The sequence below is a fragment of the Zonotrichia leucophrys genome, chromosome 15 (assembly GCF_028769735.1).
Source record: "Zonotrichia leucophrys gambelii isolate GWCS_2022_RI chromosome 15, RI_Zleu_2.0, whole genome shotgun sequence".
In the NCBI taxonomy this organism is placed as follows: domain Eukaryota; kingdom Metazoa; phylum Chordata; class Aves; order Passeriformes; family Passerellidae; genus Zonotrichia; species Zonotrichia leucophrys.
In genome coordinates this window covers 9410954-9481402 of record NC_088185.1, presented here as the reverse complement: position 1 = coordinate 9481402, position 70449 = coordinate 9410954, and the positions used below count along the sequence as shown (strand labels likewise).

Sequence of the window (70449 nt, the reverse complement as noted above, 5' to 3'; positions counted from 1 at the left end):
TGGGCTTAGCAGGAGACACCACAGAGCAGCTGCCAGATGCCAGTCTGGAGATGCTTTGATGCAAAAAGGACTTGATGATCTTTGTAGGCTTTTTGTAATGATTCTGAGATGCTCTGCAGGGCCAAAGGCTGCCCGGGGTTGTGACACAGGAATGTCCCCTCCCTGTGCTCTCCCATCCTTTCCAGAGTTTTGACTCATGAGGTGGTTGGGAAACACAGCCTCCCACATCTATTTCTTCATCCCCTTTTAGCTAGGGGATTCTGCTTAGGGTTGTTGCTGGGGAATTGGGAAAACTGGAGGTTTTTCCTGTGAAAATCTCCATTAAGTCAGCTTTAATTAAGAACAGAGGAGCAGCTCCCACTGTGGTGAGTCCCTCTCCCTTCTGCTACCCAGTGCCAGCTGCTTTTGGGAGAGTGAGGTCACAGAGCTACAGAAAGGACCCCTGTGCTAAGGGGAGGTCATTTGGTGTCAGTAATTTCAGATTACTCCTATCCCTCTGTCCTACAGCCTTGAGAATGAAAAGCTTCAGGTATCTGTGATGAGAGAGAGGAAAAAAGGTGAGATACAGAGACCTGCAGGTCTCCAGGATCTCCAGGGCTTTGGCTTCTCCGCAGCACTCAGTGGAGCAAGCAGAGCATGTCCTGGTGTGGAATGGAGGCAACTTCCTGAGCATGTAACAGAAGTGGAAATAATAGGGAATAAAAAGGTGATCCAGGCCAAGAGAAACCCCAAGGTGAGGAAGTTCACAGAGCTGCCTGTTCCTGCAAGCTGAGCTCTCCAAAGCCAAACTCTCCCCAGCCAGGAGACAAAGCAGTCCTGCTCCTTTCCTTCCCAAAAATCCAGCCCATTCATCTTGGAATGGGAAACTGGGACTGGAAACCCAATGGGCTGGCTCTCGGTGCTTCCATTAGGTTTGCATTACAGAGTTATTCATAAAAGGTCCTGCAGACTCAATGACCAGTCCCTGGATTGCTTCCAAGGATTATTTCAACTTTTCCATATTTTCTAGGCCTCGATTTGGACGTGTGACTTGGGCCAGTGCGCTGATTGATGTTGCTAAAAATGCACGCTGCCCCCTCCTACTCCTCTGGAAAAAATGTGTTTTGGAATGTCTCTGGATCACTTTTCATGGGGAGCTTCTGGAGATCACCGGGGTTTGTTGTTAAAATCAACCTCCAAGGCAATTCCCTGGCCCCCTGTCTGTGCACAGGGGTTGGCTGAATTTTTGTGCTGCTTGAGGACAGGACACAAATTTTCAGAGCTCGTGAGCAGAACAAGGAAAACAGAACTCATTCCTTTGCCTGGTTTTCTGTGCTCTGATGTCCCACTGGAGAGTGGCCTGGGATGGGATCATTTTGTGGCATCTCCATCCTGCTCAGTCCCCTGAGGCTGCTGGGTGGGATCCCCATCCCCAGGCAACACCATTTCTCCAGAGAGAAAATGAGCTTTTCCTTCTCACCTGGTGCTGAACATCAAAGCTGAAGGATACACACCAAACCTGTCCAAACATCTCAAAATAAAGGGGGAAAAGGGCAGCTCTTGTCCCATGTTGGTCACTCATCCCACCTGAGGCAGGGATGGACTGAATCCCCCAAGGAAAGCATTTCTCTAAGCTTGAAACAGCAATTTAAACACACCACCCTCTGGGATGACAAAATCCAGAGCCAAATTTGTGTTTTCCAGAGCTCAGGATGTGTTGAAGAGAATTATTCATGACTTTTACACTCAAAATCAAAAGCTTGAAGCCAATGGACCTGGAGATGTCAACACCACCAAGGCACAAACTCCAGATAATTTGCAATGTTGCAAGATTCAAGGCAGACAAATACAACTTTCAATAACCCAAATCTGCAAGAAAATTTGTATAAAATGTGACAGGAAAGGAAAAAAAAATTAAAAAAGAAGGACTGAAGGTGGGGTTTTCACTCTGTGGCTCCTGAGCTTGTAGGAGGTCACATTTTCCGGCGATTCTCTGCGAGTGACAGAAATTGGCTTTATTTAAAGAAAATGAAAGTTCAAGTAATTGCAGGGCTTCAGGAGCCAAGACTCTAAGAAAAACACGGAGTATTTCGAGAGCTGGCAGTGCTGCCTGTGGAAAAGGAGTGAGTCAGGGTGTCCTTTTGGACTCGTGTGTGGGGGAAGGAGAGCAGCACGGCTCGTGTGGCTGGGGGCCCACTGGCCACCTCCCCAGCATGGCTCTGAAAGAATCCATGGATGCTGGAGGGGCTGGGAGCAGGGATGGGGAGCCCATTGTGCCCTCAGCCACCTGCCTGGACTGCAGCAGGGACAGAAATGTGGCAATCTGGGGAGAAGGGATGAGCAGGGGGAGTCCCTGGACTTGGAGGCACAATGGAGGGATTCATGAACCAGCAGAGAGGTAAAATCCATTGAACCATTGTGAACCATTGTAAGCCCTGCAGAGAGGTAAAATCTCTCATTTCCTGGGCAAAGACTTGGAAATAACTGGTCCTTCTTGTTCCTTTTCCTGCCTAGTCCCAGCAGAAAAAGGTAAAAGGAGGCTCAAGCCCTCAAAGCCAGCTGGCCCAGTGGGACCAGGGACATGTTCAGCCTTGCTGCAAGAATCCAATCAATATTTCAGCTGGTTTGTTGTTTTTCTTGTACCTGATGTCCTTCCAGGCTGCCACCTCCCTGGCAGCTTTGTCCTGCCTGTGTCCCTGGGCTCGGAGCATTTCAGTTCAATTAATTTTCAGAGTGAGTCCCTGAGAGTCAGAGAAACACCTCTGTCCTTCCTGTGCTGTAGGAAGCACCCAGAGGAAGGTCAGTTCTGTGTCTGGAGGAAGAGTCAGCCCCTGTGTCATTGCAACATCTGCCCAGGGGATGCACAGCTGGCTGCAGGAAGCCTCTGGATCTCTGGTTTGGGTGGCAGCAGTGGCAGAGGGGCAGGGAAGAGCCCCTGGCTGGAGATGTGGGGTGTGGGAAGAGCTGAACAGAGCCAGGCGGGGAGCCAGGGGTGGGATTGGGCTGGGAGAGCAGCAGAGCACTCCCTGAGCACCCAGCTCCCCAAAGCCATGCTGCAATCCATCCCAGGGAAATGGGGACAGGGATTATTCCAGCTGCACAGAAATCAGCTCCCCGCTGATTTCCCTCTGCTCCCCTTCCCAGCAGAGGGAGTTTGGGATGGATCCTGCATGGATCCTGTTGTGGCCAGAATGGGGTTGTTGCCAGGTGAAATTCACATTTAATATATATTAAAAAAACCCGAAAATGTTGCTTCCAGATGTGCTGCAGCTCCTGAGGAGCAGTCCCTGGCACCTTGGCAAAGGAAGGATTCCCTTTTCCTTGCCAGCCCAGGGAGCAGGGACACAGCTCTGCTTCTCCTCTGCTGCTCCTGGAGCCATTGCTGGTGCTGCTCAGAGCTGCCCTGAGTGCACAGTAATTAATTGGAGATGATGGTGCAGCCCATGGCCATGATCCCATGGCTACACCTTGTCATAGTTCAGATGGTCACAACACAAAGCAACTCTCCATTTTCAGAAGGCTTCAAACCTGTTTTTATTCTAACAGGCCTGCTTTTTATACATTCTTACCAAACCCCTAAGTTTACACTTTACTCATTGGTCACTAAAGACAAACAAAGGGCTGATTGGAACAGACAGCTGCAGGTTTCTCCTAATTATCCTTCTTTCTTTCTTGGTTTCTATGTCAACAACCTTGGCAGAGAATTCTTACAGGGGCAAACATGGATCCTCTTCTCAAACTTCTCTGTGAGAAGTCACTGTAAAACCTCTTCCACAGCACCAAGCAGGATGAGCCTGGAGGATCCCAACCCTCTCTTGGTGCTGTTTTTGTGCTCAGCCTGGCTGTGGAGGAGGGTGCTGGGCTCAGGATGTACTGAGAGCAGCAGTGATGGGGCTCTGGCTCCCTTGGGACCCCAGGGAGGAGATTCCAGCAGCTCCCTGTGCTTGGGGAAGGCCTGAGGCACAAACTGTCCAGGCAGAGCTTGGGTGATTTCCCTGGAATCCTCTGCAGGCCACCCTCAAAGTCACACAGCTCAGTCCCTTTTTTACCCAGACTGAACTCATTTTCTCCCTCACTGCTAATTGGCTCCACAGATTGAAGAGCTCCTGTCTCACAGCACTGAGGACACCAAGAATTCCATCTAATTACCGTCATCCCAGCAATGGGAATGGCAGATCCTCTGGCATTATTTATGTCACCTGCTTTGCTCCACACGGGGCTCCAGCCAGCTCCACTTGCTTTTTTTAGCAAAGCACATTTCATTTTTCATTCCCCACTGTCATCCCCTTCCCTCTCTCATTCAGAAACTTCACCCACTTATTCTAGCACAGCCTGTCTCTCTCTGCTCCCCTGCACCATAAATCAGCATTAATTATGCTGGGAAAATCCTCTCAATCACTCATTGTCCTCATTATTATTATTTATCCCAGCCTGGAGGTGACACATGCAAACTCAAGCTCCTCCTCAATCCTAGAAAGGATTTTATTGGGTTTATGGGCTTGGCAACCCAAGTGCAGCACCTGGGGCAGATTTTCCTAAAGGGGCTGTGACTGCATGGTCACAGAATCATGGAAGGGTTTGGGTTGGGAGGGACCTTAAATCTCACCTTGTTCCACCCCCTGCCATGGGCAGGGACATCTTTCACTACACCAAGTTGCTCCAAGTCCTGTCCAGCCCGGCCTTGGACACTCCCAGGGATGGGACATCCCTCAGGGTGGCTTTGTTGGTCCCCTCAGGGTCATTCCCAGCCTGCTCCAACTCATGGATGTGAAGCACTCAGCCTCACATTTCCCTTGCTTTGAGATTACTCTTCCCAAGGCTGTCAGCTGGAATCACCTAATTAAAACCTGCATCCTCACCTATGTCTGCAAAAAAAACCTCACAGACAAATTTGGTCTGGGATTTTCAGACTGGTTAAGCTGCCAAGTATTAATAATTTTTCCCCTCTTAGTTATCCCATAAACTGAAGGGGTTAAAACTGAGTAATTCTGGACTATGCAGCAAAACCAGTGCATGTAAATAAGAAACAATCCAGCCTTTTCCCTCCTCTGCCTCCCCTGAGCAGGAATAACAAATGTAAAAACTGAATTGAAGCTAAAAGTGTTGTAAGCCCACTCTTCTTCCTGGAGCAAACCCAGATCAAGCAAGGTGGAATCTTCTGCCTTGGAGAGGGTCCCCAAATTGCCACAGTGCTGAGATGGCAGCTCAGGCATCTGAGGAAACTCCAATGCTTTGTTTGATTATTTTAAAGCTGTGTTTAATTACAGGCCACTTCAAGCTAAAAATATCTGTTTACTTCAAAATTAATCCTCAAGTTTTCTTGAATACAAATTATGTTCATTTCAAATTGATTCAAAGTAGGATTTTTGGCACAAGAATATTACTGTTTGTTATCTATTTCATCAAAATAAATTGTGGCTCTGCTGCTGTTCATTCTCCTACAAACTGAACTGACACCATTTCTTTTTGAGCTTTAACAAACACAAAGCCACAGGCTAAAAAAGTATTTTTGTGTCTGGGGGGGGAGGGGTTGAATTCAGCCTTAAATGCTGTTTTCCTTTAGATTTCAGGCACGTGTGTGAATATTTTTAAATAAGTCTTGTGGAATCCAGCCCAGCATTTCCATTGAACACATCACTAAATTGAGGAGGCTCAGAATCCTGAGCTGCCCCTCCTCTCCTGCTGCAAATCCCAGCCTTCACCAGCCTGGCAACCCCAGCCAGGAATTCCCTCTGATTTCCTCCTCAAACCACTTGATTCCTCCTGCTTCCTTTATTATTCCCTGTAATGATCCCTGACATGCTTTTGGCAGCCTCCTTGCAGATAATCAGGTTGTAGCGCTTGAGAGCAGCCCCGCTGCGATAAAGCAAAAATGAGTGATAAAAACCAGTGATGTATTTGCAGATCAGAGGCAGAGCAGCCTGGCCTTGGGACTTTTGATCAGCACAGAACACACGTTCCTCCTTGGTGCTGTAATCCAGCAGCCACTGGATTTGTCTGTCTCAATTGTCAGGCTGGGGTTGGGGCTGGAGCCTGGAGTTCTGTCTGCAAAGCTCAGCTCCTTCCCCAGGGGATTGGACACGGCTCCTATTTTCTACTCTCCCAGATATTTCCCAGCACAAATCCTGCCAAGGGCTCTCTGTGTCCTAATAGAGCTCAATTCTCTGGCAGCCACCCTTCGAATCTTGGTCTGGCTGAGGGTTAAACCTGAAAAACTCACAAGGGAACTGAAAACTTTGATGGAAGTGAGGGGGAGGAAAACCCAGCAGCAACAATGACCCACAAGAAATGAACCCAAGACAAACCTGAACCACGCAGCTGTTGGACCTGCAAAGATCTCCACTCCAACATTATTGATTTGGTGACACCTCTGCTGCCTGACCCATTAAACACGGCTCACTGGCAGGGTGTCAGATATTCCAGTGGCACTTTGTTACATCCTGGCAATCTCCAGTGCCTGGAGGTGTTGGGCACCTCCTCAGCTTTTAAATTTCCTTGGTTTAGCAGCAAATTCCCATCAACCTGCATGTGAGAGGAATTTGTTCATAACCCATTTTGTAGGAACTCCTCCCAGTCTGAGGTGCAGCTCCCTGGGGTGATACTGGTTTGGACTCTTTTGGAATTTACCCAAATTAACCCCCAAAGGTCACTTCTGGAATAGGGCAAGGGGCTGACACCTCAAAACTCTTTCCTTCCAGCTAAAAACAGCAGCTGGGTTGAAAAATGCTCTCTTGGGGTGCCCATCACCTTCCATGGGCTGTGGACAGAGTCTGGACAGCTGGAAATGTGGTTTGGAGGTGTGGAGAGCTCCTGGAGGAGAATCCCTCTCCTCCACCTCATGTCCTTCAGTGGTGGGCTCCAGACAAGCTCCCAAAATTGATTGGGACACACAACAGGCTCATGGCACAGCCTTTCCTCACAGGAAGGTCTCGTCCAGGAAAAAACAGGGACTGATTTGCCCAGACACTTCTTCAGAGCTGTTTTCTCCTGTCTTACCCAGGTACTCTGGGTTCCAGGGTACTGGGCAGGAAGGTTGTTGGCAAAACATGGGAAAAGAAAAGGAATTATACAGGGAAAAGCCCAGTGAAAGCTGAACCCACTGTGCCCAGCTTCCTACACTCCTGGAGCAGGATCAGCAAGGAATGTTCCTGGACTGGGACAAAAATATAAAAAATTCTGCAGATCAGCTGGGAGAGACTGAGGCAGCAGAAAGGCCTGACTGGCACAGGTCTGGCCTAACTGAAGGCCTGGATTTATAGCCAGGGTTGACACAAAACCAACCACAATTCTGGTGTCCTGGATGCTCTGAGGGCACAAATCAGGGCACACTCGGTGCTGTGGGGAAAATTTCACTGGGGAAAACTCTTCCACATATGGGAGAATTTTGGAAAGGACCCAGCTCTTGCAGTGGCAGAAATGCTCTGAATTTCCCTGTTCTCTTCCCAAACCCCTCTGTATTTTCAGTGTGCTGTGCCTTTTCCTGGAGGAGCACTTGAGCAGTGGTTTTCCATAGAGGGGATAATTCAGCCTCATGCACAGATTTTTGACTGTCTGTAATGGATGTGCCTGTGCTGAGGTTTCAGCTTGATCCCATGTTTTACCCAGAGTGAATTGTACCCACATGTGGAAGAACAAAATGGATTTATCCTGTGGGAATGACTCTGTCCTCTCTGGTGCTGGAAAACTGCAGGATTTGGCCAATTGCTTTTGGTTGAAAAAATAAACACAGGTAAAACTTAAATTTTTATTTATTTCTAAGAAAAATTTCACTTGAGGACACTTTGAGAGTTGAAATACCCCAGCAATCCATGGGCATCTCCCAGGCAATCCCTGCAGAGGAGCATCAAGGGTGTTTGATTGGATACCTCAGGCAGTAGAGGACAAAAACCAAATTATGGAAACTGCTTGTCACACCCTTGGCAGAAGCAGTTTTTTCCAGGCAGATCTTGGATATTTCCTTGTTGTCCCCTCTCCTTGGAAAGTCTTTGCAGAGCTTCCATGGCAAGTCTGCCCCAAACCCAAGGAACAGCAGAACTTCTGGCTGCAAAGCTCTGCTGAGATTTTGGGTGCTCATCACTTAACCCACTTGGAGTGGGCGATTCCATGACACCTGCTGGAATCCACCCTGGAACGCTCCCGAGGAGACACAGGAGGAATTCTTAGGATGCATTTCCCTCAGACCACAATATATTCCATATGCTCCCACTGTGGAGGAGAAGGGAGCTGGGTACGTGGAGTTACCTCTGGAAAATCCATCATTCCCAGCTGGGGGGACAGCCAGGGCTTATCAGGGTTTTCCCTGACTTTCCAGCTGGAAGAAATTTGCAGCCCAAGGCACAGGGGTGGTGCAAAGGAGGGATAAGCTCTCCCCAGCCGTGCTTACAAGCCCCAGTTGTTATCAGAGGATCAGGGGGGCTTTGGATCCCCTTTATTGCTGCCCACCAAGGGCTCCTCGGGAGTCATTCCCTGTGGGATCCGTCCCAGGAGCTCTCCCAGCAAGAGGCTGGGATGCTGCTTTTCCAGCAGCCATCCCTTGGAAAGCACCTGGACAAAACTGACATTAGCTGGGGGTCCGCATCCTCCTGAAGGTGCTGACAGAACGGGTTTTGTCCCCTCCCTTCAAACTCCATCCTGGGAAATCCCACACCCAAACCTCTCTTGCTGCACTCCAGATCCATTTTCTGCTGGAGAATTTTTTGGAGTCTCCTCCTGTTGGATCTTAAGTGGGTTCTTCTTTGCACATCCTAAAAACTGAACATGGCTGGAACCCAGATATCTGCTTGATTTGGGACTTTGGGATCTCACCTGAGCAAGGAATGTTTTATATCCCAAATCCACCTTCTGCTTTTGGTAAACTGGCAGCAACCAAATACCCAGCTACAGTTTTAGGATTTGAAATGTTGGTAAGCATTTAATTTTTTTTACCATGCAATTTAATAGGCTTTTTAATTATTTACCTGTTCTTGATCTCCAGGTTTTAAAACCATTGCTGGGCTCTGCCAGTCCCACATGCTCCCATGGGAAGGGTGAACTTGAGAGAGCCCTGAATGGAAAATGGGGCCTTAGGGAGGGCAGTGAGATAATGATTGTTATCTAAGCAATCGACTTGTTTACAAGCACCTTTTATAATTAACTTAATTGTTCTAATTAGCATTGATTGTTGCTATTTGGTGGTCGTTATCTAAATTGTCATCTAAACTACAGGCAGGTTAGACTGCACTTAAAATGTTCCTGTCTTTGCCATCGGTTTCTACTTTTAAATATGGGACTATTTATTAAAACTTTAATAAACTGAAGAAGTAGAAGTTCGATATTTCAAACATGCTGGTTTGCCTTCAGAATTAATTTTTCTGGTTTTGATTTTTTTTCCAGCTACATAAAAATACCTTGTTGCTGGCTTGCATCTGGAAAAACAAACCCTGTGTATACCTGTGCACAGTGGCCCACAATTCCCAAAAAATCCTGATTATCATTAACCCAGCATTTCCAAAGCAAAAGCCAAATACAAAAACAAAGTGTGTTCATCACAGAAGGTGAGAAAACTCATGAGGAAGCAGATGGAAAAGTCAGGCTTTTCATACACTCCAGCAATTATTCAATGAAAGAATAATAACTTGAAAAACACCAGGGCCAAGCTCCACCCTGGCACAACTCCACCAAAATCCGTGGGGATGGGCCAGCAGAGGATGTTCCCTGGATCTGCAGAGTTTCTTTTCCTCCTGTCACTCCAGTTCCCTGTCTCTGGTGGATGGGTGCCCCAAAGATGCTGAGTGGAGGCAGCCAGTGCTTGCAGAGCTGGGGTTTTGCTGGGTGAAAGCAGAAAGGCTGGAAATGGCAAAGGGATTTCTTCAAAAGCTGCCAAAAAATGGAGATAAAAGAAAATAAAAAAATAACCTAGAGGTTGTGCTTTCTAAGGCCACTGCCAATTTTTTGAAAGGATAATCCCAGCAGATACAGCATTAGATGACAAAAGTCCCGTTGAGGAAACGCAGCCAAGTTTTTAAACATCAGCATTTAATCTCTTGGCAATAACACCAGTCCAGCTATGGTTTATCTTTATTTTTTTAATAGTCACCAACAAGATATTTGCATAAATTATAGCAGCAGCATATAGCCTGAAGGTTTATTTGCTCTGCAATTTACAGCAGCATGAAAACCTTCACACAGCAAATACAGGCTGAACCAACAGGCAGAAATCCATCCATGTTAGAGCTGGAATATAGAGAGGAAAGGGATATTTGCCAAGCACCTGCCTCTGTTTCAACCTGATTTTCATCCCAGAGCAGCAGGTGAAGGCAGCAACAGGTAAAATCCAGATCTGTTCAGGCAAAACTCCTCCTGGTTTTTTACAGATAGAATTTTCTAGGATTTGCAAAGAGGTTTTAAGGAGCTGGGACCCTAAAAGGACTTAGGGAAGGGCTTTCTCAGGGAACAGAGCATGAAGCCAAGATCCTCATGGTACCCCATGGCAACAAGGATGAGCTGCAAGGAGAGGCTGAGTGAGAAGAACTGAGCTCTGAGCAAGGCAAGAAACCCCTTAGAATCATTATTATTTATATCCAAAACCTTCAAATGTTGGCAGCATGTAGAGAGATACAACATTATTGCAGGGCCATGACAACACAGAGAGTGACTTTGCCTAGATGTAGATGTTTCTATCTGCATTTTATCTACAAAAGATATAAAACCAAGCCTAGTTTCAGCTCAGCTCAGCTGTCCCAATGTTCCCAAGACAGAAACCCTGGCTGTTGATCCTGAATCCCCATGCCCAGGCAGGGGCTGTTGGTGACACTGCTGTCCTGTCTCTTCATTTTGCTGCAGGTCCTTTTCAGAGCAGGCAGGGATGGATTCAGAGCACTGGGCCCCCTGTGGAGGGGAGGAAGGACCAAACCCTTCCCCTCCCTGCATCCAAAAGCAGCAGGAGCTGGGGAGCAAAAGAGCAGGAGGTCACTGAGTTTTGGAGAAGAAGATGCTGCTCTCAGAGGGAGGAGGAAGATCTCTGCCCTGCCCAGCTGGAGCATTTCCTGGGTTTTTTAGAATCATGTGTTTTAGAGTCATCAACCAGGAGTATTCGTCTTTAAGGAAGCAATTCATATCTGGGTCCCTGATCACCTTGGGAAGGTGTGGGGCTGCCCCTGCGTCATTCCCCTTGCTCTGGAGATGGGAATTTTCCACCTTGGCTAAAGGGAAATGATGGCTTTGATGGTTTATATTCCCAGCCAGGCTCCAAGTGAGGCAAGTGGTCCCCAAGGTTGGCAAAATTCAATAGAATTTTGAAGAAAAGGAAGAAAATCTCCTTCAGAGCCAGGCAGATCCTAGGAAAAAAAAAACAAAAAAAAAACCCAAAAAAACCCAAAACAACCCTGTGCCTTTCCTGGACCTGGTGACAGCAAATTTTTGCAAGCTCTCCCTTCCCTTACACTAAGGACTCAGGCAGGAATGGACTTCCCAGCAGAGCCAGCCTTTCCTGCATGGCCACAGTTAATCAGCCCCAAGTTTTCCCAAGGAAACCCTTCAGGCTGAGCAGACCCTGGCAAGGCACAGGCCAGGAGACTTCTGGGAGCTGAAGGCTCCTGAATTACCAGGATTTCCAAGATCTTGCCATAAACTCATTTGATGCATTCCCCCTGCTTTGGGATGAGGCTCCCATTGCAGTAGATAAAATCCATGGATGTGACTAAGGAACTTTATCCATGCTGGCAATTTCATCCAAATTCAGGGCTTTTATTGTAATTGAGGGCTACTCTGATTTATGGTGCTGTTTTTTAACCACCACTTAATTCAGTGGTAGAACTCCTTGTCAGAGGAGGTTGTGCAAGCCAAGAGCATAAATGGGTTCAAATAACAATTAAAAACATTGAAAGATCCAACCTGGCAATTAATTCCACACAAGGATGTGGATATGACCCCTAGCTCAGGAAATCCTTCAGCTGCAAATTTCCAGGAGTTGGAATGACCAAAGGAAAAATCATGAGGGACTTGCCATGGTTTTGTCCTGAGCATTTGCTGCTGGCACCATCAGAGACAGGATTTGGGGAGAGATGTGTCTTTGATCTGAGCCTTCCCAAAGTCTCCAAAACATGACCTTTAACAGATTGACTCTTTCCAAACGATTGTGGTTTAGAGCTGCAAGATACAGACCTGTCTCAAAAGCTTTATCTTCTCTTCAATCTGGAGATTGAGCCAGAATCTCAGGTCAGGAGTTCAGGATATCTTCCAAGCTTCAGCCTCAAAAAGTCCCTCAAAAGTGTGTTTTTATAAAAGGAATTTTCTATGGTAGGAAACCTTGATAAACAAATGGTGCAATGTTTGGTACAGATTTATGGTTGCCCAAGCTGGCAATGCTTTAAAAAAATATATCCAGGGAGAACATGGACATCATGGCATGCAGATGAGTTTTCTTGCTGGCTCCTTGGCATGGCACAAACCCAAAAATGGTGAACATTCAACTGGAGAACACACACCTGGAATTTCCCAGAACATACTTGGAATTTCCCAGACCTCAGCTCAGGGTCTTCTTCAGATGCTCCAGATCCTCTCTTATGTAATAAAAATGGGCTGAAGGGAAGCAAACTGGGTTTATTATTTATGTTTATGAAATCTTTGACAGAATCTTTTCATCCACACAGAGGCTCCGTGGGAAAACAGGGTGTAAAGCTGAGGGTATTTACAGGAATTTTTCTGAGCTGTTAATGATGGCAAAAAATAAAACACAAAGGAAAATCTGGCCCTATAATTCAAGCACAGGCCTTTTAGTGGGAGGATGTTTTGCAAGGACAGAGATGTCCTAACCAAAGCTCTCTCTTTAACTTGGTTTTAAATATTTTAATGGTTTTGTTTTAATCAAAGAGCCCATCATCTGAAAAGTCTCAACATTTCATCCCTGAAGTTTTCCCACCCACTGAATTTTTGGCCAGCCCAGGTCTGGAGAGGACTTCCCTCCAATGTCTTGGGCTGCCTCAAGAAATAATAAATGGCAGCCTTGAGGGCACAGAGGGCTGGGATTGCACAGCACCTCCCTGCCATAAGGCTGGGACAGTGAGCAGCACATTGGGCAATGCAGAGGGGAGGTGACAATCCCGGGAAAGCCACAGGAGGGTGGGCAACAGCCAAAGTGAAGCATCTTGCTTCACTTCACTTCAGTATCTCCTTCTATTTGTGCCTTCTCCAGCAAACAAATCCTCCTTATTTATAACTCCAGGTGGAACCTGGCTGTGCCCAGGCACCACCATAATAACCCAGCTGCCCTAGAACCACACACCAAATACAGGAAATTTTAATTTCCCTTTTGCCAGGGAAATTCTGAGCTTTGTCCAGCTTTGTCAGCAGCTGCAAGGCAGAAGCACAGACCAGAGAACAAATATTTTGGCAAGTGACTAAGGTGGCACACAGCTGGAAAATAAGGTATTCTAGTAAAAGAAGTATTTTGGGCTCCCAAGAAGGCGGGATTCCTTTCAACTTTCCAGACAGATTATAGTGGCCATTTCACGTAGCATTTATCACCTTGCCCAGCAATTTACAACCTGCAGGGTTGGCTCTTTTTAGCCCAACAAAACACTCCTGGCTTGGGAGAAGTCAGCAAGCTGGCACAGGTGACACAGCTGAAGCCCTGATGTAACAGAAAAGCCTCATTACAGCGAATTTGTTTAGGTAAATGAGCCAGCTAAGATTTCCTATGGCAGGGGATCTCAGAGCTTCTACAGACCCAGCTTCAAAGCAGCTCCTGGATTTAAAAAATCCCTATTTGGAGAAGAAACAGGAGGGGATTTTGTTTGTGTGTTTGATTTCCTCCTCCATTTCTGATTTAACATGGGAGTGTGTTTGGCTGGAGGAGGGCAAAAGACTTTCCAAAGGCACAGCCTTCCCTCCAGGCAGCCGAGCTGTGGATTTGCCCACTGCTCTCCAGAAATCCATGGCACAGGCAGAGCCCTTCAGGCAGGAATGCAGCCCTGTCAAATCTCAGGCCCTGAGCAGGACTGCCCTGACCCTCTGCTCCCTCCCAGCTCTGCTGGGCCCTCCCTGATTCCTGACCCCTGTGCCAGGAGGTGCCACTGCTGCTTGTCTGAGCACCCATTCCTGTGCTGGGGGTGCTCACCGGCCTGGGATCTGCATTTCTCTGCTGGGACCTTCATCCCTGTCCTGGGATCTGCATCCCTCTGCTGAGAATCTGCATCCCACTGCTGGGATCTGCATTCCACTGCTAGGATCTGCATCCCCATGCTGGGATCTGCATCCCACTACATTGGGATCTACATTCCCATTCTGGCAATCTGCATCCCCATGCTGGGAATCTGCATTTCCCTGCTGGGAATCTGGATCCCACTGCTGGAGGATGCTTCTCTGGCCAGAGCTGTCCCTCCAGCTTTTCCCCCCTAGCTGCATGACCAGGCTCAGCCCTGTTTTCCATGTCAGTGCTGGAGAAACCCGAGAACGCTCCGGCTTTGAGCGCTTCCATCCTGGCCTGCACAGAGAATCCCAGAAGAATGCAGCTGTCTCAGGCCAGGATCATTTTTGTGAAGCAGGAGATAGACTCTTTTCCTGATTTATTTATTCATTGCCTATAACAGCTTGTCCACAAACATCCCAGCTTGGTTAAATCTTTGACATGTAAAACATTTCCAGAAATTCTTGCTGCCAGCCGACAAGACAAATGGGGAAGACTTGGCTTTATTAATTTTTTTTTTTAAAGACTCCTCACTTTTCTTCTGTTTTCTCCTTTCTAGTGTGACTTTGTCTCTGGCTTTCCCAAAGCAAGGCACTCATTTATCAGGCTTGCAAGTTCTTAGGGATTGGCAGACTCCGTGGCTTTTCCTCTTGGCTCAGGCCCTGCAGCCACCATATGGAACGAGTTGCACATTCTCACTCCTTATCGGGGTTTAGGATGGAAATATTTCCTTGGTTCTTCTCGGGGCATTTCTGCAATTGCACACATGCTGGGAGTGTTTAACCCTGACACTGCTGCTGAGGAGCTGCTCCTGTTCAGATGCCAGCCAGGATTGAAGTGGGAATCTTTCACAGGGAGCTCTGCCAGTGGTTTGATTCTGTTCCTGGTTACAAATAGCTCCTTTAATAGTTTTGGAGTTCCATGCACAGAGCAGAGGAGAAGCTGGCTTGCTGTTTGTCTGTCTGTCTGCTTGTCTCTCTGAAGAGCGACTTTCTCACCCTCTGCACATTGAGCCAGTTTTGCTGCTGTGCTGTTGCAGCAGTGATGTCTGTGAAGGTAAGGAAAGCTATTCCTCCATCCTGCCTTTATGAAGGTGGGTGACAGCTGAAGACACACAGCTTTTCAGGCCCAGAACTTCCACTGTTCTGCATCTGCTGGAGGTTTCTGTCTGCTCCCTGTGAAGCCACATTACACTCAGGGTTTGTTTCTCTCCAGCACAGGCCACCAGTCAGCCCAGCTGTGATAACTGGGGCTGAGCCCATCCAGGGCAGGCTCTCTGCATCCCTGGGGTACAAGTGCACTCCTCGGGCTCACTGCTGGCCTGGCAAGCTCAGGAGAAGGTCAGACAGGGTTGGATTGCAGCTCCAGCTCCCTCAATCCAGTCACATCCACAAACAATATCAGGAGGTAACTTCTTCCACTGCCAGGGCACTTCAGGGGATGCTGCAGCCAAACCCAGCCCCAGGCAGAGACCAGGGATGGCTGCACCATTCCTGATTTACCAATCCACAGCTCTGCCACAGTGAACAGGAGCAAGATCTCCCCTGTGCCCTTTCTCATGGCAGCAGCCCCTTTTCTGTTTAACTGTTTCTTCCAGCTCCACATCCAAGGCACAGATCTTTCCTCATCAGGCATCCAAGCCTAGAAACCCTTGGATAAGATCAGTGGTGACAGATGTGTGCACTTCTTTTCACAGCTTCAGCTGTACACCAATTTACATGTTTAAAGTGAGCTGAAAATGAGGGATAAAGTCCCTTAATCTACAGAGAAGAATCGCAGCACAAATGAGAGACTAAATAGGATGCAAGATCTTAAACCTCAGTGTCTCTTCCTCAGGGTCTCCTTCATGGAAGTGAGAATCTTCCACAACAAAGGCCTGGGGCTGGATCAGTGCAGTCCTTGCTGCATTTGACATCTTGCTGCAGCTCAAATACATCACTGGCCTCTGTAAATCCAGATTTTTACACTTGTCAGTTCTGCTTTTCTCATCCTATGTGGTTCCTGGCCACGTCCAGCCCAGTTGCCTGCTATCCCAAACCAGCCCACAGTGGTGGAATACACAGGCCTTCAGTGGGAAGGGAATTGAACACCACTTTTAGGCTCAGGAATGCTGCCAGGAGCTTGTAAAACAATATTATAAACAGAAAGCAGGCTCTGGTGTCCATAGATCTGAGATTGGTTATTCTTGGTCAAATTTCTTCCATACTATTATTATTATTATTAAATTACCTGATTTGCTTGTCTGGCCTGTGAGGATTTCATGTGAGCCCCATGTTTTTCCATCAGGCTCAACATTAGTCCCACGTTGATTTCCATGTTCAATCCAGTGGTTTCAGCACTAGCTCCAGTGCCAGCACTTCACCTTTAGTGAGCATACATCACCATCAGTCTCCAGAGTTGTTAAAAACCCCAGGTTTCCATGGAAATCATTGCTGATACTTGTCTGCATGTCTGGTTTTCCTTTCTCTGTGCCCACAGTTAATGGAGTAGAAAAAATACCTATGTGAATCCCAGTTTTGTTAAATTTCTCTCTTCGCAGTGGAAAGACAATAATGTGTAAATAACTGAGAAGAGGGATGGAGTCTGATTTTCACATCCAGAGCCCACAGCAGCTGCTTTTCAGGAGCTGGAGCCCCACTGATGCTGTGGCCAGAGAGGTTCTGCTTTCCTTGTCTTGTGTAAGATCTGCAGAGATTCCCTTTATATTTCATATAAATTTCCCTTCCTTTTGCCCCTCCAGGAGAGCAGTGCAATCTCAGATCTCCTTGGACATTTGGGAAAAGTCAGAGGAAAAAAAAACACCAAATAATTTCCAACTTTAACCTCCATTAGAGCAAGGCCAAATATTTTAAGAGCCTCATTCAGCTTCCCATGTGCTGTCTCCTCCCAGTCCAGCCCCTCACACAGAGGGAGAGTTTGGGTTGATTCCTTGCAGGCAAATGACATTTCCCCACCTCTGCAAGCCTGGAAGGGCACTGGTAGCACTGTCCAAGACAATTTTTCCCTCATGTTCAAAGGATTTGTTTTCTAAATCACTTTCCAGTGCTTTCAGCGAACAGGAGGCTCTGAAAACACTCTGAAAGCTTCTCTGAATATTGGTGCATCTGTTCTGTTTCTTCTCCATCTGGCCAGAGCACAGGTACACAGCCCAGCCCTGGCCTTTGGCCCACATGCTCCTTCCAAGGAATTTTTGGACGCTCAGTGAAAAATCCATCCAAAGCTCACTCTGCAAAGGGCTTTTATTTCCATTTGAGTCCACTTCAAGGGGCTGCAGTGGGCTTAGTGATGTTATTTTTGTTTCCCTTTCCAAAAGGATAGCAGAGCCATCCAAAGTTTGGATTTAGGGAATTATTGGGCTGTTGCTGAAAAGGAAAATAGGAGGAGCTGCCTCTCTTCCCTTGTGTCTCAGGAGCTGAGTCTTGACCACTAATTGTGCACCAGATTAAGTCCTCACTGTCATTGCCTAATTCCAGCTCAGACTCCTGGCCTGACTTCACAGGGCTGGATGAGGCAGGAATGGGAGCTGGCAGAGCCAAGGGATGCTGTTCTTCATCCAGCAGGAGGAACAGAGCTCTGGGAGTGACCCTGGCACCTCCTGCAAGCAAGATGGGAATGCTGGCTGGGAGATGGCACCTCCAGGGAGCCAGGACAGAGGGCACAAGCTGGCACATCCCAGATAATTCCTGAAGCAGGGTGATTCAGGAGAGACAGAAGGAATCCTATCTACCTGCAATTTAAAAACAAAATCATCATTCCAGCCCAGGAAGGACATCTCTGCCAAGTTTCCTCCAGGAGCTGAGTTCACAGAGCAGGTGTTTTGGCTTCCTACAAAGCACTTCAGGGAAGGAGTGGATGAGCTGAAGTGTGGGAAACTGGAGAAGCCAAAGTTTTCCATCAGGAAAGCTCCACAATGAGGGAAGAGGAAAACAGCCTCCAACTTCACCCTCCTGTGCCGGGAGCTTTGCTGCCAACAGGGACACAGTGACACTGTGCCCCAGGGCTGGGGACAGGGCCACCAGGAGGGCTGGGGGCACCCTGGCTGGAAAGGCACAGAGGAGGAGGAGGAGGAGGAGGAGGGGGAGGTGAAGCACATCCATGTGCTGCAGATGAGAAACTTGAAGCCTCCTTTTCCAAAATAAACTCTTGGCCTTCCGAGGCTGACATCCTGCCTCCCAAAGAGCCAAGACAGGATTCCTCCCGTGGAACCAGCCACCCTTTCCATGCACAAAATCTCTCCTCCTTTTTCTCCCTCTCTGGGGCCAGAGGGGAGGAAGTCTTTAGTTCTAGATTCAAAACTGCCAATGGCTTTTCCAGGCCTGGGAGAGGAGAGATCTCCCCGCACAGAACACACAGCCTCTGCCACGACCTGGAATTAGACAAGAATTTCCTCTTTCAAGACTATTTCAACCACTTCCTTTGATTTTATTCTCCTGTCTTTGATCCTGGGTGGGGTGCAAGAGGAAGAACAAGGCTTGGACTGTAGCAGAGGTTTAGGAAGCTCAGCTCCAGACTGAAGCACTTCTGATCAAACAGCAGCTGCCTCTTTGCTGCCCCACCAGCAGTGGATTTTACCTGTAGAACCCTTCCATGTCCCACAGTTTTGTGTTTTGCAGAGTAGCTAATTGTGCCTTGTGACGGTGTTCACAGGGGTTTTTGGATGAGGGAAGAGATGAGGATCTGACTCCATGTTTCAGAAAGCTTGATTTATTATTTTATGATATATATTATATTAAAACTATACTAAAAGAATGAAGAAAAGATTTCACCACAAGGCTAGCTAAGAATAGAATAGGAAGGAATGATAACAAAAGTTTGTGGCTCTGGCTCTCTGTCTGAGCCAGCTGACTGTGATTTCCATTAATTAGAAATAACTAACATAGGCTAATCAAAAATCTTGTTGCATTCCACAGTACCAGATAATCAATGTTTACATTTTTTTCTTGAGGCCTCTCAGCTTCTCAAAAGGAAAAATCCTAAAGAAAGGATTTTTCATAAAAGATGTCTGTGACAGTGCCTGGCTCTTGGTGACATCCAGGTTGTGAAGCAGCAGCTCATCCAGCACAGCAGGATTGCAGCCAGCTCCTCGAAAGCTTTTTTGTGGTTTTTACAGCAGCCATTCCCTTTTCCCTCATGAATTGCCTTTCCTGTTCATCTTTGAATGCAAGAAAAACCAAAACCATTTCAGTTTTGACTCTGGAGCAATGTTTTTCTTTCTCTTCACTCGCTTGGGCCAGCAAGAAAGTTTCCACAGATTTTCCCAGGTCTCTTCTTCGAAAACAGAGCAGAACAATTCATGGAAAGCAGTGCTTGTGTTGCCTGCTGCTGTTTGCTTTGGAGGGCAGGAGCAGGGTGGAAAAAGGAATTAGATATCCTCATGTAGCTACTGAACTGCTGGATTCACCTCTGGAAAACAGCTGAGCAGGTGCAGCACTCAGTTCACTGCTGGAAAATGAAAAAGCACAGGGGGAATGAGCTCCACCCAGCACAGGAGCAGGTCTGGGGAAGGCATCTCTGAGAACATCGAGCTAACTTTGATGCTCAGCACATGCCCAGCAGCAGAGATGGTTTGAAATTTGTTGCAGACAGACACCATGACCTCATCCTATCTCATGGCCAGGGTCTGGATGTTCCCCTGAGGTCAGAACAAATGTTTGAAGTTCAGTATTATTTTTTTGCAGAGGTTGTTCTGGTCTGTGAGCAAAGGTTTTGACTTCACAGAGGCTCCTTCCCTCTCCTGAGCTCCTCACCAAGGGCAGGGAAAGCCAAGAGTCTGGAAATCTGCTGGAGAAGCTCCCTGCTCCATCCAGCTCACCAGTCTCTCTGGGTGCTGCTTTGGAAGGGTTTGTCATCTGAAATGATCGGTAAGAAAAAGCAACAGAGCCCAAGAGGGGCCACATGTAATGACCCAGAAGCCACCCAAAGTTCCTGCTCTCCCAACAGAAAGAGGAGTTTGTGTTTATCATTGCACCTGGATGATCAGGGAACTTCCTGCTAAGGAATCCATAGGATGATTTGGGCTGATAAGGACTTTAAAGCCCATCTCATCCCACCTCCTGCCATGGCAGGGACACCTTCCACTATCCCAGGGTGCTCCAAGCCCTGTCCAACCTGAACTAGGGCACTGCCAGGGATGCAGGGGCAGCCACAGCTGCTCTGTGCCAGGGCCTGCCACCCTCCCAGGGAACAATTCCTCCTGTACACTCTGTATAATATCCATCATTTTTCTGACACTGATGACTCCAGAGCTTCTTTCCACCTCAAATGAAAGGGAAGTTTGGCCCAAATCACTCCAAAGCCTGGCTGTGCCAGGTCCCTGTGCTGTTCACCCTGAGGGCTCAGCCCCAGCAAGTTTGGTGACAGCAGAGCTGCTCCAGCCTTGAGGAGCACATTGCCCCTGTGTCCATCACAAACCACAGAGAATTTGCTCTCCCTTTGCTCCAGGGGGCTGCTGGAGCCCCCAGCCAGGCCTGGGGAACCCTGGGCTCCTCTTGCAGAGCTCTATCTCTCTTTCTATTTCGAGTGCACTTTCAAGTGCAGGGGTTGTGTGTCCTTATCACTTCCCAGCACCAGGGGCAGGCAGCCCTCGGCCTCTGCCAGAGCAGCATTTAGGAAACAGGCCGAGGGGACACGTTTTTTATTGTTGCTGTGATTATTATTGTCTTGTTGTTGACTTGTTCTCTGCTTTGAAGGAATGCAACCACCCCCAGGAGCAAATAGCAGAGGAGAAGCTGCATTTGTGTTGCTCCAGCCACTGTTTCCCATTGCTGTTTATCTTTCTGTCTCGGCCTACGAGAGGCTCTGAGCAGAAATCTGAGTCTGTGCCAGCTCCCTGTCCTCACCCAGAGCCAGAGCATTGTTTTGCACTGCTGGGGCATCCCTACAAGCGCCACATGCTCCCTCTGTGTTTTCTGCTGACCTGTGGAGCCGCCAGGAGCTGAAGGACACATGTTTATTTTTTAAAAAGCCTGGATGAGAAGCTTAAATTTGAGGCAGAAATTTTAAATTGCTTAAATTAGATGCCAAGGACTCCCAGAGCCCTGAGTGCAAAAACCCCAGATCTCTCTCGGCGCAGAGCTCTCTCCCTGAGCAGTTTTTGTGTTAAAGTTAATTCAGATAAAGTTAATTTCAGATAGAGTTAATTTTCAAGGAAAGCATTGGAGGGGATGGGTCACACTGCAGCCATCCCCTCCTGCCCTGGGAGAACACTGCAGACCCTGGGACACACAGGGTGAAGGCTCCCAGGTATATTCTGAGGGCTCAGAACCTTTTCCTGCAGGTTGATGGTTATGGTGCTTGTAAGAAAATGCAGGAGCTGGGTGCAAGAACAGGATGCAGCTCCCAGGGACATTCCCCAGGAAAGCTTTATGGACTCTGCTTCATCTGGTCTGCTATGCCCAGGAACTGAGGCAAGGCAGCTGCCCATGAGCAAAGCCAGAGGGGGAATTTGCTGGAAAAGGCCATTTCAGGTTGGAATGGAGAAGATCAGGACACAGATTGCAGGTGACAGTTCTCAAACAGAGCTCTGAGTCCCAAAACACATCCCTGTTCCCTGTTCCCACTCCACTTGGGCCTGCTCTGCCCAGGAACTGAGGCAAGGCAGCTGCACAAGAGCCAAGCCAGAGGGAGAATTTGCTGGAAAAGGCCTTTTCAGGTTGGAATGGAGATCAGGACACAGATCAGGACACAGATCACAGGTGACAGTTCTCAAACAGAGCTGTGAGCCCCAAAACACATCCCTGTTCCCACTTAGTGCACGGCATTCCCCTCCTTTCCCTGCGAGATTCCCACATGCAGTTCTTTTCCTATAAAAATGTCTAACTGCATCTTGAAAGCACATGAGATCTTTGTGGCCTTCTTGGCAAGTGCCTGCACCATCTGACTGCGCTGCCAGGGAAGAGTTTTGCCTCGAATTCCCTTTTTTTTCTAATGGTCCCATTGCCTTTGGACCTTCCCAATATGAGTATGGGCCATTGACGATGTGGAGTCTCTTCCTAAATGGAAAAACCTCAATTTAGGGGTTTAGGTACCCCCATCAAAGGGAGCACTTTGGAATTGGACTTATCCCAGTTCACAGGGCAGTGAGATTCTCCCTCACCATCCCAAACCAAGCTCAGGCTTTTTTTGGCATGCCAAGGTGATGCCATATCTGTATCTGGCCTGAGTTTCAGCTGATTCTTTGCTCCAGGGAACCACTGTCCCACATTCCCCTGCTAGCTATGGTTTTTATCCCTTTGTAGCTTTAGAACTGAAGGCATCAGAAGATTTCTGGGATTTATGAGGCAGCTTTAGGCCTTCCTCCTTTCTCTTTTGTCCTACCAGCCTGGCTTTTCAATATGACCTAAAAACCATTCTGATGTCTCAGAAGTGCCCATTTTTGTGCCAAAAAGAGAGATTATTGATCAGGAATTAAAGAGCTCTCATTGTTTAGGCTCAGGGAGCAGAGCAGAAGGAAGCAGCAGGTACCTGCTGTGGAGTAGGAGCAGAGTCCCTAAAGCTGCTGGCCTCTGCCTCACTCCCTTCTGGACACATCTCTCAAACCTCCACCTCCAAAAGTGAAATTCCAAGAGATACAACCTTATCAAAGGACAGGGAACACACCCCAGCCCTTCTGATTGCCCAGAGAATTCCAAATGGCATGGAAACAAATAAAGGCAGAGATTACATTTCAGAAATCTCCACTGAGCCATTTGAAAGGCAGTGCATGTAGGGCTGCACATTCCAGACTCTCAAACACTGCAAGCTCCAGGGATGCTCAAAATCCTTCATTTTGCCAGCATTTATAAGGCATATCTTGAGGCCATTGATCACTCCCAAAAGCCAAAGTTATCAACCTCTCTTATCTGCTGCCTGTCTTTATCCAGCTGGAAAACACTGTGTGCTCATTTAAGCATCCTTCAGGCACGGTCTGGTTATTCATCACATCTTAAAAAGGGGAATTCAGTGCCTTGGCCACAGTGAAAGCACTTAAAAGAGCAGGGATGGATCTCTGCAGCTCCCAACAGCACCCCCTGATCCCAGTTCCACCCTCCAACACACATGGGAGCAAAAAAAATAACCCAAAACTCAAAGAGGCCTCCTGGGAGTGAATCCCTAAAATAATCTTTCAGGCAGGATTCAAGGACAGGGAATTGCTCCCTGCTGCCAGGAAGGAGGAGCAGGAGTGACTGGTTTAGGTAAATAATTAGATGGACAGACAGATGGAGACAGACAGATCTGTATTTATATTTTTCCACACATGTTTGTATTGAGTCGGATGCACGGAGAGAATTCTCCAAGCAGGTTTCTGCCCCACAGCTTCTTTGACCTCTCACTCTGTTTCCCCCTCTCTGAGTGAATAATCTCCCTCATGGAACCTTATCAAGTGATGTTTGACAGTCTGGGAACTCGATTGCATCCAGGAGCTTTCTGTCCTGCACCATAGCAGCAATATCTCCCAAAAACTCCTACTAAAGCCAGGCCCACTCCTCATAAATCACAGGCACACATTGGCTGTCTCTTAATCAATCTTCCCCAGGTGTTCCCTCACTCAACCTCACCACCAGCATCTTGAGGCTTTTACTGGAAATTCTATTTCTGTTTTTTTTTTCTCTAAAGCATGCTCAGGGCTTTTGGATTTTCTCTTTTCTCCCTGGTAATGTCCTGCTATCAATTTGCTTTTTGCAGAAGTCTCAAGGGTACATAGATACCTTCTGCAAATGTCTGATGAGTTAGAAACTCCCCTCAAAAATATCATGTTGGTATTTCTACCTCTATTTGGTTGGCCCCCAATCAAGCAGATTAAAAAAAACATTTTGTAGACAGCTTAAAATACTTTATATAAATATATAAAGTCAGCTCACTTCACTTTTTTTCCCTGTCTCCACACCATCTCCAGGAGCACTTCCCTGGTACCCAGAGAAAGCTTTTCTTCTTAAAATAGTTTTTATTCTCTAGGAAGAAAAAGTGATTTTTCAACAGAATGATAATTTTTTACCCTAAATTACCTGGTCTATTTGAAGACAGTTGATAAATCACTAAAGAAGCAAAACACTTCTCTGCATTGAATCATCTTGTAATGAAAAAGATTAATTTTGTCATAGCTTCAGTGCTGGACAATTTTTTTTTTTTATTTTGGCTTTTAAGTGTCTCATGAAAAACACACTGTTTGTAACACGCCTGCTCCATTTCAGCTTGAAAAAAATCATAAAAAAAATCAATGAAAGCATTTTTAATTTCTATTTTAGGTCAGAGCCCAGGCTTAGCAGCAGCCTGACAAAGCCATGCAGGGCTGGCTGAGGTCCAGCCAGCAGAGGGGACGGGCAGTGAAGGTCGTGGATGCTTGGAAAAGCTCCCAGAGACATCCCCCAAAATTCCCTGAGCTTCTCTGCCTAAACACACAAGGTGATACCAAAAAACCCCATTCCTGAGACAGCTTTGAGAGTCTTGTGTGACCGTGTTCACAGGGGTGTCAGGTTGAGGGAAGAGATGAGGATCTGACTCCATGTTTCAGAAAGCTTGATTTATTATTTTATGATATATATTACATTAAAACTATACTAAAAGAATAGAATAAAAGGTTTCATCAGAAGGCCAGCTAAGAATAGAATAGGAAGGAATGACAACAAAGGTTTGTGTGTCAGACAGAGCCAGCTGACTGTGATTGGCCATTAATTGGAAACAACCAACATGAGACCAATCCCAGATGCACCTGTTGCATTCCACAGCAGCAGATAATCAATGTTTACATTTTGTTCCTGAGGCCTCTCAGCTTCTCAGAAGGAAAAATCCTAAGGAAAGGATTTTTCATAAAAAGATGTCTGCGACAGTCTTCCACAAAATCAAGTCAAGATATGCTCCAGGGATGTTCTTTGTCCATCATCCCCAGCTTTTCCCTGTCTGCAGAGGCTCCTGGAGAGCCCTCAGAGCTCTGGGACATCCCTGTGCCAGCACCTGAGCTGTCCCAGCCAGGGTGACAGAGCCCCAGGGCACAGGGGCCACTGCCCAGCGACATTTGTAGTGTTTGGGGACAGCCAGGGACCTTCTCCAGGGCTGCACGTGGTGCCCAGGCAGAGCCAGGAGCTTCCCAAATCCCTGTGCTGAGCTGGGACCAGCCAGGCCCTCCCCAGCGGTGTAAAACACAAAAAAGTGGCACAAATCAGGGGGGAAAAGCCTTTTTTGTGTGTTGTATCTATTGAACACCAAATGTTTGGGTCAAAAGCTGGAAAATTGGCATTTCTCAGCTTGACTGTTTTGTTTTCTGTCTGACAAATGCTGCTGCGCACAAAGTCACATCCCACTCCCCTTCTCCCACATGAACTGCCTGAAACCCCAACAACCTGAGCCTGTTTAGGATGTTTGAACAAAGAGGATTTCCTAGAGGAAAAAAGACCCCTATAAATCCCATTTCTGAGCAGCTTTAATAGAGAGCCCAGCTCCTCTGCAGCTGAGCCTGTTGTGTCTGAAGTATCAGGCACTTGAGATAGCCCAGGGAAGTCGTGGTCCCTGCCCTTTTTATATCTATTGCCTAGTTCTGGAAAGCATCCTGTGAGGAGCCACTTGGACTTTAATAGGATGAATCATTGTTAAAACCAGCATGTGCTTGGAAATGTTTACATGAGGGGGCCTGAAGTGGAGATACCACGAGGAGAAAAAAAAGAAATTCAGCTGAAAGCTGCGGGCAGAGCTGAGAGACACTCATGTGGAAGGGCTCAGGTCTGCTGGTTCCTTGTTTGAAATCAAAGCGTCACCTCAAGTGGAGAATGGCTGAACCCAGTGTTTTGGGGGATCTCCAGAAGTTCTTTCCCCTGCTGATAAATGATCCCAGGAGCAGCAGTGCCTGATGCAGAGGGAGGGAATCCAAAGGAATCGACATCTCCTGACTCTGAGAGCCATGGGATTGTTCACCTGGTGGGAATGGCTCCTGGAAGGAGATAAACCTGCATTGTGAAGCCCCAGAAACCACTGAAAAGCAGCAAAGAACAGAACAAGAGCAGCCTGGCAGTGCCTCCCTCCTGAGGAGCATTCAAAGCACAGCTATAACACAAACCTCACTCTAATAAGTGATATTTTCCTCTGCCACCTGCCTTTAGGAGAAATTCCCATCATCCCCTGCCATTAACCCACATTTTTCTTGCTTTATCTTCCACTCAAGGCATCACACTGGGTATCTGAGATCAGATAGAGCCTTGGGCCAAAGTTTAGGAAGCATTTTGAGGCTGTTTCTTGCAGCCACATGTTATTTTTAAACACCACGTGCACCCAGGGTACTGCCAGATAGGCTGGGTATGTTTGAGGGCACGGAATAACAAAGCTCCTGAGGGTTGGGGGTGAGATTCCCACCAGCTCCAGCAGCTTTGAGATCAAACCCTGCAGGAGATAAACCTTAGGCCCCTCACAGACTGCTCTGGGATCTGGGAGCTTTGCCCTTGGCTTTGAGACTTTGAACCAGGGCCAAGCGATTGCAGCTCCTGGTTTAGGGGAAAAGGAAACAGAAAGGAACTACAGGCTTAAAGGATTAGAAGGAAGAGCTAAAAATAAAGTACCAGCGATGCCAGACCCCCAAATTTACTGCTTTCCTGCAAAGAGGATGGGCTTTCCTGTTGTTTTAGTGAGGGGAATCAGCTTTCTGCGTGACTTGGAAGAGCAGGACACCGAGGGAAAGCTGAGTGCTGTTACTCTCCAGGAGTTGTTCCTGTTGTTCTTCCTTCTTCCTGGAACTCATCCTCTGGCTCAACATGAAGAGCAAATGGGTCTTGGAGAGCTTTTCTCAGCTACTTCAGCTGATTTCAGTGAAGGGTTGTAGCCCATCGGTGCCAAAAGATGGCACAGTTAAAGATATTGTGTCACTGTCACATTTTCTGAAAAATCCCCTTGCCCAGGATTCTTCTCCTGGGAAGCTGAGAAACCTCAGAGAAAAAGCAAAACAATAATTATCTCATTTGCTTCTCCTGTGTTTTGCTGCTTTAGAATGTAATTAGAGATTGTTTATCCAACATGTGAATTATTGTAACTTAATGACCAATCATGGTCCAGCTGTGTCAGGACTCTGGAGAGAGTCACAGGTTTTTCATTAGTATCTTGTTAGGCCTTCTGTAAATATCCTTTCTCTATTCTTTAGTATAGTTTTAGTATAGTATTCTTTAATATAATATAATATAATATAATATAATATAATATAATATAATATAATATAATATAATATAATATAATATAATAAATATAATATAATATAATATAATATAATATAATATAATATAATATAATATAATATAATATAATATCATAAAATAATAAATTAGCCTTCTAAGAACATGGAGTCAGATTAATTTCCTTCCTGCCAGAGGGCACCCCAAAAACACCACAATATTGGGCATTTCTGCTGGGGGAACATCCCTGCCTTGACTTTTCCAGCTGTGCTGTCCATCTCCTCCTGCCTTTTCCTTCAGCCCTACATTGTCCTTCCAATCTGATTGATCCTCTCTTGGGGCCTGGATGACCTTTTTGGGGTTTTCCAGATCCTGTCTCCCACCCAGTCCTTTTCCAGGGACAACAGCTCAAGGAGAACAGGAGCAGGTGCCACTGGGACAGGCAATTGAGGCTCAACTTGAGGGAATTTTCTGGGAATGAAAGGAAAAGTTGGAGTGTGGCTCTCTGCTGCTCTGAGCAGACACTTGGCTCTTGAGAGGAAGCCCAACACTCAGCCCTAAAAACTCTACACACACAGATATGTTACATATTTATCCGAGGCAGAAATTGGCCAGGAAATGGCTATAAAACACACATTTTGAATAAAAGGAGGGAGATTTATGGCTCTTTTGTGAATCTGAGTCATATCTTTCTGCATCCCCCAGGCAGGAATACTCTAATCACTAACATACCCCAAACATGGACGCACAGTGGGCCGGGAATTGCTTCCTTCTGGCCACAGCTCCAGCTAAAGACGTGATAGGGATTGAGCTACTTTATCTGACAGTTGGTAAATGAATTGCCAATTCATTCTGAGCTCGGAGGGGGAGTTTTTCCCCTTGAAAAAAAAGGGTCCTTTTATATATGTCTTTGATCAGGCAGGGCCTTGACAAATTATTTTCCAAGGAATTTCTTGAGCCCTAATGCCATGAGAAGGAGAAAGGGGGGGTTGGGGAAAAAAAAACCAAAAAAGTATTTGCTCTGAAGAGAAGCTTTTATGTCTCCAAAAATCACAGCAATGTAAGGGATTTTCTGCCATTTCCCCCTCATCCCCTTGGCTTCAAGGGAGGCAGGCAGGTAGCTTGAGGATTTTTCCATGCCGTGGAAGGCAGGAGGTGGATGGGGAGGGAGCAGTGCCAGCTCTCCCAGGCTGATCCCTCCCCGGTGAGGGGGAGCTCGGGGAGCTCCAGCACTGACTGAACATAAAGGTCAGGGCCATCAGTGACACTGAGAAAGAGCCCCTTCAGCACCAGCACGAGCCAGGGGAGCAGGGGACAGCTCAGGGTCGTGGCACCACGGAGCTGCTCCTTGCCACGAGTGCTCTGGAAAGGTTGGGAATCAAGGGAGCATCTCCTGCCAGGGTCACTGCCAAGTGTGAGGAGAGAGCAGCGTTTGCTTGTCTCTTGCTGGAGTCTGGGGGGGTTTGTCCTGCCTTTGCCATTCTATTCCTTTTATCCTACCATTTAATCCCTCTCCTCCAGGCAAGGATCATGTCCTTGATGGAATCCCAAGTGAGTTGCACAAGCCAGGTCTGGACAATGGCTGTGCTTTCTGTTATCCCTAATGTACAAATCACTTATTCCCCTGTTATGGCACTCTTCTGTCCTGAAGGAGAACAGATCCCCACATTGAGCACAGCATTCAATTAATACATTTCTGCTACACTGAACAACATCAGGATGGATTAAGGAAAAAAATAGATTAAAAAAAAAACCCACATGACTTTTTTCTCTGACCTAACTCTGCATGGGCCCATCTGTCTAAAAGAATATTCCTGGTGGAATTCCCAGGAGCAGCCCTGCTATGGACAAGAGTGATGGATAAAATCTTCTGGTTAAGGAGTAGTTGGTGCAGGGGGTTAGAAGCAGCTAAATTTCCTCAAGAAATCGGCCATTGCAGCTGTGTTTTGGGACCTTCACAAGCTAAATTCAAGCACCTTCAACAAAAAACCCAGAAGAATTTAATGTTGAATGTTGAGGGTCCTCAGTGAAATGCCATTGAGCTTGGAGAGTTTCTCCAGCCAATTCACTCTTTAAATAGTGCCTGTCCAACTTTTCCTGGCTCCCAAACTCTCCAGGTGAAGCCCTAGTTTAGGTTATATTTAGCTGCTGTCCCATCCCAGCCTGCTGCAGCTCAGGCAGGGTTACCTGTCCTGAAATTCTCCTGGAATTCTGTCCTCCTGGAAAGAGCAGGATTCAGCTAGTGATCCAAGGGGGTTCTGCTCCCATCCATTAATAACTGATCAAATTGTTGAAAAACCCTAAAACTTGTTTAAAAAGCCATAACCAGATGAGAAAGGACATCTCACTTTCCTGTACTTTATTAACAGCTGTGTCAGTTGAACAAAGATCCAAGTAAACCAACTTTAAAAATAATCCCATATCAGGCTCAGGAATGCCCTGGGATGGTGATAATCCTGCTCAGACCCAGAGCTCCCTTCCTTATGGGTAAAAACCTTCAAGTAAAGGCACAGACTGAACCCCAGTGCCTGGAAGACAGTGGGGAGATTTTTAATAATTATTTAAATTATTTATTATATTACATTATTATATTAAATATTATAATAATTAATAATTATTAAATTGTATATTATATTAAATATATTTACTATATTTTATTATTGAATAATAATAAATAATGACTAAATAATATTAATGTATAATTAATAATCAGATAATAATTAAATATATAATAGCTTTATTGTAACTATAAATAATTATAATATAATAAGCTATATTATAATAAATAATTATAATTTATTATAATAATACACTGTATTATAATTATAATATAATAAACTATATATTGTATTAAATATATCGAGTATATTTTATTATTATTAAATAATAATAAATAATGAATAAATATATTAATAGATAATTAATTATTAGATAATAATTAAATATATAATAGCTGTATTATAACACAGCTAAGAATGAATTTACCCTTTTTGGTTCCTGACTTCCCCATGTTTTATTCCTTCTTGAATACTCTTTACAGCTGAGCACAAGTTGGGATGCTGGGGTGGCCAGCAGCAATATTTGATGCCAAAAACTTAGCAGCTCTGATATTCCCAGAGGCAGCAAATTATGATAATAATAATAATAATAATAATAATAATAATAATAATAATAATAATAATAATAACTTTAACAGAGAAAAACAATTTTAGAAAGCAAACAAACAAATTTAAAAGGCCCCAAAAGGAAATATTTTTTGGCCCATGATGAGTTCCAGCTTCACGTCCCAAGTCATGGTTTCTCTGTCTCACTTTTTCTCTTTACAGTATGTTCTAAAATCAAACAAAAAATCAAAAACAGGGCAGTGGGGGAAAGACTCAGAATCCTATGAGAACCTCATATATTCACTGGTGTCCAGGAGCTGGAAATTTTAAGAGAAAAAACAAAACCACACTTTTGCAAATCACATGAGACCCATCATAAAATTGTCAGAGTTGACAGCACTGTAAAATCTATGATATTGTGGGCTGGATTTATGGACAAGAATCCTGAGGCTTTGGGATACTTTTTTTCCCTCAGCCCTCGAGGCACAACAGCAATTTTTTGGGAGGTTGGCTCTGCTGTGGGAGCAGCCTGAGCAGCAGAGGGGTGACTTTGCCCCTTCCAAGCATCCCTGCCTGTAGGAAAAGCTTCACCAGCAAAGGTCTGGGGGGAAAAGTCATCTCAAAACCCACCCAGCACTGTGGCTGGGGAAATCTGAAATGTGGAGTGATTGACAGGGGCAGACAAAGAGCTCTCTGTGCCACTCAGAGCATCAAAATCCTCCCCAGGTACCCGGCATGAGCCCAGGGAGGCAGCTGGACAAACAGCATTGTGGCCACAGGCTGGAATTGCTGCTCACTCCTTCAGAGGTGTTCTCAGCATGAGCTGGGTTCTGTGCTCTGAGGAATTGCTCAGCCTGCCCTTGTTTATTCTGCTTCATCCCTAAAGGCCGGTTTCCCTTCAGCCTGGGGGTGTCCCATGGCTCCTTTCCTCACCAGGCTCCCTGCTCATGGCGAGGAGGGGTCTCCACTGCCTTCTCCCCCCACCTCAGCAGCTCTGGAGCTCCCTTTGGAGCCCAGCTCCCTCCTCACCCCGGGGTGCAGCTCTCCTGGTTCCATCATCCCTGTCCCCAGGCCTGGGGCAGCAGCAGCCCAGCCCCAGCCCACCCCAACACCCTCAGTGGGGTTTATGGAAAACACCAGAGGATTATTTGGGGATGGTCCTCCTCATGTTTCAATGTTCTTATTAAAGAATCATGGAATGGTTTGTGTGGGAAAGGACCTTAAAGCCCATCCGGTGCCACCCCTGCCATGGCAGGGACACCTTCCACTGTCCCACTGTCCCCAGCTGGCCTTGGACACTGCCAGGGATCCAGGGGCTTCACTGGGCACCCTGTGCCAGGGCCTCCCCACCCTCACAGGGAAGAGTTGCCAGTTTAGCTCTGAATAGGGTGAATTTTGCAAGCTCTTTGGTCCAATTCCTCCACTGACAAATGTAATTTTCCCCCTAATTTTTCTGTTTATTGTTATCGTCAGCATTATTATTCTTGGCTAAGAAATAAATCCATAAGAAAAGAAATCACATCAGGCTCTTTGGAACACAACATCACAATCAGAGGGAGAGGACAACCTTCTTCTTGACAGCTCCTGGTGTTGTTTTGGGCCACCTGGGGAAAAGCAGAAGCTCAAGGTAGAGCAGGCACATCCACATCCAGGCTGGGATCACTTTTCCCTTCGCATCCTGACTGCTCCCAGCCCTACCCATGGAAATGGAATTGCCATATGGAAATGCCACTCTGACAAACTCCTTCAAAAGAGGAGGAAAAGCCTGTATTAGATCCTCCCACCACCTTTCCTTTGCCTTGATCCCAGATTTTACTGCTGTGACTGCCACCCCAATTTTTTAAGTTTTTCTAAGCCTTCTGATGTTTACATTCTTGTAGCAAACTTTCTCACACACTTTCTGTAAATAACTTATTGTTTTGCATTATTTTGTGGAGGAGGAGAAATTTGATGGACTGTTGGTTTGTGCAGCGTCATTGGAGAGGTGGCACTGTCACCCTCCAATCCACTGTCACTTTTGGAAATCTATAAATGTTGGAGTCAGAAATTAAAAATTCTTTTTTTACCTTGTGAGAGCTGCGTGTCCACGTCAAGTTATTTCATTTCCTATAGTGACATGTGACAAATGATGATTCTGCCACTGATGGCCTCCCTGCTCCTCATACCAATGAGGCTCCACAAGGCTGGATCCTCAGGGGTCTGCCTGGTTTTCCAACCCCAAACCCATCACAGAATCTCAGCAAAACCCCAAAAAGCCAAACCCCAAACTTGAGGCACTCTGAGGAAATGAGTGGAGTTGGAAGCTTGAGGCTTTCCTCCCAATGCTTAAGAAGTAATTTTCCATGGGAGTTTAGTTTTCCTTAATCCTCTTTGAGATGCCTGGCAGGCATTTCTGGGGAGTCCTCTTTACTTTCAGGGTAACCACAGCCCCTGTAATGACATGGGAATCACTTGGTGGGATTTAGATGATTACATGGTCAGCAGTGGGACAGCCAAGCTGGGAAAGGACAACCTAGATGACAGCTAAATAGAGTGTAATTGTTGTGTTCCTTAACTCAAAATGCAATTTACTCATCAATCGTGGAGCACTGCATGTTCTGTGTGATTTAATGCAACGTTTGGGTGATTCCCTGGGGCTGGATCCATGCAGACAAAAAGCTTTGCAAGGATTGAAGTCCCAGCCCTGCCCCACATGTGGTGCCTGCATCTCCTGCCCACAGCAGAAGCTTCACATTTTGGTTGTGTCTGACCCAACAATCACAAAATGTTTTGCTAACGTGAGGCAGTAAAAGCAGATATCCAAAAAATAAAAGTTTTATTGGAGGCAGTGCTGGGAGAGGTCCAGAAGACCCCACATTCCTGGGACAGCAAGGTGGGAATATCTCTGTGGGGTGGCCCTACTGATCCTGGGTGGGAAATGCAAGCACCTTGAGCATACAGGCTCAGACACAGAGATGGATGCAGTGTTTGACCTAAGCCCTTGGAGAAGGCTTGAAGGTTTAGCACAGACTAGTGAAACAGACATGAAAACAAGAATAAAGATTTGTAGTTTAAGCAGAAATATGTTATAAGCAAGTAGATCTAGGCCTCATACAAGTGAACAAATGTGCTAAACAAGATAGTAGAATACAATTAAAGTTTAGCAACAGGACTTGTTATAGAGTTGATAAAAAGTAGAAGATACAGCAATAAGTTTCTTTAGAGTTGTATGATTGCATAGAAAAAGATGCATTGGGGTAAGCCATGTAAAACTTAGCAATTGGCAATGAAGATGTTAGCAAGCTTTGTGGAAAGTGCTGATTGGATAAGAACTTTATAAAAGACATAGTAATTAGAGTTATAATGGCTTCTGATGTAAGGCCTCTAATGTATGGCTTCTAAAGTGATGGCTTTGGGTGTGACAGCCTTAGAGTCTCACACTTCCAGGACCTGATTTTGCAATAAACCATCTGTTAAACACCTCTTCAGCCAACCCTGTCTTTCTGTGTCCTGAACAATCCTGCTGCCTTTCTGTGCCTTTGCAGGTGTCCCTCGGTGTCCCTGCCATGTGGGACAGGCTGGGGACACACCCTCAGCTCCTTCCCAGGACATGGCCATGCCCTTCCTGTGGTGATCCTGGCTCAGGATGGGGACACCCCCTGGACTCTCCTTCCCCTTATCCTGAGGGGATCCTGCCCCAGGAGGAGAACACCTCCTGGGCTCCTTCCATGCTCTTCCTGCAGTGATCCTGGCTCAGCAGCCACACAGAGCCAGCCTTTCTGTTGGGCTTCCCAGCTGCAATCTCTTCATTGCTCTGGAGCTGATTTTCCCACCTGGTTTCCAGCTCCCAAAGCATCTCCCCTCCTTCACCGAGGCTGAGACACAACCCCTCACCTCCCCTGGGCCAAACACCTCCCACCAGCCTCACTGCCCTGGAACAGGGTGGAAGTTCCACCCCATTGGGGGTTCCCAATGCCACCCCAGCACCCACCAAGGTCACTTTGAAATCTGCCTTGGTGAGAAGGTGACCCCAGGAGAGCAGGGCCCTGGGGGACCCAGGCAGCTGTGGAGCAGACAAGGCCACAGCTCAAACTCAAGCTCAGCCCATCCCTACCTTCCCCCCTTCACCTCCTCTGCTACAGCAGAAATCAATAAAAATTCAATTATAGGCATCACCTTGAAGCAAAAAATATCAGGCAAAACCACCCCAAACCCAAAAATACATTAAAAATAGGTGGGCACTCCCTTGCCATTGAGAGTGTGTGGTATTTATTAGCCATAAATTGACACACAAAAATGGGAAGGCACAGCTAGGTTGGGATTATTTTTTTCTTCTTAGCTCCTTGGCTTTGGGTACTTGTCTGTATTCCCTCCCAGATCAGAATTCCCACACATTCCCACACACATTCCCAGAGGCTCACACACAGGTATACCTCTTTAGTTAATTAGAATTACTTTTAATTAAAAATATATGTAAATTATATAGAGTGTGCACAGCTTGGAGAGGAAAAAAAAAAAAAGAAGAAAAGAAAGCAAACTTCCATTTCAATAAAAATTTGCACCTTTTGGAATCAGCTGCTTTTGTGACATCCTTGGAGTTATTGGAACTCCCATGTATAAATAAATAGGACCAGGAAATTTTACACCTGAAATATTCTGCAGTAGACATTTTTCCTCGCACAATTTTGCTTTTCCTTCTCTTTTTGCCTCCACTGCTCCCAGCCTCTCATGATCACTTTCTGCCCCTTTAAACACATTTATTTAATATCTCACTTCACACACCCGGACTGATATACTGATATCCCTTTTTTTTTTCCTTTTTTTTTTTTGGAGAGGAAGCAAAGGAACACAGGAGAAAATGAAAGCCTGGGATTGCAAACAAGCGTCATCATCATTTTGGTGAGCAAACTTTTTCCTCTCAGTGTCTGCATCCTCTCCCCCCTCTCCCCCTGTGGCAGCTGGCTCAGAGCCTGGCTTTCCACATGCTGCTAAAAATCCAGCAGGACTCAAGCTGGGGATGTTTGCAAGCTTGGAAATAACCCCATGCTTCTGTCAGAGATGGCTGAGGGACCAGGAAAGACCAGGAGATGGGAAGGGGAGTGAGAGGATTACAAATGGGAAAGGAGATGAGGGGTTGGTTTATGGAATGGTTCCTGGAGAGAACTTTGGGGAATTTGTAAGGAAACGCAGCTCCCTGTGGAAGTAATTTCACTCTTGGTACAATGCCTGGGTGAGGTAGGTACTGGATTTATTTATTTGGGGTTTCTCAGTACCTCTTTCTGTTGAAAAGTAAAGATAACACTAACTCAAAAAAAAAAGAAACACCACTCCAAAATTCACCCTCGGTAAAAAGGGACGGTGTCTTTTTCTTTTTTTTTTTCTGAGAAAATGGAAAGAAAAAATATATATTATTATTTATTATATAACATTGTCAACATCAACACCACAAAAAAAAAAAAAAAAAACAACAAAAAGTAACATCCTAATTCTCGTTCAAGCATTCTGACCGTGGTGAGAAAGGCAGCAGGAGTTTGGTGTCCCTTGGAGAACAAAAAGAGCAGAAGGGCGGGGGGGGGACGAGGGTGGTGGCAGCAACACAAACTGGGTGGGACCGTGGAGGGACAGAAGTGTGCTGGGCTGTTGGCTTTTCTTTTGAAACAAAAGAAAACAAAAGGGGGGTCAGGGCAAGTCACAGCGAGGCCGTGGTTTCAGTCAGCGTCCGTCCCTCTCGAGTGCTAGCGGTGAACATTCACTTCAAGGAGTCTTGCAAAACGCTTTGTTATCAACAGGGGGATTCTTTTCCTTTTCCTTCTCCCTTTTGCTGGGATTTCTCCGTGGCTCTGGCACTCCCTGCCCCCCTGGTTAGCTGTTCTCACTCCACTCTGGCACCATCCCCACGCCGTGCACCGAGTGGTACTGGTGGGGCGACAGGGTTCGAGGCACGCCGTGGGAATACAGGAATTCCGCCGGCTGGAGGCTGCTGGGAGGGGACTGGATGCCCGTTTGAGGTCCACACTGCCTCACGATGGGCTGGTGAGAGCTTTGGTGCTGGAACATGCTGTGGGTGTCTGCGATTTGGGGCGACGTGTGGTTGGCCACGCTGCCCAGGCGGGGCATGAGCGGCCCCGAGGTGAAGTGGGCAGAGAAATGCTGGTAGGGTAACCTGTCCATGGGCTGCATGGCAGACACTGTGCAACTGCTGTACGAGGGCACGCTGGGCCACGTGTTACAGCTGATGTCCTCCAGGCTGGGCACGGGCTCCGTGGGCGGCGCAGAGCTGGCGTACATGCAGGCCTGGCGCTGCGCCGACTCAGTCCTGTACGACGTGTTCAGTCCCTGCTGCTGAGGGTAACTGGACCTGTAGAAAGGGTCCTCGTCTGCTGGAGAGGTTTCCATGTAGGGCTTCTTGTAGGGATGCTCGGTGGTGGAACATTCCTCATCTGTTGGGAGAGAAAAGACCTGTTAGCCACCAATGATAATGTGCCCGAGACTGTACGTCCCTCTCTGCAGGACAAGCTGACACTTCCCATCATTTCCCTGGAACTGATCTCAATCTATCCTGTGGAAACCAAGCCTTGCATTTGGCCCTGCTAGAGTAGAGAAGGGATTATCCAGGAGCTCTGGGAGAAAAATCAAGATGCTGGAGGGACCTGAGGTTTATCTTACTTGGTGATCCCCCACATGCACCCCATCTCCTTCCTGCTGCCACTTCTACCTGAGGAACAACATCTGCCTGTGACCTCTGCACCTACCAGGATCCCCCCTGTCCCCCAGGAGGCTCAGAGATGATGCTGTGAACTCAAATCCTTTAAACAAAATATTTCCATGATAAAATATAAATTATAAAAAAAGACAAAAAAGGAGATCACAATAAAAATCCTCCCAAGAGAGCACCAGCGATGGCACGGTTGGGACAATCAGATTTGGAGTCCGACAGCCCCAGCCTTCAGCTGTGCCAAGGCAGCTGGGCACATAAATCCTCACAGGGTTGTGGGCACATAAATCCACACAGGGCCGTGTGCTGGAGCCAAGGGGAACAAAGGAGAAAAGTAAATTTCACAGCTAGAAACAGCAAGGCACATCTTGCAGAGCCCTTTGTTTCCTGCAGCATCCCAGGCCAGCAGAGGGAAGGAGATAAACAATTTAGGTGAAATCTCCAGGGTGAGGCCAAATGAATAAATGAATGTGCACTTATTTATTCATTCACAGGGTCATCAAATGAAATCCAGCTCTGCTGGAATGGATGGCAAAATTCCCAGGGATGAGCACTTCACCAAGAGATTTTAAGGACAGTGTGGCAAGGGAAGGGGAGCTGTTCTGACATGGATTAACTTTGCTGCTGCTGCTGCTTCAAAAACAAGATTTCTGGTGCAGGCAGGAAAACATCCCACTTGGTTAGAGCTGTCCTGGCTGCACCCTTTGAACAGGGGTCAGATTTGAAAGAAATTTGGAACACGTTACCCTTTACAATTTTTCTCCACCGATGTGTTTTGAGGTGTAATTTTTTCCACCCCCAAAATATGGTGGGGAAACAAACACCAAACAGTTGTACAGAAAGGAGGACTGAGAGCATCTGCCCACAAGAGGCACAGAGGTGTTGCTGCCAGGCTGCTCTGAGGGGAATGCTCATGTCACACATTCAGGAGGGGCAGGTGGGCAGTGCAGGCATCTTTTGTTTCTTCTAAACACACACATGCACGTAACCCTTATTGCCCTGAACAGCCACGAGGGCTCTCCTGAAGCTGCACCCTCTCTGCATGTAAAATAACCCCTTGCTCCCACCCAGGGATCTTCCAAGTGCAGCTGGAACAACTGCTGCTGTTCATCCTGGTCCAACAATCCCACAAAGAGCAGGTCCTGGGTGACACCAGAGGGACATCCCCACAATGGCCCTTGGCTCTATAATAGCATAAATTCAGCTGGAAAGCCACAGTCCCATTTATTTCTTCCTGACAACATCAAAGCCTGGCTCCTTCACCTCAGCAAGGCAGAGCCCTGATAATCAAGTTTCTCCTCTGCCTTCCCTGTACATTGGGGTGGGAAGCAGGATGAGATAAAAGAGCAATTCCATCCCGTTTTTGAAACCAGCTGGAACAATGAGCAGGGAGATGCAGGAATGTGTCATCCACCTCAATCCAGCTCAGGTCCAGTTTTTGTAGGAGCAGGGGAAAGGATGGGGTGCCCTGAATGCCAAAATCTGGAGGCACAGGTCTAACCTCTGTCCTGATCTCAGCTCCATGACAGGAGGTACATCTGGAAGAGCAGCCTGAGCTGGAGCTTTTATGGACAGTGTAAAAACTTTGGATTCCTGACCCACCGCTGAGTAATAAGAACACTGGGGTGGAAAAACAATGTCTTGTAAAATGCAGCATTGTTCTGCTAATAAAGTTTTCAGCATTAAACCGCATCACTCTGCTGGCACCAGAAATCATTGGCTTGGGGTTTGACTGTTTATTTTATTTTGATTTTTTTAAATATACAACACAAACCAGTCAAACTCTGTTTTTCCATGGTGTAAAACAGCCTGACTTACAACCTGAGCTTGCTGATTTTTCCATTTAGCCCAGACATTTCACTGCCTGCCACAGCCCAGCTGGGCAGAGCTGCAGTGTCACAGAACCCCTTCCAGAATCCATCACAGGTGAAGAGGTAACAACAAAGCCAACCAGGATTTCACCCCATAAGTGCCCTCTATCCTTCTGTAAGCTCTCAGGTTCACTCTACTGGTCCCTCTAGAGCCAGGTTCCCTGATGTTTTATGTGGAAAGGGATTTTAAGGTGTGTAAGGACCTTGTTCCCATCTCCAAACAGGACCTAGGCTGACCAAAGGATTCCAGGCTGCCCTAACAGCTTCTGCCTGTCCTCCTTCCCCTCTTCCCAGTGATTTTCCCATTTATGGAGCTTCAAAGTGCTAGAGAGGGAAGAAAATGGTCCCTGTGCATCCTGAGGTGGGATGGTGCAGAGCAGAGAGCCTCAGCTGGTGCTGCCTGAGGGATTTACAGCAGCACAGGCTCTCTGGTCTTGTCCCACCCCAGAGGAGATTAGCCAGCACAGAGCAGCGGGAGGGCATCCCCAGGGTGTGAGGAGCAGCTTTAGGGTGGAAAGGGGACACCTGCAATGACAAAAGGAGCACAAGACCAAAGGTCTCTCATGCAATGCCAAAGCTTCAATTCATCATCACGGGCTTTGGAGCCTGGACAGGGAAGCTCAAGGGACAATCCTGTCCCTGAAGGTCCTCTTACCTCCTCCTATCAACATAACCAGGACATTGGGATATGGAGCTGCCTGCTCAGGGTTTGATTCCTGCTGTTGGTTCCCTGACAGCAGCTCCTTGTCCTTTTCCAGGTGCCACTGAGCCCTCAGAGGAGCTGTTGGCTATCCTGGGAGATATCCTGACCATCTCCCCCTGTAGCTGCTATTCTTGGAAGCCAAGGGTGGTGATCAGCTCTAGGGAGCAGCCCCTCAGTGCTGCACAAACCTCAAAAAGGAGGAGGTGCTGCCAAGCAGGGGGAGCTGCCAGAGCCAGGGAGAAGCTGCTCTGAAGTGAATCCAAGGAAAACGGAGCCTGAAGAATGGGCTGGAAACTGGCTCCCTCACAAGGAATTTGATGATCTATCTAATGAAGGAGCTCGAGCGAGAGCATGAGCGCTTCCAAGATTTCCGGTATTTACTACTTCCAGCTGGGCTGTAAATACCACGCAAATGGCTTTTTAAATGGAATTTTCCCAGTTCCGAGATTCGGGCCACGTAGAATGAAATGCAAACATGGAAAGCCTCTGGACTTCAGGGTGTGCTAAGCCTCCCTCTTCCCCCCTGGTGTAAATCAGGAGAGCTCCTTCCCCACAGATGACACTCACTCCCCAGGGTGGAAGACAATGAAGAATGGGACATGACTCCTTTGGATTTCAGAGCTCACCCACACTTCCAGGGCGTTACAGGAGGTTCATCCTGACTTTGTGAGGGACACACAATGGGTGATTATCACTAACTCTGTTGTTTAATCCAGTCTGGATTCCAGCATGGATCTGGCACCAGCCTGAAGAGCTAATACCAGGCTGCAAGAGTGACAAAGGTTGTCCAAGAAGAAAAGGACAAGGCAGATCCAATCAAAGTGAACATCTCTAAAGGGAAAATAAGTCCTAAATCCTGGGACATGGAACCCAAGACATGCCAGCCATTCCAGCTGTATCTCACTGTTTGTGATATGGCTGTGTTGTACTGAACATGACAGGGCTGTGGGACAGGGACAATCCAGCCCCCAAAAGCTGGAATCTTTTCCACAGGCGGCAAGCTGCCAGCACTCCCTACAGAGGCACAGCAGGCGCCTCTGACAGGAGAGGGGGATCAGAGAATGGGTCAGGCTGGAAGGAACCACAGTGGCTTATCTGGTCCAACCTCCCTGCTCCAGCAGGGTCATCCCAGAGCACATGGCACAGGATTGTGTACAGAAAATTCTGGAATATCTCCAGAGAGGAGACTCCACACCCTCCTGGGGCATTCCTGGCTGGAAAGATGTCCTTCCTCATGTTCAGGTAGAACATCCCAAGCATCAGTTCCTGCCTGTTGTCTGCTGCTGGACACCATAGAGCAGAGCCTGGTCCATCCCCTGGCACTTCCCTGCAGACACTGATGGGGTCCCCTCTTAGACTGGCCCAGCTCCCTCAGCCTTTCCTCATTAGGGATATCAAACTACAGTGCCACCAGAGTGTGGCTGCTCAGCAAGAGCTGGGTGCACCCCAGCTCCCTGAACATCTCCCCATGCAGGGAGTCCCTTGCCCACCCTCAGTGTCCCACAGCCACCCTGCCCTGGGCTCCACTGCATCTCTCCAGCTGCAGCCTTGGCCAGCTCATCACATCTCCAAACATCAGCAGGGTGAGCAGTGTGTCCTCCAAGGAGACATCCCATGCCTGAGTTTTGTCCTACAGATTCTTTGAGTGAGAAAACAGAGCTGGATGGGATGTGGGAGAAGTTGGTTCAGTCAACAAAGAGGTCTGTGCACACTGACAGTGCCTGTTCTTGAGGAGAAGGTGGAAAGGCATTGCTGTACCAGCACTGACCTCATCAGAGCAGGAAGGAGATGAAAAATAAATCCTTCCCCAGAGTGATGTCCAAGTTAGGGGGCTGAAGGACACGGTCCTCACCGGTTGGAGCCAGTGGATTCTGCCACGTCCCTCTTCTCCCTCAGAGTGCCAACTTGACAACTTTTATAACCTCCCCAGGGAGAGGCTGTTCCAGTTGCCTCCTGTTCAGCATCACAAGCATCCCAGAAATCTGCCAAGTGGTTGGGATTGTGTAAGGCTGGGAGGGAGCAGAGGTTTAGAGGGATGACTATTTAGTCCACAGGATATCTGAGAGAGGATAATACAAGGGAAAACAAGGCCCAGTATCCTAACTGGGATGTGGGGCTAAATGAAACACACAAGGCAAGCTGCCTGCTGGTGAGGCCTTTTGGGCTTCTCCAAGCACAACAATGGGAGAGGGAGAGGTGGAGAACAACCAGAAAAAAGACAAAGCTCCAACTGCTCTTTGTGTCAGCCTAAAAATCCACATCAAGAGCTGAGGGGACTCCTTGATGAGATGCAGGGTTGGAGGTAGTCCATCCTCCCAAGACCAGTGGCTTTGTCATGTGCCATCAGCAATCCCAGTGTGAGGCTGGGATACAATGCAGGATGATCCTTGCCATTCCCCATTCCTGGAACAGCAACCCCACTGCAGTGCACCGGGGTCATTCCCAATGCTGTGACCCTGCCCTCCCACCTGCACACCAGGAATCACCAGATTAGGAGCTCTGGGATGTGTCCTTCCTTCCTTCCTCAGCCAGGGGAGCATCACCTCCCTGAAGCAGGGGAGCCTTCAGAGATAACATCCCCTGGCAGCCCTGCTGCTCTCCCCTAATGTAATTCCATATCAGATCTCCACAGTGAATCCATCTTGCCTTGACAGCTAAGAACAACACTGCCAGCCACAGAGACTTATCCTTGCCTTAGGTCACCAGGAAAGCAGGAGTTGAACAAGGTTCCTTTGAGTTGGGTGAACACAGACCTGTCCCTGAGTAAGCCTAACCCAAGGCTTGGCTCTGATTGAAGAGGAGGCAGAGAAAGTTCAGGAGATGTCAAAGCTGGAAGGAGACTGGCTTGGAATTCACCCCAGAAGATGCAGACAGCAGCTGGTCTCAAAGCCAGCTGAAGTGCCCTCTGCCCCCAAGAGCACTTATCCGTAACCACAGCCTTGGGAAAGGAAATAATCCGCTTGAGATAAATCCTAAACTGCCTGAGGAGGAGCCAGTGCTTGGGGAGTGGATAGTCCAACACAATCAATAAGATTTCCAGTCCAGAAAATGGACACAGGGGCAGTAGGAGCAGACAAACTTTTGCTTTTGAGTTTTCTGAGGTGGTGAGTCTTGATAATTGTTAAGCACAAACATAGGAAAGCAGGAGAACCATGAGGAAAAACTCAGAAATGAGAGGCTGGAACAGCAAAAAAAAAAAAAAAAAGAGGAATATCATACACAGGATTATGTTCCCATGTCCAACAAAGATCCTTGCTGGTGCTGGAAGGAAGCTCCACACTCAGTGACATGAAACCTTGGATCATGCTCTGATTTATCCAACCCGAATTGCTCATCTCTAGTGAATTTTTTTTTCCTTTTAATTAATTTCACTTCGCAAAGAGCTGCTTGGCAGCCCAGGCTGGCTCTCTGGTTCCCATTAACTTTGTGTTTCTTTCCTCTAAGCCCTGGTGGCTGTTTTCCATTTACCAAAGGCACGGGGAGGGGAGAGAAGAAGGCTCAGGGAGGAGAGCGGAGGCTCAGGCTGCTGGGACACCCAGCCTCGAGGAAGAAGCCTCTGGTGTTGGGCAGGACACACTGCTCCTCTTTGATTAAAGCCTTTGGCGGCTCTGATAAAAGGCCCTTAACTGCTTGTGCCACTCAGGGCATGGCAGAGATAAGGAGGGGAGACGAGGCCTCCCCGGGCCTGTCCCCGCGCTGGGCCGCGCAGGCCAAGAGGGCCGGGGAGCTTTATTCCAGGGCAGATAGCCGTGCATTTTGTGACAATAAGAGGAAGTGAGATAATTGGGGGATTGAGGGAAACCACCCATGGAGACAGCACTTAGCGGGAATCCCAAAACTGGAAGGAAACCTCTGTTGGTTCCTTATCACGTTCCGACGCGGAGGCGAATGATGAATTGCCCCGCGGGGCAGGGACACGCAGCAGTCAGGGATTGTCCTGAGGGATGGTTGCCATTTGGGCCAGCTTGTTTTGGTTAGTTTTGGAAAAGGGGGAAGAGCAGAGGTGAGAGCTCAGCTCCCAGGATGGTGGAGCTGAGAAAGGGCCCCCAGGAGCTGCAGCTCCCAGTGCTGAGGAGGCATTGCAGGGATCACCTTCCAGCACCAGCAGTGGGACTTTGCAGCACCCCAGCACCTCACCCCACAGCAGTGCAGGGGTTAAACAGGCCACACACCCTCCCTCTGACATGGGGGACACTTTGGGCATCTCCTTATGCCCTGCCTTACAGCCAGCATGCCCATTTCCAATCCCTGCTCTGGCACATTCTATGTGAGCACAGTCACCTGGAGGGGACAGCAAATGCCACCTGTTTTCCACTGTTTACCTCAGGAAAACATTCCGATTTCTCAGGGTTTTTTGGTTTTTTTTTAACTTTGCATACCTGTACACAACCCACGTGCTGCTACAGTATCTGGGGGATTCACCAAGGACATGGGAGAGATTTCCACTGCCCTCCTGCCCCCTCTGCCAGCACTTCCCAGCCCTCCCTACCTTAGACTGTGTGTCTGCACATCCCAGTGCTCCAGGGGTTATGTTGCTAAAAATAATGACATGTGTCTGACTGATAGGGTGGTGCAGGGAAGTGGGAAGGGCTCTGCTGTGGGGAGAAATTCCTGCTGCCTTGGTGCTTGCTGCCTTCTGGTAGCTTCTCCATAGAGGAAATCCCAAGAAGGGCAACAGGGTTGGCAGAAACCAGCTCCTGCCCACCCCTTGTTTCATCCAGCCCTGGAAATCCCCTATTTGTTTCCAAGTAAAACTGATTTAAAGCTTTTGCTATCTCAGTCCTACAAGTGGTGCTGCATTGAAGCATTCCCACTGCTCTGAGAGAGGAGGGGAGAGACCACAAACCCCTCATGCCTGCCCAGAACAATTATCCCAGCACTATCAGGGGGCTCTTCACGCCAGGACGAGCTGAGCAGTCACTGGAAAGCCCTCACAGTTTGATCCCTAAAGTTCCTGAAGGACCATGGATATCATGGGTTTCAATCCCAGGCACCCTTCATCAGTCTAAGCATTTCTGCAGACAAAAAACTGTCTCCCAACTGAGAGACAGCCCTGAGTTGAAAACTGGCCAAAATACAAACTGTCAAGGTATCTCCACTTGGAGATTAAGCCTGTCTGAGGGGCTGCAGATAAGTCATCTTTATCTCCAGCACCAGCTATCTTTCCAAATGTGGATTCATGGTGGGTGAAAGGCACTGCCAGCCCTCCAAACAGCTCATTCCCAACCCAGCAGAAATGGGATTTTAGAGTTTCCCAGCCCACAATCCTCATGCCTTGCTCATCCTCCAGCATCATTTGTTGCATGCTATTTTTGCCCAAAAATCAACCATTGGAGGAGGAAGACAAAGGGAAGTATTTTCTCACTGAATATCTAAAATACTCTCTTTCTTTCAACTTTGATGTTTTTCTACCCACAAAGGCAGTTATCCTTGGAGCTGTCCAAGTGGAAACATCAGGAAACAATGCTGACAGTCATGTTGGGAGGGGGAAAACACGAAGCAGGGAGCAGGCAAGCTCTGACCTTTTCTCTTGGTGCAGTGGTAGATCTGGCCGTGCTCCTGGGAGATGGGGTAGGGGTTGGCAGGAGGCAGCAGGTCCTGGGAGGTGCTGGACACCCCGTTCTCACACTGGTACTGGGAGCCCAGGTTGGAGGAGGCAGAAAGGACCCTGGTCTCACCACTGAAGGGGCTGTGGTTCGAGGACACTTTTTGTCTCACTGTGCTCCGGGGAACAACTGGGTACTCTTTACTGCAAGCAAAGAAACAGGAGAGAAACAAGTCAGCAAAGCAATCAATTAATCCTCTGATCTATTTATTAATAAATGAAGGCAGCACATTAGTGTCATGGAGTTTGTTTTGGCTTTCAGGCAAATGCAGATATCCCTCCCTGGAGGCTGCAGCCCCGTCACACTTTATCCATGCAGAATTTGTTATTCCCTTTCCTTTTAGCCCCCTTAAATTCATGCCTTTTCAACCACCACTATTTTATACACACACATAAAATATATAAATGCAGTTTCAGCAAAATAAACATGGTTTCTATTTACATATTGTAACATTTATAAGCTACATACTGTTTGTAATGTATTTGCAATATGCACATGCATGTAAATAAAACCAGTATTTCTGCCAAGCTGACTTGGAAATTAATTAAATATTTAGGTCTACTTTTTTTCCCTTATAGTAGTTGTCCCCATTCCTTTTGCCTGGAGTCTGTCAGCCTGCTTGCCCTGGATGGGGGATCCCTGCACCACAGACCAAGCTCAGAAAAGAGAAATAAATAAATCACTGAGATTTGATGCACACCAGAGCCTCAGCAGAGCCAGGATGGGAGGGAAAGCCTGGACTGTTCTCTTGCCCCCAGATCTGGTTTGAAGTCGGGATGCTTTGCGAACACAGGCTGGAAATCCTAAAGACCCTATGGTGCTTTTTGGAGATGTTTCTCCAAACACATTGGCAATGTGACAACCCCAAAGATGATTCCTGCTCTGCAGGGACAGCTGAAGCTGAATAGGGGGTCTCAGACACTTCATGTTGAGGTAAAAGTCTCCTCCTCAACCCAAATACTTGATAAAATGCATAAAGATCAGGTAGTACAGCAGCCCAAAGTGTCACCAAGCTCAGAGCAACCACAAAGTGCTGATTCCAACATAAGATTTCTCCTCTGAGTCTGTAACCATTAGACCAAGCTGGCTTTGAGGTACTCCCCTCACCTGTCCAAAATCATTGTGCTGGAGCAAGGACAGCTCCTTAAATGCCATCCACAGGCTCACCTGGCCTCTTCCATGCAGAGGAAGAGCCCTGAACCTGCAGTGACACCCCTCAGAGAGGATCTGTCACCATAGAACTCAGAACTTATTTACAAAATTTGACAATAGCAATCGTATAAACCTGGGCCAGCAGGGAGCTTTCATCCAAACCACTGCTGTGCTGGCTGCCAGAAACATCAGCAACCGAGCTGGAATGGAAGGAAAATTCACCCAGGAGCTCAAACCCAAAGAAATGTGGCTCTGGTTGGGCCATGAAAGCTTTCCCAAGCCCAGAAACTGGGGGCTTGCCAAGGACAGCCTGCTCCAAAGGTGGGGTTTCATCTCCTGGAAGCAGCATTTGCTCAGAACTAAAATCCAGGCTGTGCACAAGAAACAAAGACAGATGGACTGGGAGGAAGCAGAGATTTATCCCTTGGATAGTCAGGGCAGCAGTGGATGCCAGGCATTGTGGTGGCATTCAGAGGACCTGCCTGTGGACACACAGCATTTAACTCCACCAGGAGATTTAGCTGGAACACAGCTTTGGTGACTTCTGGGGAAGGTCAAGACCTGTGGCCACCAAACCTCAGGGATGACCCTCAGATCTTCTGGGTTCTAAGGGATCTCCCAGCCCTCCCTGGTGATAGTTTTGAGTTGCCTGTTCCACCTTCACACCATGATCCTCAATGAAAATTGTACCAACACAACACCCCTAAGCTGCATCCCCACCTTGTTTCCCTTCCAAGGAGAGCACCTGCAAGGAGGTGACTCCTGGATGTTCCTCCTTAGCTCTCCTTCCTGAGTAGAGGCTGCATGGATTGGCTGGGTTCATCTCTCTTAGCCTCACACAACCAACATCCAATTCCCAAAAAATGACAGAGCCTTGTGTTGTTTCCCAGAGGGAACCTGAGAGCTCCAGCGGAGGAGAGAGAGAGGGACATCTCATGGCATGATACCAGGCCATGTGACACTTAGGAACATCTTTCACTGGTAGCTTTGGCCAAAGTGGGTAAATCTGGATGCAATCCTAGAGGTGTTTTCCTCAGTGATTCCATGACCCTTTCCAAAGGTCTCTTTGGAATGTGATCTCCATGGGGGTTTCTGAGCATAAATTCTCAGTGGGACCCCATGAAGGTCAGTCCCTTGCTGTGCCAAGCCCCACACAAACACTGGGGAGCCATCCCCACCCCAGATACTTCTGTCCCAAACCAATGGGGAGCTGAGAGCAGGGAAAAGTGAACAGCCTGATTAGGGCTTTTATTTCTTGATCAAAAACTATTTTCTTAGAATCATGAAGGTCAGAAGAGACCTCCAAGGTCGAGTCCAACCTTAGACCAACACATTGCTAACTAAACCTGAGCACTGGGTGCCACATCCAGTCATTCCTTGGGCACCTCTGGGGATGGACACTCTACCACCTCCATGGGCAGCCCATTCCAAGGCCTGACCACCCTCCCAGTGAGGAATTCCTCCTGGTGGCCAAAGGGAAGCTCAGTTCCTTTCAGGCCAAGCAGAAGCTGTTTATCTGCACCAGCAATAATTGAACCCCAAGTGCCAGAGCACAGGGGTGTTGGGTTCCAGATTCCTTCCAGAATTTCCCAGGGAACAGGAGGATCTCCACGGCCAGAAGAGAGGACTGTGGTGCTCTGGAGGATACAGCAGGAGCTGGGAGTCACTCAGGAGAGGGAACAGGTTGGAGTCACCAAGTTTGCAAACAGCAATTCCCATGAGGTATAGCAATAACTTCTCTCCAGACTGAAATATTTCCATTTCAGTCAAAACATGTTGGGTGCTATTTTTGCCAAAAAATCAGCTACTGCAGGAGAAGGAAAGTGTTTTCTTACTAAATATCCAAATATTCTCACAAATATCCAAAATATTCTCTTTCTTTTCAATTCACAAAGTCTGCTATCTCTGTAATTCTACATATCCTTCCTTGCAGGAGCTGAGCTGAAACAAATCTTTGGTATCTTCTAAAGCAACAATCATCTCAAAATATTTCTATTTTTTCCTGAGCCCCCTCAATATCTAGAGTGCACACCTATAATTTTTAAAGGCTGAAGGACAAACTGAAATGGATCAAATTTTTTTTCCTTAAAGTCACTATTCCTAAAGTAGTGATCGTCATCCTGAGCCATAGTTTAATAGAATGAAAGGTTTCTGTCATATCCAGAAATTTTGCTGTCCAAAAAAAATCCCTGTAGTGAAGTAAGGAGAGGGGGAAAATGTATTAAATCTTGACTTAAGCAATGTAGGAAATTGTCCACATAACAAGGATGAGGTTGTTGATGCTTCTGGGCCAAAATATTAGTTTTACATGGGGTGTTAAGAGGCTACTTTCATTTTTGCATTAAAAATTGCAAAACTAAAAGAATTTTTTTTAATTGATTGGGAAAAGAATTTCCAAGAAAAAAACCTGCCCCTGGTCTATTTAAAGTCTGTTGGAGGCTAATAATTAATATTTGGTTACTATATTAAAATAGCAGAAGGGGACAGGAAGAAGCAGCAGAAGTGCTGTGTAATATTTTGGTTTTTGTTAAAACTTGGGAAAAGAAATCATGGATGATGTCCAAGCGTATTGGTACTGAAGTGTATTGGTAAATATGCTTGGACATCATCCATGATTTCTTTTCCCAAGTTTTAACAAAAATCAAAGTATTTTTGATCAAAATCAAAGTCTGGGCTCTGTTCTTGCCTCCTACCTGGCCAGAGGTTCCCCAAGTCCACAGGGCTGGACAGCAGCTCTGCAGAACTTCCCAGCAGCACCCACATTCCACTTCAAATTCCTCAGAGAACTCCCACCCCACAGATCAGGCCTGACAAGTGAATCCCTCCTGCAATCCCAAATCTCAAATCCCACCTCTGCCAGGTGCAATTAGAAACTCACTCTCATTTTCTCTCATGACTTTCCCTGGCCAAGTGATGCTCTCACCACGACAGGCTCAAGAGTTTTGTAAGATCACTTCTGCCACCAACTCACAGCCAGCAAAGAATTCAAAGGAGCAAATCCAAGATGATTTTGCAATCTCAGAATCAGAAACCTTGTTGGCTACTACAAATTACTAATAACTGGAAAAATGGTCAATTCAGACCTGCACAGAGCAACATGCAATTCACTTTCTTGCTTATTACTACGCTCTAAAAGAATTATAATTTTCCATATATTTTCATGTGCAGACCTCAAGTTTCCTGATGTACCAGCCAAGGCATAAGCAATGAAGCTGCCAGACAAAAATCTGGTTAAAAACCTCTTCAAAAATCAACAGTTTAGAATCAGGAAGCTCCTGCATTGAAGCATCCAACCCCTACTGGCCCTAAACAAGTTATTTTAGAAGATGTTCTTGATATTTCTGCAACAAAACATTGGATACCTCAAGGCTTTCCAGAGCTGCTGTAGCTCATGGCAACAAGGCTTTGAAAGACTTATTAAATATCAGATCCCAAGGATCTGTTGGAGGTCAAAGTGAAGCAAGACATGGGAAAGGATTTCCTTTCCATGTTTTTACAGCAGCCTTGGAAATCTCTAAACTGTCTAAATCTTGTTCACAATATCAAATCTTAGTATAAAACCTGACCCAAGGATGAATGCAGGGATTCTTCTCCATTCTTTCCAAATTTCCAGGAGATTTTAACTCCTCCTTGGCCACTTCCAACAAAAGGACAATTATTTGTCACCCCATCAGCACTGTCCCCTTTACCCAGCACAGAATCAACCCCCAATTCCAGATGTGCAAACACAACTCAGTGGCTCTGGGGTTTATAGTTCCCAGGCCACCAATTGTTGTCCTTCCTGCTGAGGCTCAAGAGGAGGGAAGGAGTGGAAGTCAGCCATAACAGACACAGCAAAAGGAAGAAGTGGGGAGAAAAAGTGCCTGGAATAAACAGATCATCTCCCAGGGATAAAAATCAAAACACAAACCCAGTTGTCAGTGTGCATTCATTTCAGCCGATTTCCAGAATATTAAAATAAAATTGAGCCACTCTCAAGAGTGGTTCTGGAAGAGGATAAACTAGAGCAGGAGAGGAAATGGTAGGAAAGGAGTTACTGAGGACTTCCTGCAGTCTCAGCCTCTGATTAAACACGACCCCTTTTTGTCATGTTTAACAGAGAATAACACCCAAGCCTGGGTGTGCAGCAGCACAAACCAAAATATCAGCTAGGGAACATGGGAATCTATTCAGTGCCCCATTCTCCTCCTACACAGCAAATGTCCTGACCTTCCTGCCAGGACCTGAGGGGCTCCAAGATCCCTAGGCTGAGATGGGAATCTCAGGCAGCTGAACAAGCCCCAGTGTTGGTGCTGTGCTGGGACAATCCTGGGATCAGTCCAGGCTGGGGATGAAATGATGGAGCAGCTCTGGGGAGAAGGGATTGAGGGTGCTGGTGGGGGAGAGCTGGACATGCCCCAGCACCCGAAAAACTTCCCATGTCCTGGGCTGCCTCCCCAGCATCATGGGCAGCAGGACAAGAGAGAGTTGCTCTGCCCCACTCAGGTGAGACCCCACCTGCAGAGCTGCCCCAGCCCTGGGCCCAGCACAGGGAGGACCTGGAGCTGCTGGAGCAAATCCAGGAGGCACCAGGATGGTCAGAGGGATGGAGCAGCTCTTCTGGGAGAGCTGAGATTGGAAATTGTCTCTGGAAAAGAGAAAGTTCCAGAGTGACCTACAAGAGAGTTGGAGAGACTGTTTACAAGAGCCTGGAGTGACAAGAAATGGGGAAATGGCTTCACATTGGCAGAATAGGTTTAAATGGGATATTTGAAAAAAATCCACCCCTGTGAGGGTGGTGAGGCCCTGGCACAGAGCGCCCAGAGAACCTGTGGGTGCACCTGGGAGTGTCCAAGGCCAGGCTGGACAGGGCTTGGAGCCAGCTGGGATGTGGAAGGTGTCCCTGCCCATGTCAGGGGTGGGATGAGATGGTCCTTAAGGTCCCTCCAACCCAAATCATTCCATGGTGATCCTGTGGCCTGTTAGCAACTCCTCTGAACAGTACAGCCCAAAGCCATCTCTGCAACCAACCCAAGAACCAGCAATGAATAGAACCAGGTAGAGACCAAGAGCTCTCATTACCAGGCAAATAAAAAGATAAATTTCTCCAGAAAAAGATGCTGGAGTAAGAGGAGCACAAGAGGAGCTGGAGAATGGATGTGGGCCAGAGGCAGCCCCTCATCCCTTCATGCTGGGCTGAGCTGCTGCTGATCAAACCCTGCTGCTCAGATCCCCAGAGGAAGATCAGTGACAGAAACTGCAGCTACCCTGTGTTTCTTGACTGGCTTTCTCACTTCAAAAAAGCTGTGAATAAGTGGGGTCTGCCCAGCTTCCCCTTTGGATTTCATCTGAATTCTGTCAAATTCTACACAACACATTTCAACCAGGACCAGGAATATTTCCTGGGGGATGTGGGCTGGAGGAAAGCATCCCCTCCCCAGCAGCTGTTATAGTGCCAAATCTCACACTGAAAACCTTTCAGACAGAGGGTGACCCCTGGGAGACTTCAGTGACAGAACCTGGGAAATGGGAGTGAGTTAAAGATGCAGTGAGAGGACACAAGAAGAATGAGGTGGTTTGCAGCAGACCAAAACTGATATGTTTGAGTCAGCCTGGTGCCCACCAGTCCAACAGGATGTTGGCATGCCAGGGAACACCAGAGCTCATCCATTTCTTCTGCTGGCACCCCAAAATGCACTGTCATCTCTGTCACGCTGGCTCTGACTCATGGAGCTGATTTTGTGTCCTCGGTGCCTGGCCCTGTTTCTGCTCTCAATGACACATGGGAATCTCTGGAATAATTCCTTTGGAGCCAAGAAGATTGCTGTGGATCAATGCCAGAGGCAGCAAACTGGCTCGTGATCCCTGACAGAGAAAACACAGCCACAACGTCAGACTGTGCTGTCGCTCTTCCCTGTCATGTGCAGCATTCTGGATTTTTTTGTCACTTTTCAAGGGCTCAGAGTACCCATCCAAGGAGCCAAGAGCCACCATTTCATGGCAGCATCATCCCCCTCAAAAGCCTTCCCAACAGAAGCTTCAAGGGTTGAACTGCATTAATTTACAAAATTAATTAAATTACAAAATAACCAGACTACCAGAAGCTCCTCAGCCCCCATAAGAACCACCACAGACAATGGGAGCTGCAGATGAGCAGCAAGAATTGCTTACAGGGTTGACCAGAATTGCTCCCTCACAGTGCTCCAGACCCACACATGTAGTAAACTCACATCCCTCTATGCATTTTCCTTCCTTTAAAATGTTTTGGGGTGTTTTTCCCTAATCAATAAAATAAAAAACTCAACTTCATGCTCAGAAAATTGAAAGCTTTGAGGAACCTCCTCTTCCCAGAGGGTCCATCCTACCAAAGAGGCTGAAGGCACCTCTTGTGCTTCAGGAAAGAAAGGCAGTGGGAGGAAAATGAACATTTACTGGAATCTGGGTCTCTCTGGAGCTCGTGGCTCCTCTTTTTCAATCAAACCCTCTCCTGAAAGTCTTCACACCACTCCTGAAAGAAGTTCTACCTGGACAGATTTATTAACATATTTCTGGGAAATAAGAGGAAAAAACCAACAAGGGAGGCCCTGGAAAGGAAAAAGCCATGGAGAGGGATGGACTCAAAGCCATGGTGAATGTCAGGTCAGAAGTTTCTGGTACAAAAGGCTCTGAACTGTTAAAAAATGTGGGGGTTTTCCAGATACTTTTTCATAATGAAGGAATAGCACTAAAAATGCACCCCACCATATTCTCCAAGGGCATAAATGGACATCATTCCCCTAAAACCAGGATAGACTGGTCCATCACTGGGAAACAACGTCATAAACATACATTTATATATTAAAATATATAAAATATAAATTTAATTACATTTTAATATATATTTATATGTTAAATCTATATAAACCCACAGAAGGCAGGGCATAGTTCTGCAACATTCTCAATCCTGAATGGTTCTTTATCTCATAGACACAACCTATTTTTTATAGCTACAATTTATTTATATATATAACTGATTTTATATATGGTTTTATATATTTTCATATATAATTTTGAATATATTCATATATCTACATAAAAAACCCACAAAGGTGGGCACATATTTGCAACCTTGAATGGGTCTTTATTTTACTATAATCATCTTATCCTGCCCTCCCTTAAAAAAAAATGCCACCTTTGTAAAGGCACACAGCCATTCCTCTGCTAAGTTATTAAAATGAACATCAGAAATTATCCAGTAAAGGCAAGGATTTTAACCCTTCCAGCCCTGAGTGGGTGTATTTATATATTCCAAGGGTTTCTGTTCCCTGCATCAGCGACCGCAGCCCCTGCATAAAAATGCCAATCAATTTTTAGCACGGGCTCAGTGTGGCTTGATGCCACGCTCTTCATATGGCACTGAGCCCTTCCTAAGAGTCCTCCCTGTTCCACCTCCTCCCTCCTGCTCCAAAAAAAAAAAAAAAACCCTTGAATCCAAACCTTCAAATCTTCCAGTGGCTGTAATGAAAGGGTGGTTTGGCAGCAAAAAGAATATTGGCAGGGGGGAGAACACATCATCACTCAAGTTGCAGTAGAAGCTGGGAGACTGGCACGGGGTGGGGGGAGCTATTTCAAGGGGTAGTGCCACCATAAATAAATAAATATTGACAGATCCTGCCAGGATCTGTTGGAAAGGGCAGGCAGGGAACACAGGGCACATTCAGGAGCCCACGGAGATGATTTGGATGGAGCAGATTAAGTGCCGCCTATACCTTTTTTGTACATCTATCTTGGCTTTTCTGGGGCTGAGTCTGATCATGTTTGTACACAGGAGGACATTTGCCCAGTTTGGGTGGGTTCCAGGCGTGTTTTCAGGATTGCAGGAGTTATTTGGTGCCTGACAGCACAATTTGCCTGGCTATGGAGAGCCACGCTCTCATCATCAACTACAACAAGCAGAAGTGACCACCTACAGCTGGCTCCTGGGTGGGCAGTAGGAAAAACCCTCCCATCAGAAGGTCCCAAAGCAGGTCCCTCCAGCAGGAGCCAGAGGATAAAGGATCTGAGTGGCTCCTCCCCTCCTGGAAAATGCTCTATTGAGAATCTCCATCTGTCTTAGCTAGGATCGCGGGCATGGCACCACTCCTGCAAAACATTTGCACCAGGAAGCAGCTTGACACATGGAGAAAGTTCCAAGTGAAGGGAAAAGCACGAAGTTAATTACCAGCAGGGCCTGACATTTAGAAAAGGACATTAAACAGGATTTTCAAACAAGATTTAGGCTTGCTTTTCAGCTTAAGTACTTGCAGCCAAACCCGAGATTCTGAAAGGCCTCCTCAGCCACCTGGCCCTGGAGATCCCAACATTTTCTAACCTTCCCTTCTTCAACCTGAAACCACCACACCTCTGCTGTTGCTCTGCACATCCAGAACCCAGCCAGCAAACACTCCCCTCCTGCCAATGCCCCTCCAAAGCCAGCAACAACAGAGCACAGGACTCTCCAGCACCACCTCCAGAGGCAGCTGGAGCAGGCTTAAAAACCCTACTCCCAAAACAAGGCTGGGAACTTTGTCTTTAAAGTACTGTCACCTGGGAGAAAGGAACACTGGTGGCCAGAGCTACTCCAAGTTTTTTAAAGGGTCTAAGTCCAGGTGCAGCCTCAGAGAGGAGAGTTTAGTACAAAGCTAAAGGTTGTTCTGGATGGGGACGTGTCTGAAAGAAATGCAAAGTCCCCATGGCCAAGACAGCATCCCACAAGTGAGCTCCTGCCTCTGCCACCCAGCAATTAAGGTGGGAGCACAAGGTCCAGGATTTTGGCCCCATGTCCTGGGAATATTTCAACAACCTGACGCAGAGCACCCATGCAGATGCCAAGGCACCATGTCCTGGCTCAGGGACATGCCAAGCAAAGCCCAGGTGGCTCTGGTGACCCTGGGAGAGTCCCCACGAGGGTGGCACACGTTACCTCTGCATCCTGGACATCCTGTGGAGCTCCATGTCATCGCTGCCACGGAAGCCTTTGGCGAAGGGGTTGTTCTCTATCTTCAGCTGGGTGATCTGAAAGGGAGGAAACGCAGCGGGGTCATGGCCAGGGACAGAGGGGACAGTGGTTATTAAACCCAAGGCAGGTGGGATGGGATGGAAAGTACAGCTTGCAGGAACTCCAGTCATCCCTCAGCTCAGGCACTGACCACTCCAGATGGGCCTTTCCCTGGAATGCTCCACAGGAAAATATCTCCTGTCAACAGCCGCTCGCTTCTCCCAGCCTTGTCCCATAACTAACATGTGGGACTGCTCACACACATTTTTCTCTGGAGAAAATCTGCTTTCTGAGAGTTTCATTTTGCTGTTGGGACAGAAAGGGCTTCACTGCTCCAAGGACCAAGGATGGAAGTTGGATCTGAACAAATCCCAACAAGTATTTTCTCATCAGTGCATAGGCAAGACCAAAACCTCCCCTCTCAGACCCTGCACCCTCTCTCCCAGCCCAGGGAATCTCACCCTTTGGGTGTTTCAGACCAGCTAAATGTGCTCCAGGTGCTCTGCATCTGCCATCCTGCCCCACAGCTGGCAGCACTGCATGGACTCATTACCTAAATTACTTTGAGGGCAACTTCACCTGTGACCATCCCCCAAACCCTGGGGGATTTTTTGTCTCCCCATCACTTCCAGTTCGCTCACTAAGTGAGCTACCTTGAGAGTAAAGTTTAACCAGATTAATCCCCTCAAACTCAACTTTGGTCCTCTTAAAGCATCTAAATTTAACATTTAAAGCAGCTTCTAGACAGACCATGCCCTTACCCAAGGACTGTGCTGCTCCAAGAGGTTCAATCCCTCCTGCACTACTTTTCCTGAGGGTTTTGGTGAGCAGGGCTTGTCATTTAAGCCAACATTCATTGTGGACCAGCAACACCCTCAGATTTTGTAAAAGCCCTGTGGATTTTGTAAAAGCTCTCTCTGCCCTGCCAAATCTGATGCAAATGCTTTGGTGCCTTGGCAGAAGAGGGCTGAGCCTGGACCAGGTGTGATATTGCTGCAAAGCCCCAAACTTTGGGCAGAAGAGGGGAAATTTCCCTTTTTTCCCCTCTTTTCTCCATCCCTGCCTGGCAGTCTGAGATCTCAGCAAGGAATCAGGAGAGACCCTTGCACAGGAGGAAAGACAACCTCATTTTGCACTGGAGGAGCTTCATGCTCTGACCAAGTTTTATGGAAACCCCATCCTTCCTTCCCATTGAGAGCTGGCCAAGGGGAAGGAAAGAGCTCAGGATCAAGGCAGGGAGAACAGAGAGAGGTTCATGCTCACAGAGTCAAGCACAAACAACCAGGCCCACCTCCCTGCCAAAATCCAGAGAGGAAAATCTGGCTCGCCCAGTGTCAATAGCAAACCTCGCCAGGTGTATGCACAACCAGATTATTTTGCTCTTTTCTTGTCTTTTTGCATATTTTTTTCCAAGAGCCACTTGTTTATTTGCCATTTTTTGCCTCATTCAGCCCCAAACTTCTCCCAGAGCACCCCACCACACTTACACTTATCTCCCCAGGCATTCCCATTAAATTAGGACCATACTTCAGCACATAAACAAGCCCTTGGCACTTTTGGCACTTTTTTTTTTTTTTTGTCCCTCATTTCAGATTTCAAAGAGAAGGGTAAACAAACAATCTTTTGGGGTCAATTTGCCAGTTGAGCCATTCTCTAGCAATAAAACAGAGGTGTATTTTGTAATTAAAAGCCCTGAATTATTACACAACCAGCTGTGTATTTTGCAAAGCAACTGCCTATCGGTTTGAAGGTGGTGACTCTTCTAGAATGAATAATAGGCATTATTCAACATTTTGAATGTTCCTGAAGCCCTGTAAATGTAGGAGTTGTCCTCCCTTGCCGACCCCAATGGCAATATTTGCTCACATAAGTGAAGTCCTTCAGTGAGTGAGGATTTACAGGATTGGCACCAGCACACAAAGGCACAAAGGGCCGGATTCATCCCAACCTGACCGAAGGCATTTTAACCAAGGCGCCTGCACTGGGAGCCTCAGCTCCCTGCTGGAATCAAGGGAGGGACATGGGGACTGCCAGAGGGCTCTGGGGTGGGTGGCAGTGCCTTCACAGGTCCCCAGTGCACTCTGGTCACTGCAGGAGGAGCCAGCAGTGCTCCAGCCCCTCATTTAAACCCCTCAGTTGAATGCCCCATTTGATTCTTCAAGCTTTTAATGACCCACAAAATAGCAGCGAAAATATCAAAATGGAACCTCAATATTGCAAATCTGGTGGCTTAAAAGTCCCCTAACCCACACCAGGAACACACTTACAAGCAAAGGTGTTGATGCTGGTGGCCAAAAGCCCCAAGAGAATCACTGCCAACTTCAGCCTCCTTAAAATTAAGGATCTGCTGGATTGAAGGCATCTAAAAACCAGGGACTAAAGATTTAGAATTCATTCTCAGACCTTTGGTGTCATTCAGATGGATTGGAGCTCCCAGAACAAAGTTTCCCTCGGTGACAACTCATGGCATCCACCACCACAAAGCCAGGAGAGCCCAATTTAACAAAACTGTACACAACAAACTAGAAAACAAAGAAAAAGTTGGTGAATCCCTGCTTTAGCAAACAACCTGTGGAAGATATTTCATTTGGCCACTCTTTTACCTGACTTCCAAACTATTCCAGAGGTGGAAAAGCAAACTCAGTGGTGGAAATAACCTTCTTCTGGACCAGCTTTGCCACAGCAAAACTGAGTTTAATTGACTATAACTCACAGAGCGGGGAGCAGGGGGGGAGAAAAGCTGTCAGAAAGTCAAATGACAATTACCTCATGAAAAATAAAACAAAATACAACGTCCTGAGAGGTCATTAAGACAGAGTGCCCAGGGCTGAATTGTACAGCACAGGTTCAATAAAACTGAAGGGCTTTGTTTGGGTATTTGTTACTGACAGCAAAGTTTCCCTGGTTCTGAAAGTGCCACAGACCCTTGGAGAGCAGAGCTTTGCAGGGTGAAGCTTTCCAGATTTCCACTTTCCAGGGCTTGTCTGACCTATGGGTTCATCCTCACTTTAATGGGAAGTGACAGTTCCCAATGGAATTGGGAATCCCAAAGGAATCCCTGGGCTGCTCCCCTGCACTCCTTTCCCTGTGCTAATTGGCCACAAAGCTCTTCTGCTGAGACCTTCCCACCAGCATCCTTAGCTCCTGCAGGACAAAATTTACCTTTGCATGGAGTTAGGTCTCTCTGCTTTACTTCTTTTTCCTTTTCCACAGGCATGTATTTATATGGGATTTGTGCCTAAGGGCTCATGAATATGGCCAAAATCAAAACTACCATTTTGTATTACTTTTTATCAAAAACTTGCCATGATAAGATTTTTCTCAATTGTTTCTCACTTTAGAAGTTGTAACAAAGTTAAAACTTTGTGCTCCACACCAGGTGCTCTGGACTCTATTTTATTTACATATTTTGCTAGCAAGTTCTTTTTTTAAGGACTTAAGCTAAGGGAAAACACTTTACCCTGATCTTTTTGGGCTCTTCTGAAACTAAGAAGGGTTGGGCATTCTGGAAAAGGAATGCTCTGCAAGGAATGTGGATCCTGAATTTCTGAATTCTCACTCAGGTCTACTTAGAGAACTTAACACTGATTGGAGGGGTGGAAAAAATCCCCATTTAGTGATGAAGAGGCACAGGTGCTCACCCTAGAGAGGTGCAGAGCACTCATGGAGCTCCCCTCTCCATGGGATCCAGTTCTCCCTGGCAACAACAGGTGCCCGTGGTCCTGCTCAGGGTGGCACAGAGGGACCTGGATCTGGCAGTGCTGGCAGCCACAGGAGCTGCAGAGCACAGAGACTTCTCTGCCAGGCTCTCACATGGCCCAGGTGGGAACCAAGGAGAGAAACAGATGGAGCCAAGGTGGCTGCTGAGCCCAGGGAGGTGTGGGCCAGGCACAGGAGCTGGATGGGGAGCTGGGACTCTGAGCTCCAGGACAAGGGAGGGGGGAGTTCCTGGCAGAGGGGAGAAGATGCTGAACCCAAAGCAGTGAAGGAAATGGGAGGGACTGGGAGGCTGCTGGGAGGTGCTGGGGTGAGACAGAGGGGCTCACTGAGGAGCCTGCTGCCTGAACCGGGACACAAGGACCAAGGATGGGAACAGAGACCTGGCACTGAGCTTTGGGAAGGAGATGAGTCTGCAGGCAGGATGGTTGCCAGAACCAGGGGGTGTCTTGGCCAAACTGGAGGAGAGGGGCTGCTTTAAGAACCAAAAGGGTCAAGGGGCTTGGGGCTGGCTGAGCACCCCATCCCAGGGCTGGCAGGGAGCAGGGACAAGCCTGGGGACAGAAGGGGACAAGGTTGGGGACAAAATGAGACAAGACTGGGGACAAAAGGAGACAAGACTGGTTCACCCAGAGTTGTGAAGGACATGAGACCCCTGGAAGGAAGCACTGTCCCAGCAAGGCCTGGAACAACAGTAAGGATCATAAGGGGCCCCAGAGAGGGTCAGGGGGAGAGCAGCAGCTCCCTGCCATCCTCAGGTGCCCCAGAGCAGCAGCTCCCTGCATCCTCAGGTGCCCCAGGGCTGCACAGAAGCCACCAGTCTGGTGATGAAGAGGAGCTCCTTGGTGTCACTTGCTTAGCCCCAGGGAGCTCTGTCTCTCCCAGCACTTGGGGGACCCCTCTTTGGAGAGGAGTCTGCCCTGGGTAAGGAGAGGGGCTGTCCCCTCTTGCCAGCCAGATGGAGAAGCACAGGGACAGTGACCCCAGGCAGGGCAGGGAGAGCCTGGGGGCTGCACGGGGGAGTCCCATGAGATGCCAGCCAGGCCACCCCACTGGTGGCCTCTGCTGAAGGGGTGGAGGTGGCACCTGCAACCACAGACAGGGAAAATGGAGCTCTCAGGAGGAAACACGCACACCCAAGGACCTGCTCACCTCCAGCCCTCAAGGACAGTGACAAGAAGCCACATGCTCAGAGGGGACACCAGCTCTCCAGAACTGCCAGAGTGGAGCACCAGCTGACTCACCAGCATGATTTTAGCACTGGGTCTTTTTCTTTCCTTCCTTCTCCTTTTTCCTCCCTCCTTTTTCCTCCCCTTTTTAGGGGAAGGATGAACCTCTCTATTCAGAAATCCCACCAGATACCTGGCAGTGAATCCAGTCTTTGGCCATGCCCTGCCCTGCTCCTCCCTGGTGCACACAGCATTTCTGGGTGCCTGGAACATCCCACCCAGGGCTAACATTTCCTTAAAAGAATTTTGGCTACCAAGAATGTTAAATAACTTAGGGTGGGGAAAAAAAAAAATCAGCATAAAACCGGATATCCTGAGGGGGGGGAACCAATATAAAGCCCAAGCCCAGCTAAGGGGGAAAGTAGGTTGTAAAAATTAATGAGAATAATTGTTGTGAATTCTTGCTTTTGAAAGAACCCTCGTGAGGGGAGAACCTTAATTATTTCTGTCTATTAGGTTCATTTCCTGGTCCTAAGCAGAAAGCTCATACCTAATAAATATGAGCCAGCAACACAATGATTTAAGCTACAGCAAAATGGTGCTTAACTGCAGGGAAAGTTAATATTTGGGAATCAACCTGATTGCAAGCAGCCATTGTGTAAATGGCAAGGAAATGAAATGTGCATGTGACCTTTTTTAACACCTCAGTATTTCTGGGGTGTTTTCAAGGGTAGCAGAGAGGGGGGAGGTGACCAATGGAGCTGCTGACAACCACCCTGAAAACTTCACCAAAACTCTCTTCATAGCTTAAGCCTCTTTTTGGGGAGTAGGGCTGAGGAGAGGGAGATCCCAGGGTGCTTAAATATCTTTGCAGGCTGCCTAAAATATCAGGGGAAATAAGCACAAGCCCTACATTGGGATTGCAGCTGTGCTCTTGAAATAAATTGACCTATCTGGAAGCAGGCAGGTATTTCTATAAGCTGTGTAAGCATGGACTCACATGCATTTTGGGGTGAGTCACACAATTCATTCTGTAATAGAATTCAGCTCTAATAGAGCTCTTGAAACCTAAACCCCATGCAGGGGTGAATTTCTGTGTGTGTAAAATACATGGGTGTTTAAAACTCTGTGTAAAATATGTCAGAGGCTGGGTGGGATGGATGGGAAAGATTGCATGAGGGATGAGCTACAGGTGAGAGAGAAAAATGGGAAAAAAACCAGCAAGAGCTGGGGATGCCCCACACATGGGGGGCTGCCATCCTTTATGGCAGGGGGAATGCAGCCTGTGTTACAAGAGCAAAATCTGATTTTCCAAGCAACTTCAGCTGTGAAAGCTAAGCTCAGGTTTCAGCTGGTGGAAAAGACCCCAATTCCTCCACCTCAGCAGGGAGATGTTTCTCCTTGGCATTTGCATCACCCCCAATATCATTCCCTGTCTGCACTGGGGTGAGCTCCAGCTTTTATTCCCTTCCCTGCAGGGAGATGCCATTTAGGGAAGATCATCCCCTGGTTTATTTTTATGGCTCTATCTTTCCCAATTGGGATTTTATCCTGGGGCTCCAGCCCCTCTTTCCCTGTTCCCCCCCTGATTCTAAGCAGCACAGGGAGGAATGTGTGTGTCAGGGGGCAGAGGGATGTCAGAGCCTGTAAAACGTGTCAGGGGTGTGTAAAATGTGTCCTGGTGTGTCTGTGGGGATTCCTGCCTGTGTCAGATACACAGATGTCATTTCTTATCAAACAGATGTTGCTGATTTACAATCAAATATTCCTGCTCCTCCTAGCATGGCAGTTTTCCCAAACTACTGTACTTACATGTTCCTGCTTTGCTTTAGTTTTATTTGCATGATCATTTCTTTTCCTATAAACCAGCCCCGTTTTTCTTCAAAGGAGATCAGCTCCATTCACGTCTGTTTTCTGCTGGGGAAATGCCTTTAAAGCAGGCAGTGTGTCCTGTTTTATTAACTCCCACTTCTATTAATATTATATTCTTTCTGCAAATCCATCAAGGAGAAGTTAAACTTGATTTTATAGCATCCACAGTGGAGTTATAATTTAAGGCATAATTTGGCAAAGACTCAATTTGGATTGGGTTTGCTTGTCCCAGCCGTGCCAGCAGCTCCTATTTTAAAGGGCAGGGAAGTATTTTCCTTTCTCCTTAGTTATGGTGGAACACACTTTCTTCTCCAGCCCAGCTCTGCTCTCTGCAGCCTGCTGGTCAGCTGATGGATGGAGGAAATGCAATCATTTCACACAGCTTTAGGAACCTGCATTTCCAGGAAAGCATCCAGGATTTCTTTGGGGTGCTCAATGACTTTTCTCTGTTTGAGAAACAATTATTCTATGGGGTACAAAGGAGCCATCCTACCTGCCTGTAATACAAGTTTATAGTAAGTGCTTTTCATGTGATTGGGAGAGGAATTTGCTTTTTTGCTGAAAGAAATTGCATTTTCGTGGGGCTGTGGCAAGGGACAGTTGGTGAAAGATTCATCTGTGGAGAATCACCCTGCCTTCAACACTCAGCCTTCCTCCTCCTCCTCCTCCCGTGCTGGGTGGGGAAGCAGCGGGCTCCTCACGGAGGGGCAGCGACAGCACCAAGAAAACCCTTATTCCACCCAAGCCAGCACAAGACAAGCCCATCCCGTTATTCTCGTGCTTTGTTTGCTGATCCCGGGGCTGAGCCTCCCTTTCCTGGCCGGGCCTCCCGGCTGCCGAGCCCGCAGCCCCCGTGGGCAGCCGGGTTATCAGCGCCCGGCCGCGAGGGGAGCGCCCGGCTCCCTCCTCCAGATTAGGAGCCTTTGACCCACGGCGAGGGGGGAAGATAAAGCAAACTTCCTCGGTTGGATGTCTCCGTGTGAGCAAAGCATCCTGGTGAGCTCATTCCCCCCTCCCCGGCTCGCCCCGAGCCTGGATTTGGATGCTTTGTGCGGCCAGGAATAACAGAGGGGATGGGATGGGAGAGGGGAAAGGGGAAGGGAGGAGGAAAATGAGTGAGGGAGAGGAAAGGACAAGAAGAAAGGACAAGAGGACAAGGAGAGGAAAAAGAAGGAGAAGAGAAAGGACAAGGAAAGAAAGAGAAGAGAAATGAGAAGGAAGGATAGGAAAAGGAGAAAGGACAAGGGGACAAGCAGAGGAAAGAAAGGGGAAGAGAAAGGGGAAGGAAGGAAAGGAAAAGGAGAAAGGAGAGGAAAAAGAAGGAAAGGAAAAAGAGAAAGGACAAGGGGATGAGGAGAGGAAAAACAAGATGACAAGGAGAGGAAAGAAAGGGAAAGAGAAAAGGGAAAGAAGGAAAGGAAAAGGAGAAAGGACAAGGAGACAAGGAGAGGAAAGAAAGGGGAAGAGAAAGGAGAAGGAAGGAAAGGAAAAGGACAGGGAGGAGAGAGTAGGAGAAGAAAGGACAAGGGGACAAGGAGAAGAAAAGGAAAAGGAAGTGGCAAAGGAAGTGGAGAAGGCAAAAGGAGAGGAAAAAGGAGGGGAAAAGAAGTGGAAAAGGAAGAAAAGGGGGAAAGAAAAAGAAGGGGTGAAAGAAGAAGCAGGGAGGGAAGAGGGGCTGAGTGTCTCAGGAAGAGGGAAGGAGCGGGATGCGGTTTGCAGGGCGGGGGCCGGCCCAGCCCCTCACCTTGTGGTTTTGGTAGGAGGTGACGGCGATGAAGGCGGTCTCCGGGAAGACGTGGGTGCAGAAGGCGGTGTTCTTGGAGCCGAAGCCGTTGTTCTCGTCCGCTTTCACGATGTGAAGCCGGGGCTGGTACTTGTGCATGGAGTTCAGGATGATCTGGGCAGGGGGAGAAGGAGAGGACATCCCGTGGGAATGGAGGGGGCACAGCACGGCGCACCACCCCTTCCCAGGGCAGGAGGAGAAGGACACACACCAGCAGGAACCCGCAGTCCCTTCCCCAGAATGTTTGCCCTTTTCAGGAGCCCCTTCCCCAAAATGTTTGCCCTTTTCAGGAGCCCCTTCGAAGGGCAGATAGAGGTGCTGGGTAGGGGCACGGATCTCCCCAGAAACTCGGGAGATTTTCTCGAGGAGAAAATTCGCGAATAATAAATGGTAGGCACGTCCAGGAGCCCAGTAGGGCCGGGAGGTGCTGTCAAAGGTGCTTCCTCACCTGCTCCCCCTACACAAACCCCTGAGGGGCCAAAGCTGCTCCCCCAACACGCATTGGGGGCAATGGGGGTATCTCAACACCTCCACCCCATCTCAGGGAGGGTAAAGAGAGCAGAAAGGGCGAGGGAAGAGAGCTGGGGGGATTTTGGGGTTTAGGGACATCTCTCCCGCACAGGACGGTGGCGGGGCCGGGAGGTTCCAGATAAAGAGCGGGCCCTGCTCGGTACCGGGTTAATCCCGGGGGAGGATGGGGGCCGGCGGGGGGCCGCTCGGGCCCGATAATGACTGCCGGACCCTGGCGACAGCGAGACGCAGCGCGTCCCGCCGCCGCCTCCCCCGTCCCGGGGGTTTAAGCAAATTGCTTTGACATCCAGGAAAGTCGTAGACATCAACGGTGAACGATCTAATGGTTTTTAATTTCATTACAGCGACTCTAATTGAGAGGCTCCTGGCGCAGCTCCTCCTCTGAAGTCCCTTATTGTCCCTTCAGCGTCTTGGGTTTGTTTGGAGGGACTTTTTCCCCAGAGCCGCCTGTTCCCAGCGGGGATGCCTGGCCCCTTCCCCCCGGGCCGGATCCCCAAAAGCACCCCCGGGGCTGGGATGGGTTCCCCTGGCTGCGCTGCTTCCCTCCCTGTTCCCGCAGGAAAATTCCTGATCCCTGGGAAGCAGCCCCTGCAAACCCCTTCTGCAGCAGCTCCATTAGAATTAAAATAAAATTCGAATTATAAAAAGAAAAATTCGAATTATAAAAAGAACAAGGAAATCAAGCCCCGCAAATGGAGGTGCAAAGGAGCGCTTGTAAATGATGCTCAGCATTAGGGTGGGCTCGGGACTCTGCTGGCTCCTCTCCCCTAAAGCCCTCTCACTTCTTGGCTACCACGTGGGCGAGGATTTAATAGCACAAAATTTATCATTAAAAAGCGAAGAAGAAGAAAAAAAAACAGCTTGGAAAAAATGAAACTGAAGTGTTGAAACGAGACTGGAGAAAAATCCACTCTTGGAAAGGGCTGGCGGGGTCTGGAGTCACATATTCGTTCAATTATATGTTTTATATATATATATACACACACATATATATATTTTATTCATATATATTTGCTCAGAGGAACTCACATCTTTGGAGACCTTCGAAGGAGGGCTGTTCCTGGCTGCAGAATTCATACAAATTTTCACGGCCCCACGAGTCTCACAAAGACTTTTTTAATGCCCAAGAAGTTCTAGCGGGACTTCAATTTCTCTAATTGTCCTTAATTATTGTTATTTTCCTTTTTTTTTTTTTTTTTTTTTTTTTTTTTTTTTTTTTTTTTTACTTCCTGATCGAGGATCCACATCGTTTTAGGTCCTATTTCCTCCGCTAATTATGCCTGATTGATTTTACCTGTTAGGCAAATTCCCGGAGGCAGCGGGCGGATTTTAACGATTGGGGACTCCCCATGAGATAAAAATCCGAGTGCCCAAATTCTCAGTGAAGCCGGGACAGTTTCACCCACTCGCCAACTCCAGGCCCCGGGGGTCTGCCATCAATTCCCACGAAATTTAAGGTTCATTTTTGGCTTTATTTAAGGCTTTTATTTTTGGGGGGTCCTCAGTGGGGTTCACCCCGCTCTCCCAGGGGTGAATAACACCCCAGCACCCTGGGTTTGAGTGTGGGTGACACTGTCACGGCCTCGGTGACAGGGGACAGCACGGTGCCCTTGTCCCAGCCGCGGCACTTACATGTCCGAAGGGGTCCAGGTGGTTGTTGGTGAGTTTGAGCTTCTGGAAGGAAACCAGCTGCCTCATCCAGTGCGCTCCGGTGGCGGGGGAGTCGGGGTGCACGTACAGCCTGCCGGGCATGGCCGGCTCTGCCTTGCCTGTCACCGACCTGCGGGGGACACGGGGCTGGGCTGCGGCCGCCTGGGGACGGCCCGTGGGCTCCTGCTCCCTTCAGTCCCCTCCTGTGGGCTCCTGTTCGCGGCCATCCCCTCCTGGGGCTCCTGCTCCGTCTGTCCTTCCTAGGGTCTTATCCCTCAGTCCCTTTTGGGCTCCTGCTCCCCGTCCATCCCTCTTGCTCCTGCCCGTCCATCCCTCTTGGATACTGTCCCTTCCTAGGGTCCGTCCGCCATCCTCTTCTGGGCTCCTGCTCCCCGTCTGTCCCTTCTTGGGGTTCCTATCCCCATCCGTCCCCTCCGTGGGCTCTGTCCCACTATCCCTTGGGTTCCTACTCCCGTCATCCCTTTTGGGGTCCCTGGTTCCCGACCATCCTCTTTGGGGTTCCTGCTCCCTATCGTCCCCTCCGTGGGCTCCTGCTCCCCCTCTCTCCCTTCCTGGGGTTCCTGCTTCCATCTATCCCCTCCCGTGGGCTTCTGCTCCCCATCCATCCTCTCTTGGGGTTCCTGCTCCCCGTCTGTCCCTTCCTGGGGCTCCTGCTCCCTTCAGTCCCCTCTTGGGGTTCCTGCTCCCGTCCATGCCCTCCCGTGGGTTCCAGCTGCCCCTCCGTCCCCTCGCACCCAGGTACCCCGTGCCGGGGAGAAGGAGAAAAGGCATTTCCAGCACGGCTGGCTCGGGGAATTACTGAGCTCTCTGGCACCTTTCCCGTCGGAGATGGCTCTCGCCGCTCGCCCGTTTAACCCCATCCTTCCCCCTTTCCCTAATTACGGCCAGGAGCAAAGAATCAATCCTAAAAATTTTCCTGCCCGGCGATATTCCCTTCCTTAATATAATTAAAACATCAGCTCCAGAATAGTGAATAATTTCGTCGTCAAACAGGATTCGTTAATTGCGACAGAATTCCTGCTGTTTTCCCCTTTTTTGGATGCATTTTTGTCCCAGGGGCTGTGGTAACACCCTACTATGCCCAGGTGAGGCTCCTGCAGCCCAACCTTTTGCACGGAAAAAGAAGGACGAGCCGCTGATTGAAGGATTTCTCCCACCTCGGGCAGCCCCAGAGGTCTCGTCCCTGTCCCCCAGGCGTGCCTACCATTTGTTATCCGCGAATTTGTATCTGTGGTCATCCGCCGGTACGATATCCATCAGCAGGATGTACTTCGTCTTTGGATTGAGTCCAGTGACCTTCACTTTGTAGCTGGGGAACATTCGCCTGTTGAAGAAATAAATAAATAAATATAAGTAAAAAAACAAAGTTTGCCAGGGTGGTTTCGTGTGTGCGAGGAGGAGACATTGGAGGGAACATTTAACATTTAACAAAAGGGTTAAACCCCGGTCCCAGGTGGATCTTCCCCACCGTCCCCTTGGTGTATGGGACAGGTTTGGGTGGTGCTGGGTCCCATCCAGGCAAACCGGGTGATTTATCAAAGCAAAATCGGAATTTCGAGGCTGGCGGCTTTGTTTATTCACCTCCTCGTGTATCTGTTAATCTATTCGTATTTTTACTAATTATTTCTTTCACCAAAGTTTTGAATCTCCGTTTTTTGGAACAAATCTGAGCGTGAGAACTTTTGGAAGCAAGTTACTTCCCTCCCTCCATAAACCGCTGGAACAGGAGAGGAAATTTGCCAAAAAAAAAGTTTTAAAATAAAAGTTACAATATAGATACTCCTATAAAAATTATATTTATATATCTTTCTATAAATGTATATGTTTATAGAAATATGTTCTCATATATTACATATATAGAAATATAAACATTTTAAAGAAATTTATATGAACACCTCGAGGTTCTAGGGGACAGATACGGAGCAAAAAACCTGCACACACTCAGGTGGAAGAGAAAATCCATGAACAGCCGTGCAATCACCCCGAGACAGCAGCAAACACACCTGACAAATCCTTGGAAACCCTCGGATACACACAAGGCAGGGGCTTTTCGAAATATTTTCCATTACTGCAAGGCAGGCACTTAAACCACTGCTGTTATTTTAGTTCGAGCTTTCCAAATATTTAAAAATAAAGCAGTTGAAAATGGAGCCCTGGACTTAAAACACGCATAAACAACAAAAAAAATCCAAAAAAAAGAAAAGTCCCACACCTCTAAAAATACCGCGCTCTTCTCCGAGGCTCGGGATCTTATCGCTGCCGTAGGGCACCTGGGCTGGGCTTTAATTCGGCTCTAAAAAGTTGTAGGGGGGGCGAAAAGCGCCCAACGAAGGAAGCGAGTGTTGAACTTAAACTCTTTAAGGGAGAAGAAACCAAATTCCAGCTGGAGATTAATCTGTAACTCCATGGAAAACACCTGAGCAGCGTGACCAGGGACTTGAACGAGAACCACGGGCAAGGATGTAAATAAGGAAACCGAGCCCGCATCTCCCCTCGAGCCCTGCCTGTAAATGTCTCTTTTATTGCCCTCCAGATGAGATCTCTGTCCACAGAGATTTTTGTTTGAAATTTCTGCAAGGTGGTTTCTGTCTCCCTTCGGAGTTGGAATTTTTTTTTTTTTTTTTTGTCCCTGTGAACCGGGGTTTTTATCGGGATATCCCAACCCCGACTCCATCCCATGTCCCCTTGGCCACAAACCCCTCTCAAATCCATTTTTGCAGCAGCGAGGTTCAAGGGGAAGGCGAGATCCATTCGCTAAAACTTTACCCAACCAGCTCGGTATTTATTTTTCCCCTCCCTCTTCAGGCAAATACAACAAATACCAGCTGACAGAGCAAAATGAAAGTTTCATTCTGCCCTGTTGATTGCATCCCTACAATCTGAAACTATTCCTACACGTGGAGGCTTTTTTCCTTTTTATCCAAGAATTCTAATTGAAAATCACAACGAAAAATCCTCCCTCGGGCTGCCCCCAATTTGTTGATAGGACTGGAGAGACTTTTTTACTGCGTCTCGCTGGCCACTCTTCAATTTAACAACCCTCCACCACGTTAATATGCAGGATAATGTTAAATCCCCTCAAAAATACCCTCGTCCGCATATAAATATCTGCGGATCAGGTTTACACGGCCGGTCATGGAATCGATTAAACCCCAATAAAGTTGGATTTGCAAGGCTGCATATTTTGCCGCACACCCACGCAGATAAACACCCGCACAGAAACACACCCACATGATATTTATTTGCGGACGCATCTATCTCTGCATCTAAACAGCTTTTTTATCTCTCTTTAAACAGTAGCTTAAGACCGCCTCGACTTTTAAAAGGGGTGAAGTGGCTGAGATGGGAATATTCGCTCCAGAGTGAGCAGAAATAAATAAAAAACTCTGTAAAATGGCATAAAACTTTGGGGGGCAAGCAGAAGAGCCAAATTGCATCAATAATAATAATAATAATAATAATAATAATAATAATAATAATAATAATAATAATAATAATAATAATAATAATAATAATATAATATGGCCCAGCGAGCTGCTCTAAACAAAGTTTGCTTTTTGGCCAAGTGGTTGCAACTCGCGTTCGCCTGGAAAGTTTCCAAAGGCCTGAAGTCGGAATTAATGACCCAACTGTTCTGGTTGAGAAAGAAGCCAGAAGAAACAATTTCTGCCGCCTCTCTGCAGGCAGGGAGGGCTCTGCACGGCCGGCCAGTGGCACACACACACACACACACACGGACACCAGAGGTGTGACCGTCCCCGGACCAGGGAGGTGCCCGGTGCCCCCATCCAGGCTGGGGTGTCCCCCTGTCCGTCCCCGCAAACACCGAGGGCACCGCGGAGTCCCCCTGCTCTTACCTGCCGGCCTTGGTTATGATCATCTCCGTGCCCACCTCGTGGAACTTCAGCCACAGCTCGCGTTCGTGCAAAAACACCTTGATGCCCTCCATGCCCTGCGGAGCGGGGAGGCACAGAGCGTCACCTCAAGGGCAGCGGGGACAGCCCCGAGGGGAGCGGGGACAAACCCGAAAGCCATGGGGACAAACCCGAGGGGAGCCGGGACAGCCCTGAGGGCAGCGGAGACAGCTCGGAGAGCAGCGGGCACAGCCCCGAGGGCAGCCGGGCCCCGCACGGCCCCGCACGGCCCAGCCGGGAGCTGGCCGGGGAAGGCCGGGCTCTGCGGGCCGAGCTCGGGGCACTCCCGGGATAATCCTGCCCAAAGCCGGCCGCAGGGTTTGCAGGCCGGAGGGGTTTGAAGGACGGAGGGTTTGCAGGCCGGAGGGATTTGCAGGCCGGATCTCCGGAATGCCGCTCA

At 47.8% G+C, this 70449-nt stretch overlaps 1 protein-coding gene and 1 long non-coding RNA gene across 4 annotated transcripts; one reads left to right on the top strand and one right to left on the bottom strand.

Moving 5' to 3' along the window:
- The first annotated feature begins 8294 nt into the window (after positions 1–8294).
- LOC135454560 (uncharacterized) lies at positions 8295–11299 on the top strand. The gene is made up of 3 exons (XR_010442138.1): positions 8295–8882; positions 9352–9512; positions 10801–11299. It is a non-coding gene; the product is annotated as an uncharacterized LOC135454560 (long non-coding RNA).
- A 24581-nt stretch (positions 11300–35880) lies between these two features.
- TBX5 (T-box transcription factor 5) lies at positions 35881–70084 on the bottom strand. Of its 3 annotated transcripts, none has more exons than XM_064727088.1 (7): positions 69993–70084; positions 67340–67459; positions 66097–66244; positions 63895–64047; positions 55318–55409; positions 45162–45388; positions 35881–36790 (listed from the first exon to the last, which is right to left on the bottom strand). In XM_064727088.1, exons 1-7 carry the CDS (start codon positions 70082–70084, stop codon positions 36213–36215), a joined length of 1410 nt encoding a protein of 469 aa, XP_064583158.1. In that variant the 3' UTR covers positions 35881–36212. The 3 variants fall into 3 exon arrangements, with proteins under 3 accessions (XP_064583158.1, XP_064583159.1, XP_064583160.1); XM_064727089.1 differs by lacking the exon at positions 69993–70084 and adding an exon at positions 68348–68483; XM_064727090.1 differs by lacking the exon at positions 69993–70084 and adding an exon at positions 68139–68250.
- Positions 70085–70449: the final 365 nt, after the last annotated feature.

Bases quoted from the DNA above. Each gene is read 5' to 3' on its own strand.
- TBX5 (XM_064727088.1), bottom strand. From the start codon at position 70,084: ATGGAGGGCATCAAGGTGTTTTTGCACGAACGCGAGCTGTGGCTGAAG. The intron at 64,048-66,096 runs GTAAGTGCCGCG...CCCCCTGCCCAG, and splicing joins ACCTGGACCCCTTCGGACAT to ATCATCCTGAACTCCATGCA. The intron at 55,410-63,894 runs GTGAGGGGCTGG...CCTCCCTTTCAG, and splicing joins CCTCCTACCAAAACCACAAG to ATCACCCAGCTGAAGATAGA.